This window comes from Phragmites australis, chromosome 9, assembly GCF_958298935.1.
Source record: "Phragmites australis chromosome 9, lpPhrAust1.1, whole genome shotgun sequence".
Classification (NCBI taxonomy): Eukaryota; Viridiplantae; Streptophyta; class Magnoliopsida; order Poales; family Poaceae; genus Phragmites; species Phragmites australis.
In genome coordinates this window covers 24,095,283-24,167,371 of record NC_084929.1, presented here as the reverse complement: position 1 = coordinate 24,167,371, position 72,089 = coordinate 24,095,283, and the positions used below count along the sequence as shown (strand labels likewise).

Below are 72,089 nucleotides of genomic sequence, written 5' to 3'. Positions count from 1 at the left end.
TTAAAAATCATATAAGCTAGGGCTGAAAATAATTTTAAAAATCATTCTTCAATATTATCAATCATTAGCTATAAAAATAATCCATAAATAATATAATAGAGCTCTTTTGATGAATTTGCTATAGTATTTCCTTCTAATTTAATATGAGTCCATATGTAATAAGATATTAAAAGTTTACCTGCATCTTGGAATGCATTATAAACTGATTACGCATTAGTAGCTAACTTTTCTCTCTTATTGTTTTTTTTTTTGCGTGGAGCGGGGAGTTTATTAGAAAGGTCTAATGTCTTTACAATCTCCAGCGAGAAGCTCCTCAATACATCGAGGTGAATCAAGCCACCAAACCGCAGCCGCCACACCCCTTTTAGCAACCTGTGCTAGCTCATGAGCTACTCTATTCCCCTCCCTGTTCACTTGATTGAACCGTCTATCTGGCAACATCCGAGTGATCTCCTTTGCTTCTTTGAGCACATAACCGAAGCTCGCTTGATCCCATTTAGAAGATGACAAACCCGCATGCAGCGCCGTGCAATCCCCTTCAAAGATGCAAGGCATATTCACCCATTCAACTGCAAGGTTGGAGCCAAACAGACACACCTGCGCTCCAGCTTCCAGCACGCTGCAGCTCGCTGATAGTCCAGACGAATCGGAAAGGAAAGCCTCACCATAGCAATTCCTGATAATACAACCAGCAAAAGAAGCGCCAGACTGCCTGTAAAATCTAGCATCGGTATTAACCTTCGCCCAGCCGATCGGAGGCGGAATCCATGAAGATAGATCTGCAGCCTTTTGCAAGGGGCAGGAAGTACCAGCGCCAGCCTGCAAGGGCCTTGAGGTAGATACAGAAGCCTTGCCTTTGCCATCAGAGCCGTGCAGGATTTGCAATAGGGTCTCAAGATAGTTCTTCAGGAAACCAACCGAATGAGAAATGGTGGGTTCGCCCTTCGCATAGATTGCATCATTCCTCAAGTGTCAGGCTCACCAAAAAAGAAGAAGAATGCAAGCCCGCATCTCTTCATTAACTGAATCCAGAAGAACCTGGAGCCAAGCCGTTCCAGTGTAAGCAAATTCTGATTCAGAAGGCAGAGCCCAGTGCATCCTCATCACCTCTTGTAATGCTCTAGCCTTGGTACACCTTACCATAGCATGGAAGCCATCCTCCTCCGTGGAGCCACACAAGGAGCACGTCGAGCATGGAGCCAAAGTCCGCCGCCAACGACTCAGCTGCATAGCCAGAGCACCCCTAGAAAGCTTCCATCCAAACACTTTAACTTTTTGAGGGACCAAAGACCTCTAAATACACTTCCAAATATTGTTTTCACCCTCTCCAAGAGTACTAACAGGCGGCAAATGCAGAGGTTGAGTACGGTCCCTGATAGCTAGCAAGTAAGCACTCTAGACCGCAAACAAACCTCGTGAGTCAAAATGCCAAGCGAGAAAGTCATCCTCTTCCTGATTTGGAAATTTTAGTTTCAATACTTTAGCCGCATCATGAGGCCACATGATCCGCTGAACAAGCTCCTCATTCCAATGCTTGGTACCCGGAACCATAAGCTCATTTACTTTTCATAACCTTGATGTTTCCTTCATATCCGAGACTTTGAGCGTGTTATCTCTCAGCAGCCAGTTATCACGCCATATCCTAATACTCCTTCCAGAGCACACCCTCCAAATGAGGCCCCGTTTCAGCAGTTCCAACCCATGAACAATGCCTTGCCATGAAGGTGAGCCCCCAGATGGAAATGTCGTGTCATGAATTTGACCCTGAGGAAAATACTTCGCCTTTAACAAATGGGCACACAAGGTCTCCGGGAATTGGATTAGCCTCCAAGCCTGCCGAGCAAGGATGGCTTGATTGAAAGCACAGAGATCTCTGAACCCCATACCACCATAGCACTTCGGCACTATCATCTTTTCCCAAGCAATCCAATGAACCTTCCTAACATTCTCCTCATTTCCCCACTAGAAATTCCTTATCATTTGCATCAAGTCCTCACACAACCCTATCGAGAACTTAAAATCCCCATCGCATAAGTTGGTAAGGCTTGCAAAACCAATTTGATCAACATTTCCTTTCCTCCAGATGAGAGGTATTTTTCAGACCAATCTGTCATCCTTTTGACATACTTATCTTTGATTTGCTTCAATCTATTATCCTTCATTCTTCCCTCCGGGACCGGAAGACCTAAGTAGTTCTCCTCAAAGCCAATATGTTGCACATTGAGGATTGTAGCCACCGCCACCTGAGTTTCATGGCTGCAGCTTTTACCGAATAAGAGATAACACTTATCATGACTGAGAAGCTAGCCCGTGCACCGTTCTGTGAGGAACCGTCCAAACAATATTCTAATTAATCATCAGGAGGATTATTATTTATAATCACAACCTCAGTGATTAACCAGAATACCATCCTAGTAGTCCCAGCACGTGTTTTATGCCCAAGATTGGAACACATTCCTTTCCAACATGCATATCACAACATAGCTTAAGAAAAAGCGAGTAATTAAAGTTATATTACAAGTTCTTAAGCATGCAACCATTTGCAACAGTTTACACAAAGAGAGACTATGCAGCGGAAGATTAAAACCTTAACAACAACAAAAGAAGAGTGGAGTCACATGCCCTTAGGCTCCACCCCAAAAGCTACGCCTCTCCAGAGTAGGATGCACTACTCTTGCCCACCACCTGCATCGGCAGGCACAAAGTAGCCAAACACTGCATCACCATTACCAGCAGAACCTGAAAGCGCAGGCATGAGTACGAAGGTACCCGCAAGACAGAATCCATATATAACACATATACATAACTCGACTCCAAGGATTATGCATTGAGATGTAGGCAAGAGTAGGCCACAAGGTTAAGTAAAACATATGCGGTAAGCAACCTAGACACAGATGTGTGACTATCTATACTTAACTCCAAAAACAACTACCTTTCTACCCTGTAAACCACAACTTGAACATGCATGCAAAGTAACCATAGTATATCATCAACAAACCACCAACCAAAACCATCATACCATATCTTTATCCCATATTCGTAAACTCTATGATCAATATAAATGAAACAATAGCATGCTCATGATCGAGAGCGTGGTATTTCAAAATGTTTTTACACCCTGCAGGGGGTACAACTTTACCCACATGACTTGAGGATCATTCGGCTTATGCAACTCACGAAAATACACACAAGGGGGTACTCGTGTCAACCTTTCTCATACCCGGAACCACCCACTTGCAATGCCCCTATGGCACCGGGGTTACCGCGAGCGTGTCCCGGACACCTCCGCCTCCCCGCCACCTTGCTTCTCCTTTTCTTTTTCTCTTACGCGTCATAGAGCCGCAAGGAAAGTGTCGGTACGGCATATAATAATCGGCTTACCTTACCATTAGATCAGCATGTGGTAAGTATGGAAAGTGCTAGAGGGAACTGTACCAACGGACGGCCTTAAACGATGCAAGCGGTCTATGGCACTGTCGGTGTATTAGGAACCAGGGGTCCCTGAATCCCGAGACCGGGCCGGCCATCCGCCACATGTCACCATCCCGCGAGGTCCACCCTGCAGGATAAGAAGAAGCTAAGTCCCGGGGGAAGGTGCTCGGGGCCGTAGCCTCTAGGTTCCCGAGCACCCCAGTTCCCCGATGATCCGCAGAGTCCAAGTACCGGGAAGGAAGTGCTCGGGAGGTTTCTCACTTATCCCCGAGTACTGTAGTCCCCCGATGATCCAAACACCGAAGTGCTCGGGAGAGAGTGCTCGGGGCTGCACGTGGCAGCACCCGAGGACTCGGTTCCCCGAAGGGCTCACCGAAGTGTTCGGGAGAGAGTGCTCGGGGCTGCACGCCGAAGGTCTCACCCAAGTACTCGGGAGAGAGTGCTCGGGGCTGCACGTGGCAGCCCCCAAGGACTCGGTTCCCCGAAGGGCTCACCGAAGTGCTCGGGAGAGAGTGCTCGGGGCTGCACGTGGCAGCCCCCGAGGACTCGGTCCCCCGAAGGTTCGCGCAAGATCGTCCGACGACCCGAAGGGTCCCATCGTCGGGGTGTCAGCCAGTCAAAGGTCCAATGCCGCATTTAATAGGCACGCGCGGCCTGACATCCTGACATTCTCAGCTGCCCATGCCCCAGTGTCAGATCCTGCCATGCACTGGCAGGGGGGCGTGGGCCCATTAAATGCACGGGTCCCGTCCCGTTTCATCCGGGTGCCTCGGGATAACGTTGCCAGAATCGAAGCGCTCCGCCTGCCACCCTGCCCTGGCAGAAGAACAAGACAGGGTGGGCGCACCGGGCACCTCTGAGGCTGCCCGGTGGGCCCCCTTAATGGCGCCCGAGGGCATCCATAGTGGCGGGTGGTCGGATGCGCGACCGCATTTTTCCACCGCCCCTGTCACTTCGCCAAGACGGAATGATGACGCCTTTCTCCGTGGCACCTTGGCACTCGCACCCCCTCTTTCCCATTCAGGATATGTCGAGGTCGGCGCGCCTATAAAAGAAAAGGATGGAGAACACGTAAAAGGGGTGAAAGAAGAAAGAGGACGCAGACGCTCGAACCAGTTCAAGCCAAGCTAGAACACGAGAGCCTCAAGCTCTCTGTAAGTGGCTCTCTCTTGTAACCAGATACATCCTTGAAGAATTCCCTTCAAGGATAGATATAGCACTCACACAGGAGTAGGGTGTTACGCCCCCGTGCGGCCCGAACCTGTCTAAACCCCGGTGCACCTATCTTTCTCGCACTAGGACGATCATCTCCCACCAGCCACTGCATTTATTTCCGTTTCTCGCTTATTTCCCAAACAAGCTCGTTCAGGATCATCCCCCCGGCCAAATCTCTCAAAAGGGGTCTCTCGGGATCCCTGCGACAGGAGTTCACCCTCCGACAGGCACCCGGGCTCCTCTCCCGAACAACCCAGAGGACCCCTCCTGGGCAGAAGATACCCCTAACACCGCCCATATCTCACCTCAATCTCACATCTCAACCATCCATCTTAACCTCATCTTTGTATCTATGAACAGTGATTAAGCCCTAAGCTCACGAACAGCAGCAGCACTGTCGCTCGACTTCTACCAAGGACCTAAGCATTTCGAATAATCCTTGAAGCTATACACCAACTATATCATCAAGGCTACAAGGATAAGGATTCATCAATAAGTTAAGGTAGAGATAATGCATCAACATAGGTTCTACCCATATCAGCCCGACACTGGACTCAACACATGCAAACATACATAAGGTATAATTTATCAATTTAGACTCCATTTAATTTGAACAAAGGGTGCAGTATGCTTAGATGCTTGCCTTGTTGCTCTGGTGTCTGCCTATAGTTACCCAAGCACACTCACAGAAATCCGGGAGGTTGGCGTTTGATCGCGCTCGCGTCACGCTCCGGTCCTTCATTAGCTTAAAGAAGAACGCGTGCAATGATGAGCATGAAGGAGATGCAATGCTTCATGACATGACTTTAAAGCATTAAAGATTTCCTTAAATAAATTATCGTTAAACATTTAATGATTTCCTATGGATTAATTACGCTTAAATCCAAGCTTAAAACAACTTATAAAGTTAAATACATTTAACATGAGTGTGAGTATTTTTAATGAACAGGGCATAATTTAACAAGATTAAAAAATTTGGATTTACCAATTTTGGACTTGCCAATAATTGTTTATCAATTGTTGACGATTAAACGCATTTCATTATTAAATAAATTTAATTATATACTTCATAACTATTAGTATTTTCATGTGTATAGTATGATAATACAAGGCCAAAAAAATTGGTTTCATAATTTTTGGACCTATATTCAATTTTCTATGCATTTTACAAATTTCAGCTGATTTAATACTGAACAAATATCCTATTTCACATTTTTTGGAATTCCCGATTATTAAAATGCCCGCAATACTCTTTGCACACCAGGTAGGCTAGCCACTGAGGCTGACAGTAGGCCCGGGTGGGTTGACCCGGGTCAAAATCGGCTTCGAGCCATGGAACGGCCCAGCATGGCTGGCCGACGGCTCGGTCGACGTTCACCGGCGGTGAGCGGCTGAGCTATCGGGCCGGTCGAGGACTCCAACACAACCAGTGTGCGATGATGAACCCGACTGGATAAAGCTCGGCAAGTGGGCTCGTCAGAGCATGGCTGGCGGCGAGAGGCCACGAGCGGTGCCACTTGGTCGCTGTGGAAACCCCGGCTGGCAATGGGCAAACTTAAAACGACCATGTGCAAAAGCAAGGAAATGGCATGGGGAAGCTCAACATGGGATTGATTTGTGAGGAGGAGCTCGAATGCGGTGGCTCGACGGTGGACGACAGGAGGAAGCCACCGGAGACGAAGAAGATGGTGCTGGCGCACTCGAATCCGGCCGGAAGAACGTTGAGGATCGCGTGGGGACGGTGGGGATGACCTTGGTCGGCTCTACTTCGGTTTCCAAGGGGCTTGGCTGGATGGGCTCACGCTCGGCGGTGCATGATTTGGGTGGCGGCCGTGTTGTGGCGCTCTGCTCTACTGCCCGGCCGGAAGAGAGAGAGAGCAGAGAGAGCAATGAGAGGGAGAGAGGGAGCAAAGGGCAAGGGGCAAGGGATAAGTGCGGCCTCGATGCCGTGCTCCGGCTTTCCGGTGATGTGGCTAGCCACGGAAATCAATAAAACCGGCGCCGCCCATGAGCAGTGCTCAGCGAGAGAGAGCAGAAGGGATGTGGAGAGGATGGCCGATGGGGCCAGTTGAATAGTGGCTGACCAGGTGAAAAAAGTTCTCCCTCCTTTCTAATCCATTTGGAGATCCTCCTGTGATCAAAGATTCGTAGGACAAATTTTGTGTGATTCTACAATTCTTGTGCAATCCATTTTAACTGGTTTGGTCCAAAAATCCTAAGCCGATTTCAAACTAAAATTCTCCAAAGATGCAACCTTTTTCTAACTTGTGGTAATTTTTATGCCTTCAAAATTGTTCCCAAAAATTTAGAAAAATTCATTTATATTCTTCACATGGTATGAACTAATTTCTAAAATTGTTCCCAGTCCTATGTTTCATAGCAACTTTGTGAGATGCTTCACAACGGATCACTTAATATTAACTTTAACAATTTGAGTTCAACTTAAAACACATGCCAAGAATTGCTCGAAACATTAAACATGATGCAAATGATGGTCATTAATGCTTAATGACCTGATTAACAACTTTGGGATGTTACACGTTCATACTTTTGCAAGGCCTACAAAATAATGCTAGCTTGATTATCATTTGCCTTAAAGAAAAGAAGGCTATCATCTGCGAACAAAAGGTATGAAACCCCCGGTGCATTTTTGCAGATTTCTAGTTCCTTCAATCTTCCATCATCAAGTTCCTTCTTCAGGATACGAGACAAGCCATCAGAAATAAACAAGAACAAATAGGGTGATAATGGGTCACCTTGTTGAAGACCACGGGACGAAGAGAACTCCTGCAACTGCTCCCCGTTGAAACTAATAGAGTAGCGCGCGGTGGTGACACAAGACATAATCCACTGTACCCATTGATGCTGAAAACCCAATCGGATCATGGTCCTTTCTAAAATTCACCAATCCAGCCGGTCATAAGCTTTAGCAAGATCCAATTTATAAGCACAGAACTGACCACTCTCATCCATATTCTTCTACATAGCATGCACACACTCAAAGGCAATGAGCATATTATCTATGATAAGCCTTCCGGGAATAAAAGCACTTTGTGTCGTACTGATGATCCCATCGAGAGTGGGTCTAAGTCGATTAACAAGGCACTTTGACACCACTTTGTAATCACATTACATAAGCTTATAGGATGAAAGTCCTTCAGCATCTCCAGATCGTTCTTCTTTGGAATCAACACAATGGAAGTGTCGTTTACACCCTCCATCATCACACCATCATCAAAGAATTGTTTCATAGCTTTAATCACATCAACCTGCAACACATCCCAACTCCTCTGAAAGAACCTTGCCAGAAATCCATCTGGTCCCGACGCTTTTAAGGGACCGATTTGGAAGAGGGTATCACTAATCTTCTCATCAGTGAAATCCTTACACAGATCCACATTCATATCATCTGTGATAACACGGTCATAAATCGGCAAAAGGGGGACCGGATCCACTTCATTGTCCTTTGAATACAGGGAGATAAAAAAAGTCCCTCGCCATTTTCTCCATCTCCTTAGTTTCTTCAATCCATTGATCGCCACTTTTCAGCTATGTAATGTTGTTCTTTTTCGCTCTCCATACAACCTTTCGGTGAAAGAACCTAGCATTACGATCTCCCTCACGAAGCTAGGCAATACAGGATTGCTGAAGCCACATCAATTCCTCTTTATAGAGGAGTTCATCCATCTCCTTGCTCAACCGCTTCTCCTCCAAGCGCGCCTCATCAGTGTTAGTCGATTTGATCTCCTCCAACCTCAGCCATCTTTTTCAATCTCCACCGTGACATTTCCCACGTGCTCCTTCCCCCATGCATGTGGAGTGCACATCATGTTCCTAAGCTTGCACCCAATGTCGCCCAGGTTGACCACCACCCGAGAATGCTCCCATGTAGTTTTTATTTCTTCATACAAACCCTCTTCTCACTCCCACAAAACTTCATATCTCCTTACCTTCCTTCCTCTTCTCCGTTCCGGCGGAGTTCTCAGCCTCAACAACAAAGGGCAGTGATTAGACCGGGAAGACACCAAATGGCGCAGCTGTGCCTCCGGGAATGCATCAGACCAAGCCAAATCTGCAACTGCACGATCCAATCACACCTTCACATTGCGAAAGCCATCCTGCTTATTGTCATATGTTCACGGAAGCCCTACAGAGCCGATGTCATGCAAATCGCAGTGGGAGAGAACTTCACGAAAGTTCAGCATTAGCCTTTCCGGTCTACGTGATTAAGATAAGTGCTCCCCTTGCCACATCGCCTCATTGAAGTCACCCATCATTAACCATGGCATCTTCGAATGGCCCTTTATCCTCTTCAATAGTGTCCACATATGATGTATGTCTTGCATCTTCGGCTCACCATGCATGAAAGTTGCACGCCAAAGCATCCCTGAATCCCCCTCCTTTATATGAACATCAATATGATGCAAGCTATAGGACAACAACTCCACATCTAACCCCTCTTCCCAAAACAGCGCAAGTCTGCCTCCCTTGCCTTCTCCCTTCATAGAAAGACAATGTTTCATTCCAAACCGCCAACACATCTTCCTCACATACTCACAATCCTGGCGAGTCTCAGACAGGAAAATGAGTTTGGGCATGTGGGTCTGCACAAGGCAGACCAGCTCCTGAACTGTCCGGGTTTGCCCAAGACCCTGACAGTTCCAACTTAGACAATACATTAGGCCCGGCGGCACCCCTTAGAGGAGCCCGCCGATTTTGCCAAGTCATTGTTTAATGTCGTGTTTCCTTCCTTTTTTTCCCGCTTACTATCGCCACTATGTTGTGCTATGACATCTCCAATCAAACCATCAGTGTGCACCGCATTGTCCACCTCAACGTGAGGGAAATATGTCAAGGTGAGCATATCCCCCTTCCTTCCCTCAATGCCACCATCCATCTCTATTCTCCTCTTGCACGAAGGGCCTGCATGAGCCTTCATCGCAAGACATTTTGCCAGGCTCGTCACAGTGCTTCGTATGTCATCATCTTCCTCTAGCTCATCCGACTCAAAACTGCTCCTCGACATCCCGTGTCCCCCATGACCACCACATCCACGGCTACTCCCATGACCTCTTCCTCCCCCCATCCAGTCTTCCTTCTTTCTGAACTCCGGTGCAATGAGCATCACCGGAAACCCAATCGCCTCCTCCGAGTGAACCCCATCGCCACACTCCTTTGTAACGTGGCCAACCAGACCGCACACTCCAGAGAACACCAGCATCTTCTTGTACATAAAAAGAAAGAATAGCTTCTTCTTGTTCAAAGACAAGCTCGCCGCCCTCGTGAGAGGCTTGTCGACATCAATCCAGACGTGAACCCTAACCCCATCGCCATGACCTTTCACAGAGAGCTCATCCAACTGGATGACAGTGCCACCCGCCGCGCCAGTTGGGATGCTATACTTCCCGTGCGGATTTTTTCTTTGAGATCATGCACCTGCACCCAAGACTAGAAGCGTTTGAGTTCCACCGTCTTCACCTCCGACCAACCATCATATTACGCCATCAACACCGGACAACCGTGGAAGATCCACGGTCTGCCATCCATCACCCTCTCCCAATCCGCCAAACAATGGAATTGGGCCGAGAACAGATCATCCTTTAGCACCCTAAACTCCACATCCTTCGCACAGTTCCATGCATATCACATGTTGCCGAAAAACGTCCCATGATTGAACTTCTTCGTGGTATGAACCCTAAGAAGGGACAGCCATCTTGCATCCGCCTCCAAATCCTCCAAATCTTCCTCCAAGATGACATCCTCCACCTCTTCCTCTCTGAGATCCAAACTCCGCAGCATTTCATCCAGCGATTGCTTTGATGGTGTCACACCGTCACCTCCACCATCATCGCAATCTGCCTTCTTCCCCTTCGCCAGTCCCCCTACCTTCGAGGACGCCGAATTTGCACTAGCCATCGATCACTACCGTGCCACTATCACCTGGAGAAGCGATGGTATTGGAAGAGAAGCTTCCCGATTTGGTAGGTTTTTGGTGGACTCCCAGACGCCGCCAAGGAGGAGGGAAACCCTAGAAGTTAGAGTAAAAGACGTGTATTGTCTAAAGAGTTCTCTCTTATTGTATTAACTCTCCTTGGTATTGATTAATATGGCGTGGACATTCTAGTTGATATTAATTGTTAGAGACGCCATTAGCATGTATAGATTGGATCGAAATAGGTTTCTCGCTCTGCCACGCTACTGTTTTTCTTGATGAGTGCAAATGTAGGGTCAAGTTGGGAAAGTAAAAAATGTCCTTAAGGCACTGCCCTAATGTACAATTCATGCACTGCGTATGGACACAACTAAAAGGCATTGCCACATATGCCTTAAATGTAAACACGAATTCAAATTCAAACATAATCTATACACATATGTAAACACAATACTGCGATGTATTCAACTAAAGAAAGATAGGCTGAATGCCCATTTCCAGGTGGTTGGATGTCCAACTTTGCTGGGACCGTCAGTAGCGTCCTGAAGATGTTCTGGGTGGGAGAGGAGATTTTCTAAAATGGTGGAATTGGTGATGTGACCATTTATGTAGGCATAAGTCTTCTAGACATCTCAACACCTCCTCACTTCCATTCTTATTTGCGCTTCACCTCGACATCGACGTCTTCCGCACCTCGCCGCAGAGAATGCAGGCTGCGTGCCATGGTTCAAATTAATGTAAGCATTCCATTCATCCACATAAAGCATGCAGCTCTACACCTACTTATTATGCGCAAGATTTGTGGTAGGGTTTTATTTAATGATGTGTTTTCTTATCCGAAATACGATTGGAGTTGAGGTGGGTTCTGATCCGTGGGAGCTCAGGTACACTATCAGAACTAATATTGTATTTCCATGCTAAAAGGGGTCTCAAATCTCAATGCTGCATAGAACGATTGGAAGTCCAAGTGGCTAGACATAATCCGCTCTACATCTCTATCTATCTACTACTATAATGCAAGAATTTAATTTTTTTTAACAATTTATAAACCGTGTTCCGGCCCAAAGCAACCAAGATAAATTTGCAGCCATTGATCGTACCTCATCTGACGGCCATGTTTGGTTCATGTCTAATGGTGCCACTACTAATCTTAGTAAAGTGTGACTTCTTATAAAAAATGTGACTAATAAATTCTTAGCCATATGTGCAACAAAGTTAGTTAAAAAAATTATAAATATATGACGTGTGGGCTAAGAGCTAACAAAATATGACTTGTTATAATTATAATAGTTAACTTAAAAATCTATGACGTAACTAAGTTTAGTCATAGCAATATTAAGCTCAAACCAAATATGACCTAAATCATTTAGATTCGCCACCGGTCTCCCTCCCAGCTAAGTGCGACAAACGGGGAACATTCCTGAACATGTGGTGGAGCTTGGAAAGCTGAAAGGCCTTTTAGATCTTCTGCGCCAGTCTAAAAACAAATAGCCCGCTTTGGGAGCACAAGATATATTGAATGTATATTGAATGCAATATATTGAAAGTCACACCTATATTAAGGTGTGTTTGGTTCATAGTCACAGCTTGACACATTTTACTATATCGTATGTTAGTTAGGTTTGATCAGATTACACACACATTTGGTTCGTAGCTACGGTCATGACAAAATTACTTTTCGATTGTTATGGTCTCACATATCAATGACTCCAAAAAGTATGGCAAAATTCTTTCTTGCTTCTCAAAGTGTGGCGCCCATTTTAAACACCTAACCATATGTAGGCAAAAATATTATGGCAAATGTTAGCAACCTTAGTACACCAAGCAAAAAAGCTCTAAAGCATCCTCCGGATCTTTTGTGTCACGTTAAATAAGTAGTGCTCTTTTCAGGCATAGAAGATCCTGCCATGTACGTATATTCAATGTAAAGGGATGAAATGGATATACGGCTCATTGAGGTTTGACCGGTTAGAATCTGTGATTAAGTACAAATGAGCGTCTTATAACATATAAAGCTATAGTTGGTATGTTCAAAGTTACTATTTTTCAATTATTAGATGACAAGTAAAGTTGGTATATCAAGATCTTCTTTTTTTCACAACAAGTTATCCCGAATTTTATTATTCAAAGGCAACGAAATTACAACCAATTTTACGTACCGGCTCAAAATATTTACAGCAAAACTCACTAACGGCCAAATTTGAACACCAAAAGCAATACTGAGGACTGCTCCCTAGCAAATACTACCACCGAGGCATGCGGAGCACGTACAACTTACTAGTAGGCTAATAGAGTTCTAACTGACTAGGCGTTGCGCAACCAGTTATATTGCGTTGCCGTGTTTAAAATTCGGTGTGATACAACATTTTGGACGGAAAAAAGGAAATCTAAAGTCACCCTTTTTTTAGACATAGGTAGAGACAATATTTGGGGGGGGGGGGGGGGGGGTTAGGGGAAGAGGGCTTAACGAACCTCTTCTGCCTCAGGGAGGTGTCAAACCGGTGCTCTTCCCTGCACCAAAAATCCGCCCCCTGGGTGCACGTATGAAATCGGGAGGACGTAGGAGCCAGAGATGCCTCTCCGCCTCTGGAGAACGAGGAACTTTTGCAGTAATATGAGCTTCGCCATCTGACTCTCTGCCCTCATGCTTGAAACTGATCTCCAGGACCAAGTTTGACCGATTACGAATTTCATTCAGGATCGTGCGTAAGCACGGCGAGTATCTTTTTCTTCATAATCTTTATCAATTCCGCCAAACACTTTCAGGCCCTAATGTCGAGCGCTAGTGAAACTCCCTAAGTTGAGGGCTCGTTTGGCACCTGTGTAACAGAAACCAAGCAAAAATCAAACCACTAGGGGATTGAGTTGATCCCCTATCATCACCCAAACCCCTCTCATCTCAAAATTCCTGTTCCGCGGTTGCACGCGAGTAAACCTGCCCGTGCATTGGCCCACAGAGCGCGGTTGCAGAGCAAGGCAGACCACAAAGTCCACTAGTTGCTTAATACAAACATTTCTTATGAACTTTTTTCTCAAAACTTTTTCCTGCAAACTTTTTTCTCAAAAGTTTTGAGCTAAAGTTTTTCTCAAAAGTTTTTATCTAAAAAAAATTCATGTAAAGTTTTAACAGAAAAGTTTTTTAGAAAACTTTCTAAAAATAGAAATATGTGGAGGAAAAAAGTTTATAAAAATAAAAAGGTGGGAGCTATCGGGGTGATTCGCGCGCAAGCTGATTAGAAACGTCCCTCTCACCTCCCAAGGATTAATCTCTCGTTTGATTGCCTATTTGGTAACCTCCCAAGGATTAATCCCTTGTTTGATTGGCTATTTGGCATTTGCTTGGATTACTCGGTTTGCTCGGATGTGGCGTGTTCGCCCGATTCTGGATGTTGTGGCTGAGACCGTGAGGCATGCCATTGGCCTACTGCTATTTCGGTATACATGTGACCGAAAAATGAAGAAAAATATATTTAAAAAATTGAACACTAAACCTATTTCTCTGAACTAAATGATTCATCAATAACTGCACTACGGTATGAAACACATTGGACTATCCTGACTTGTTAACAGTCACAAATATGAACTATTTTAGAGCTAAAAGCATGATAGACCAAAACTGAACAGGCATTCAAATCCACCACTATTGGTTTCATTATCTTCTGAAAGTTGTATATAGCTGAAAGACAAACAGAATTGTGATGCTGTCTAAGACGATCAAATTGCTATTGTGCTGTGTACGAGGTGGTCGCCAGAGTATTGGTCCATCTTCATCTAGTGTGTAAGCTGTTTTTGAATTCTTGTCGGAGAAATCAATTGATCATCCACTGCAGTCACAGTCAAACATGATCTGGTTAGATATTGTGCCACAAAATTGACTACTCTTTTAGGTAGAAACCATGCTAGAAGTAATCACTGTTAGTAATAGTGTAAAACTAGAAGCAAAAAGCTATCTACAAATAAGTGGCATACTCAAGAATAGAGCCACCGCACAAATGGTAGAGATGCAAGTAGAACTATGCAAAATGCTACATTGGTCATCAATCAAGAGAAATTGTCATTACTCACTATATTGTTGATGAACTTGAATTACAGCCTAGAACTTGAGTAGTTGATCCACCAAGCTCTAAGATCAACCACCGCGTACCACACAGCCATTGTAGTTTGTACTATCCTCATGTGCCAGATTTGTGTGACAAAGGCCAAATCGCTTGTTACACTTACACCAAACCCTAGCAGTAAGCTGTTAAGGAGGAAGAGGATGAGGAGGAGGAGAAGGGGAAGGGGAAGTACCAGCCATTGGGGAGGAGAATGCCAGGGGTCACATGTCAACATTTAAGGCAAGCAGTCATACTGGAAGTAAACAACTACAACACACAGGACAAGTCACACATCCTGCTGTAGAAATTGTAGCATTGCACCTAGACAGTGTCAAATATTCAAATATATGTGAGAAGCATGCCTTTTCATTTTACAAGCGCTAAACAAAACTATTGTTTGTACAAAAAAACTCTACTCACGTTGGTTATGTATCAATCTTTTTTAGAGGTATTTAAAGGCAACAGAAGAGTCACCATTCGTCCAATGTGTATGCCTTTTCTTCAGAAATGGTAATAGGAATGTATGTGTGTGTCAATGGCTCTAATGCAGTTCTGTGAGCAAAAAATATGCATATGGCTGATCAAATTTCTATATTTATAAGAAATAAAAAAAATCTAATGCAAGAGTCAAATTGTTCACCCCAAAGCAAGGGAAGAACCGTGGATATGTCCTAATCTTCTAGTGAGTTCCAATTCCAACAATAGGCTACAAAAACAGTTAGTATTTATTATCTACCGAAAATAATGTAATAAAACGGGACATGGAAACTATTTCAAACATGAAATCATCATATCATCAATAGAAAAAATCATACAACCTATCTGTTTAATTACCACCCCTGTTTGAACCTATTCTAAAAATTTGAGAACTATATCATTAACTTGGCAGCAAGCATCGGAACATAAAATGCATAGATCTTACTAAAGGAACAACATAGTATACGTTGCTGGATTGTAACAAAGAAAAGAACATGGCATACCTGGTACTTTGTGAGGCACTTGAGGATGGTGTGACGTTTCAATTGATCACCCTGATGCAACAATGATAAGGCTTGTTAGGCATGCCGTTGGTGACCTAGGAAACTAGGAGGATGTACAGCTCTGTCTTGAGGTCCTTGAGCCATGCCTGCAACTCCGCCTTGCTCATTCCCCCACAGATCTAGCACCTTGATTCTTGGAGAAGGGGATCTACAATAGTTTTGAAATTGATCTGTGAGGAGAGGCTATGGAAGAGGGAGGAGGGTAGAGACGAATGAGCAGTAGAATCCGACACCTGCAAGGACCAGACACTGTCGTCGCCATTGAAGTCAACACGAGAGGGAGAAGAGCGGCGGTGTCTCGGTCGACAAGGATGAGCGAGAACGACGTGCGCGCGCACAAGAGAGCGACAGAGAGAGAACGGTTCTCAGCCTGGCCTGAGGATTTTTATTTCTCCCGTGGATTGGCGAGGTTTAGGTCAGGTTCATTTCAACCCCCACCTGTGACAAATGCACTTTCAGCTCAATACACGTGGATTTTCCCCGGGGCTTGTTTGGAAACTGTGAAACACAAACCAAGGGAGAATCAACCCACATGGGGATTGGGTTGATCCCCTCCCACCACCCAATCCCCTCCCTCACAGGAGGTTTGATCCCTTAGGTACTAAGCTTCATTGGATCACCTTGGGTTGGCATGGATTGCACATGTGCAAAACAAATTCATGCGTGTACTAGTTCAATCAAAATTGCAACAAACTTAATTGATACAGAGTCATAGCATGGAGCACTACGATGTAACATATCTGTAAGACTATAAAAATAGTTCAAAATTCAGAAATGAAATAATACATGCATTAAAAATCAGAAGAAAGAAAAGAAAATCATAAAAAAGGAAAAGAGCCAACAAAATAAAATCAGAAAAAAAAACTAACATGCATGTGCATACTTGAACACATGAAATATTTTGATATGACTTCAAGAAAAGCAATTCATTAATCCTAAATGCAATGTGTATACCGTAAGCATCTCAAGCTGGTAAAAAGGAAACTCTGCATGATCTAAACTTGATTACAGAATGCTAAATATGTAATGATGACAAGGTCTCTCCTCATCTTCAAATTTAACAGCTTATTTTACATCAAGTTGCAAATTAGTTCACTCCTTCAATCAACACTATGGTTCCTGAACCATGTGAAGAGCTCACCGAAGAGCATTATTTGATTGGAATAGCTCCTAGTGTGCAATCTTGTAGCATCTGAACCAAAAAAAAAATCACTGTGATGAGAAAAAAAAACTATCGATGAAACACGAAACGAGATGTCATGTAATGTGTGCACACCAACAAATATCATTTATTTTTCTCCCAAATAATATGTGCACACATGCAAACATGCGGAACTGAATGAAGTTGGGTACTTCGACCTTCTGGTGTCATACATGGACATGGAAACAATGGTAGCCGCTGGAATTGCAATGCATTGTAAATTTTCTACGATGTAACTATTGCTACTAAAAGATAACTCTTAGCATGGGCTTTTAACAATATGTCCAATATAATCACATTGGTTTAGATCATAATTGTGTTTCAAACTGAATGAAGTACTGATATTGCTCAAATTCAAGTTTTTTTGCTATTAAAAGATATATAAATGAAGTACCATATGTCCAGTGCCGAATGAAGTATCACACTTCTCCTAAATCGTGTTTGGGACAATGTCTACAACTATTGCTACATTTTGCTATTAAAAGATTTTTTGCAATTAATGAAGTTGACTTGTTAAATATCAAGCAACTAGTGCAGATCCCTGAGGCACCTCCACCTTTCTCATAAGAAAAAGGCACTATATTATGTACTTATTGTAAGCTCTAGAGTGGAAATGCTCAGTGAAAATAATCCCTAGTAACTAAATGAATAAACTATATGAAACTGAAAGATCAATCAAAACCTTGGTTATTTTGGTGGCAAAGGAACACTCAAATTGGAGATGTCAAAAGTTTCGACACGAGACATATTGCCATAGTATGCAGCAGCTAATGACTAATCATGTATCATTTAGAAGAACTCATCCGTGGACAAGCTAATATCAAACTAACACCACTAAACTGAAATATGTAAAACATATTTTGGTCTTGCTGGATCAATTCTAAACCCATCACTAAATGAAACAAAAGGAAATTTAGAGGAAATTCAAATACTAAACACAGATCTGACCATCAAGAACGTAATAAGAGTGAATACTATATATATGAGCTGAAATGTATCGGGAAATTCAGAGGAAATACCAATCTAAACACTAGTAAGAGTGAATATGCAACAACAAAATTAAACTGGAGAATATACAGCTAGTCAATCACTCCCATTCCAGGGAATATATATTGTGCTTCCTTCCTTTCCTTTCTCTCCTGACTAGTTGGGGCTTGGCTACTATTACTCACTCATCACTCCTGCTTAGATCAATTAAGGCTAGTTGCATAACCCTAGCAGATTTGGAAAACTCAGTCTAGAAATAGCATAACCCTAGCAAATCTACAAACTAAAACAAACTTGCTGCAACCAAGCATCATCATGTTGTTTCAGTAAACTAAATCTAAGCATCATCTTGCAGTATTGAGTAGTAAATACTAAATCAGTAATATTAATTGTTTGGCTATCCCTTTTGTTGCTCGATGTTTCATTAAGATTAGAAAAACATAAGAAAAATTAGTGTTTCAAACATTTAGACACTAAAACATGATTGTCGGTGGATGAACACCGCAAGCGGGGATCCTAGGGGACCCCCTTTGAGATTCGGTCGGGGGGGGGGGGGCGCTGATTCTGGATCTACCTCGTACGTGGATTTAATGCGAATATGTGAGATCTATACGGGACAGATGATCGTCGGCTGGTGAGAGTAAATGCTCAAGGGATTTTAGACAGGTTCGAGCCGTACGGAGTGTAATGCCCTACTCCTGTGTGTATGGTATGCTATTAATGCTCTGTGAATACCTTTCTCTGGATCTCTTGTGTTACAAGGTTTTTTGTCTAAGTCTAGAGCTTTGGTCTTGCTTCGAGCTTGACGAACCTCTGCTCAGCGTGGCTTCTCTTCCAAGTCCGCTCAGCTCCTCCTTCTACGAAGTGCACTCCCCTCTTATCCTATCGAGGGAGGCTCGGCGTGCCTAGAAACGAGGGCACGAGTTCCCATGAGCCATAAATAGAAAGTAACTATCATGGGGCTGCAGTTTGACGTTATAGAGGTTGAAAAATGCACCTTCGGCCGGTCCTGTCGCCCATTACGCCCAACTTTAGCAGACGCAGGGGGGACCCACCGGGCAGCCGCCGAACTGCCCCGCATGCCCTCTTGGCTAGAGCAGATCTGACACAGCAGGGGGGCAGGCGATATGCCTCAATCCCAGCGACGATATCTCCAAGCCCTGCAAGGTGACGTGCGATGGGACCCGTCCCATTAAATGTCCCCATGCCTTCCTACCAAGAGGTGGCAGGGACTAATGTACTCAGTACGACAGGCGTGGGGGGAGTGGTTGGAAGTGACAGGCCACGCTCCCTCTTAAATGCAATATCGGACCTCCCACCGATTGACACCTCACCGTTGAGCCCTTATGGGGTCCACCGGCAAGGGGCTTCTCAGGTCTTCGGGGAACTCTGGATACTCGGGGACCACTGTTCATGGCCCCGAGCATCCTCTCCCGGATATGTCTCTTCTCGGATCCTCGGGGAACTCTGGGTACTAGGGGACCACTGTTCATGGCCCCGAGTGCCCTCTCCCGAAACTGGTTTTTCTCGTGTCCTCGGGGAACTACGGGTACTCGAAGACCACTGTTCATGACCCCGAGCATCCCTCTCGGGACTGGCTCTTCTCGGGTCTTCGGGGAACTCTGGTACTCTGGGATCACTGTTCATGACCCCGAGCACCCCTCTGGAACTGGCTCTTCTCGGTCCTCGGGGAGATGGTCTCCGAGGGATGGCACCACGTGGTATTCTGCTGTCCTGGCCTCGGGACTCGAGGACCCCTGATTCCCATGTCACCGACAATGATATATAAAACAATAAGATCAAAATAGTCCTTCATTTGCAATTTTAACAAAATATTTAGGTAAACTTATCGATAGATTCTTATAACCTAATTTTTGTCAATAGTAAGCAAATCTGATTGGCCTTGAAGTTCGGCATCAACGCAACCAACCACAGTAGAAAGGCTGGATTCTAACCTCAAAATTCTATATGGATCTGAGAGTTACACATGCAAATTAATACTTCTAGCTGCTATATAAATATGACTGGAATGGATCAAAATGGTGTGTCATTTCCTACACTTGATTCACCAAACATAACAGAACAAAGGTAACGACAGCATCTCCTAAACTTTCCAATTACTCGTGAAATGTAATAGAATCTAGGTCACGCAAAACACTGCATAATTACATAGTATAGTCGAAAGGGCCCCTCAATTCCACTCACATCAACCAAATTATGCGTGGTCAGATCCATCTACTCCACCATCCTCCAACCAGACCACGAGATCTTGCTACCGAGGCAACTCAAGAACATCACTGCACTAGGCACTATGACTTCCACTAAGCACAGATCTAACCACCAAGAACGTAGCATACGGCAAAAGATTCCATTTCAAATAACAGCAGAGGTAACAACTTCTCACCTTGAGGCACTTGTAGCCGTCGATGTGAAGTCACTTGAACAAGGCGCAGGACAACAAGGTGAGCACCAACAGATCTAGCACAAGAGTAGGGGATTCAACACACAAAACCCTAGCACAAAGAGGAGGAGAGGGAGGGGGAGGGTGGAGATGGAAGAGTACCAGCCGTCGGGGAGGAGAACATCATAGTGCAGCCGGAGTCAAAGGGAGCAACGACGGTGTCTCTTTTTGCGAGGAGCAGCCGAGTGACACGAGAGTTCTTGGCCTGTGGTGGAGTTGCTAATTTCTCCCTTGGATTGGTAGGGGTTGAGTTGGATTGTTTTCATCCTCGGCCACTGCCAAATGTAATTTCAGCTTGACATGGGATTGATTCCCACGCGTGGGTTTTGTTCTATGGGTGACCAGAATCAGTCCCTAATCTCAATCGATACCTGTGTTGCCAAACGAAGCCCCATGTGGATCTCAACTCCTATGTGACGGGGATCATATCCAAATCTCGGCCATTCCATGTGTTTCCAAACGAAGCCTGACCGTGCGCGCTTCCAAAGCGGCTGGATCCGTGAGACACTCAATGATCAAGGTATTTATGCCTACAAATAGGATACTTGTTTGATCCATCACCTCTTTATTTCTAACCCACGTGTTTAGTTTAAGGAATGAAATAGGTTTATCTATCATTATCTTATTTTTTACAAGCACAGAGTTAGTGTAAACAAAAGGGACGGTTTCATCCTACCAAAATTCAAGTGATGAATCAATTATGGACAATCCCACGTAGAATGGTTTTAACCCTGAAACTAAACACCCCGAAAGTGTCCTGAGCAATCCCACGCAAATAACACCCACGGTTCTACAGTTACCCGCTCGAGCCACAGCAGTACCCACAATTATCTTCAAAACACCAGCTGGTGGAGCGATCCATTTCGGAGCAGAGCGTTTTGCTATTTTCCTTGCTACACGATGATCCTTCTCTGTTCCAATCTTCTCCGTGTCCTCCAAGAATCTCATGATGAAGTGGTAAGTAGATATAGGACTCCGAAATTCATCCTAATGTATAGCACCCAAATCGCCCAGCAACAGATTTAAAGTTTTTTCAGCTGTACCTCCGACAGTGACTTCATCGTGAAGAAAAAACCATTCTTTTGGGTCCGTACTAAAAATTTCAGCTATAAGTTTAATTAAATCTTCATCCACCAGCGCTCAGACAGCTGGCCAAAGTAGAGCTGAAAAGGCCATGTCTCCAGCTATCACATTCACAACCACAAAACTTACAGCCTGCATGTGTTGCCATGGATCTATTTTTCAGCACTTCACCTATCGACAGCGAGTCAAGAGCCAGTAGCCAGGCAAAAAAAATACGAATTTTCGGTGGTATCTTTCACTTCAGAATGCTTCCATTCTTTTGACTTACCAGTAATGTCAGAGCACTCGGCTCTGCTTTCTAGGTAATCCTCGCGCTAATAGGGAGATAGGTCGGCCCCTGGCGGTGGCTCAATGTGTTGCGGGCTTGCGGCCTGCGAGGCCTTGTATCGTGCACAAGTTTTTTTATTTTCTAATTTGGTAGAAACTTGCAGATCCACGATAATTGTATGGCTAGTATCATTGTAATATTTTATTATGATAATATTTTATTAAAAAATAGTCTCTTTAGTCCGATAATTGTATGGCTAGTATCATTGTAATATTTTATTATGATAATATTTTATTAAAAAATAGTCTCTCTAGTTTTTTATAAAGTTAGTGTCATTTAGTCACAAAACACATCAAATTAGAAGAAGAGATAAAAATTATATGAGTAGAAGAGAAAATTATTTACGCTCCAAACTTATATTCGAATCATATATATGTATTAGTTTGATTCATATACATTTTGATCAACTATTAAAATCGTGCGTCAGGTGTAGGTAGCCCAACTAAAATCAGAATATGTTTACCTTATCTGTGTGTTGTACTTTATCTGCTTGATGCGACAACCTTGAGCTATACGATGCTTCTTAATCTATTATTTTAGTAAGAATTTTGATTTTTTTTTCATTATTTTTATTATAGATTTTAGGTGCTGATTAATTATATTTTACATGAACTCTTTATTTAGGTATTTGTTTTTTAAATAAATTTTTTTCTAAGACTATGTATGATATGGAGTATTTTGCTTTGCAAACCGTACGCAAATCGAACGGCTAATTTTTCATCGTTAGATGCTTATAATAATAAGTAGTCTAGACTATTTTCTTTTGTTTAATTAACATTATAATTTTGTGACCTTAAAAATGAACATGATAGTTTCTTTTAACACTTAAATAATAATATAATAGATAGATAGGTGTGGGTTGTGCACATGGGGACCGAACTAAAAAAACAAACCAAATATACTGAACCGAACCTGTCAACTCCTTTTGACCAGTTTTTGTTAGGTAGACAAAAGCTTTGGTGTTTAAATGTTCAGTTTTTTGGTATTAATCGGCTAAAAACCGAATGAGCCGAAGAAACCGATTTCAGATTTGTTGTTGGGCTCAAATGCTCAATGGGCTGTTGGCTACTAGGCTCAGGGCCTCAAGCAACAAGCATAAAGCCCGATGGGATAATGATGTGTATTGGGCCCTGCTGTTTGGCTAGTACTGAGTGTGTGGCCTATAGGCCTTGGATCTTGGCCAGTTTGCTGAAGAGTGAAGACCTGAAGTGTAATGATATATTGGCATTTTGGCGTGGGCGGCTGGGGCATGGTTTTGGTCTTGGTTGCTAGCTTGCACTGAAGTGCTGAACTGCTGCTAGCAGTGCTGACTACTGATGTGCAACATTCAATTGCAAGAGTGTATGTTATTATCATATTATGCTCCATGTCGACGTGTTACGTCTTTTTAATTCATGCAAACTTTGGTAGGAATGGTATCTACCGATCCCGAACCATATTCTGTAAAAATATCATATTAACCGAAGTAGCAACATTGTATTATCCCAAAATAACGTATACATCGAACCGGATTAACCGAACGAATAGCCCTAAACGCCTGTTAGAAAAAATATAAAAATAGAAGTTTGTCGCCCATTCAGTATCCCACTCGGGTGTTGCGATCGCCATCCACATAGATGGGCGTACGATTCCTTGTACCCCTGGATTCGATGGCCCCCCTTACCTGCAGAAACACTTAGCCCCTCAAGCCCCCTATAATTTTTGGGTATAAAAGAAAAAAAAGAAGAGAAAAAGATGAGAAGAGGAGGAAGGAGGAGAGAAAAAAAAAGGGAGAAGAAGAAATTAAGTCTTTTAAACTTTAGCTTTGAATCCGTTATTGCTCCTGGTAGTACGACGCGCCGCCTTGCGCTGTCTCCAATACGCCTGAGTCGAGCAGGGCATGTGGGAGTAGCGCCGTGGGTCGCCGGCGTAAGTTGCGTAACAGTCTGACAGATGTCTTCCATTAGACCATTTCTAATCATATTCCTTTCATTTCGTTCTCTTCCCGATTCTTTTTTATGATTTCATTCTCTTTATTTTCTCTTATCTCTAACAGCTTCTTTTCGAGAGGAATCACGAAGGGAAAGGAGAGAGAATCTCGTCGTGAAGAGAATAATCTTGAGAATCCCTTGATGACGGGAACTGTGAAGGAAAACCGTTGGAACGCTAAAAAAACGAAAATCCCTTCACGACAGGATTTTCGTCCGCTACAGGAATTCCTTAGGCGTGGTCTTACTCGCGCCAAACTTCCAATCCATCGGCACCGTAAGACGCAGGCCCAGGCCGCGGCCGCGGTACTCTGCATACGGAGATCGTCATGTCCGACGCTTTCAAAACCCGGGGCGTGCTTAAGTACAGACCACTGAAATTAGGCTGGGATCAGGTGGCCGTGCAGATCGGTACTCTACGCCCAAACGGTTTAGTGTGTACATTACTCTGCTGCCCGTTTCAATTCAAGCCTTCCGTATCATCGCCAGAGCCATTGTGTAAAGTGGCATCTTCCAAATCCAGAAGGTTAGACCGTTCATCTGAAGCTTTCGAGCTCAGGTGAGCGCTGAAACTGTAAATTTGCAGTCCTGAGCAAAATGGCTTTGAGAACAACTGGTTCTCGAACCAGAATCCGAAGGAATAAGGGCACGATGCAGAGAGACAGAGACTCAACGGAATGAAAGCTTCTGAACTGCTTACACTGACAAAGAATAAGAATAAACAGGCGGAGGAGGAGAACGAAAAGAAACCAGAGCATCATTATAACCTGCGATGCACTTGAATGGAACCATTAATAAACAATGCTACCAAATCTCAAATGATTGAGAGAGCCTGTGAAGCAATGCAATTGCTTATGCTGATAAAGAATTGGAAGAAACAGAGTAAGAAGATAAAGCAGAGCATCATTATAACCTGACATTCACTGCAAGACACCATTATTGATACACCGTGTTTCCAAATATCAAATGATTTGCAAAACTAGTGAAGCAACGCAATGTGCCACGACTTTGTTTCGCCGGAGCTCCAACTTTTGAACCAATAGAGGCCAGACTGAGACCAAAGAGAAATGAGCTTACTTCTATGCACTATGGATCACCGTCGTGGCATGGCGTCTGTAAATCCTATGTCAAGTGACTGTCAGATTACCAAGCAAGACAACCAGAGCATGAACGTTGCTCTTTTTTCACGAATCTCGTCCTCCTCTCCAACGACAAAACTTGCTTTTACTCTGACGCCACAGCGCATCAATCGTAAATTGTAGAGGATGAATGCCAAAAAGGGCCACGCCGTCACGCTGAGCAGTCAAAAGAGCCAGGAATGGGAAGACCAGTCGGCGTCACACTTTCAGAAGCGGAACAACCGAACACATGCCAAAAGAGGTCTGCCGTGCCGAACTCTGCTCTCATGCAGCAGCCAGCCAGCCAGCAGGATGGAGCCTGCCTGCCTACCGAAGCAAGCAGCAAGCCGGCAACCTTTTGGCGACTCGGCGTGCCGCATCACCACGAAACACCCATCCTTATCCACTGTAAACATGCATCAGCTCTGGCCGGCCCACACGGCAGCGACTCGGCCCTGGCAGCAGCTCGCCGCCTCCTGTGACGTGTTGAGCTGTCATCACCTCTTCACACTTTGACAAGCATGGTTCACCGCTAAGGTGAGTACTGTGCAGTAGTACTAGTATAAACACGGCGATCTTATGAAAAGAAGAGATAAAAATATATATATGCAAAGGCGAAAGGGGTAGAATAAATGCCCAACTGGTCCTCATGCCGTACACGGCCTGGTGCACGACGCGCCGTGTGGGCCGTCTCGCCGATGCCCCGAGTCAGTGGCGGATCCAGAATGTTAAGATAAAGATGGTTTAATTTAATATAATTTAATAGGTTAATTATGCTACAGTATTAAAGTTACAGTAAAATTCAAACGTTAGTGCAAATCTTAGATGATCCATAACCCACTGTGCCACCCTGCTGGATACGTCACTTCCCCAAGTCGAGGAGGCCGGCGTGGCCTGGAGCCCCAGCCTTGACGCACGTTGATCTTTTTTTCTAAAAGATAAAAAGCCTTGCTGATTTTCTCATCGATAGAAGTTTAGCAAATATTTATAGGAAGAGAGGAGAAAAAAGTAAAGGGGAAGGAAAAAAAAACACGCAGCGTCGCCCACAAAAAGCGTTTGAAACTGTAACTACACAAAGCACAACAAAAAGACCAACACAAAACAGCTCCAAACTAGAAATTTCAGGTTTTAGCTTGGCTGCCGCCTGGTCCCTCTCCGAAAGCAAGGGTTCTACGCCTTAGCTCATAATCCTCCTTGATCAAGAAAGCCACCTCCTCTACCGTCTTCGTTCGGTTTTAAAAAATTCTTCTATTGCGTTCTTTCCAAATGTTCTACCAAAGATAAATGATAAGTTCACCGTGTTTTCTTCTCTGAACCTTATCCAACTTGCTGTTTGCTTCGTGCCACCATTTTCTTAGCGATGGATGTTCGCTAAGAGCAGGTCTTAGCAGGTAGTTCTCGGAGACCCCTCTAATTTGCAATGCAAAACCACACTGCTGCAGAGAATGAGCAGTCTTTCATAAGTATACAGGATTCTCGTCTACTTGGTTACATAGTTTACATAATTAGTCATGCGACGATACTCTTCTAGCTAGATTGGTTACATAGTTTGCATGCGTCGATCTTGCGAGATCGTCTCGGTTGCAGATCCAGTAACCAGGACGGGACGCTCGCAGCTCGCCAGAACGATGTGAATTTTTTCTCTCTAAAAAAAGGAGAACGATGTGCACTGGTGTACGGTCTAGCAGATGCCTTCCACTACTCGAGCATTGATCGGCACCGCAAAACGCATACTGTGGACTGGCACCACTGGGCGACAGGACGACGGTACTTTGCGTACGGAGGCCGTCATGTGCAATGTTGGAGATTGAGTTGTAAACAAAACTTGAATCAATCTCTGCAGGATCTCGGCTCTCGGGTATATATGTAACGCCACGCAAGGGGCCGCTGTTCCTTGCCTATATTAACATGCAGCCGGCGGCCCGCAAGGGTTACACGCTTCTACTCTTTCAGGCAACGCTTGTAAAACTATGGTGTGCTTGCTTGGGTACAGACCGCAGTGAATTAGGCTGGGATTTGGTGGCTGTGCAGATCGGTACTGTACGTCCAAACGGTTTAGTGTGTGAGCTACTCTGCTGCTCGTTTGAAGCCAGCCTTTCGTATCATCGCTAAAGCTATCCGGTTAACCGTTAAGTGGCAACTTCCAAATTCGGAGAAGGGGAGCAGATACTGAAATTACAGATGGCCAGTCCTGAGCCAAATGCGTTTTTTGAAAACTCAAGTGGTTCTCCAACTGGAATCAGAAGGAAAAAGGGTGCGGTCCAGAGAGCCAGAGACTCAATGGAAGCCTTTGATTGCTTATACTGACAAAGAATGAGAAGAGACACAGTAAGCAGGGAAACCAAACGAACAGAAAGCAGAGCCATCCCTATAGTCTGCGATGCACTACACCATTATACATAATGTAAATCTCCAATGATTGACAGAACTTGTGTGGAAATGGAATCGCTTCTACTGACAAAAAATAAGAAGAGAAAGCAGAGCATCATTATAACCTGACATTCACTACAAGAAACAATTAATAGTACACAATGTCTCCAAATCTCAGATGATTGAGAAAAAACGTGAAGCAATGCAATGATTGTTCATACTTGAGAGCCTCATAGGGCAACATGTCAATGAAAAAACAAGGGAAGGGCAGTGTTACCTGAACACTCATATCCAAATTTATTTGTTGTATACTTCTTGAATTCGAGTCGGATTCCGACATACGTGTCGAATTTCGAGTTATATCTCGCGTATCCAAATTTTCTTTACCAAATTGAACATCTAAATCTAATTTAGATTTCGATACCCGTATGTATGTTAGGTAACACTGCAGAAGGGAGCTCTCGACAACACGAGCAATACAATGACTTCACTGATAAGATCACAGCATGCCATCACTAGAAAAGCATCCTTGCAGACAACGCTAACAAAAAAATGCACCAATTACAACTGTTCATTACTTCATCTCCGACAAACATCGTGCAGAGTTCGACATGGAAAGCAAAATCAAGCACAGTGCATGCTTGTCATATTATACCAGCTCAATGGCATGATGTGATAAATAACATCACTGACTCTTAACACCATCATCATCCTCACAACATAACATCAAGAGCCAATGTTATAGTAACTACCACTGCACACTATACAGCAGAGACACAATGCACATACACCAACCAAACAAAAACTTACAGCTGTAAATCACAATTATTAAAGCACTTACTCTTGCCTGTAAGTATTCTTCTCCGACCAAAAAAGAATAAGAACACTAGTAACTGGACAAATTAATCAAAGAATCAGAGACCACCCTTTGCAATCTCCACTGTTCTTCTTCTCCTTTCGGAGGTTCCGACCGATCCGAGCGATCCGGCATTGCCACTGGCGTTGTTCTTTCACGATCAGTCCCTCCACTCGGGGCACTGGTCGGCCGGCCGCGTGTTCTGCGACCCCGCCTTGATCGGGCACGGCGCGTAAACCGGCGGCACCATGCAGTTGTACATCAGGCAGAGCGAGACGCTGGAGGGGAGCGACGACGACGGCGATATCTCAATGCCGGTCAGGAAGTTGTGCTGCAGGTACAGCAGCTGCAGCCCGCCGGAGCCCACCAGCTCCTGCACCAGCCGCGCCGGCACCTCGCCGGTGAACCGGTTGTTGTTCAGGTACAGCTGCCCCACGCCCGCGAGGAGTGGCGAGACCTGGCCCCAGAACCGGTTGTAGCTCAGGTCCACCACCGGGATCGTCACGTCGTTCGACGGTTGGACGGGCCCCTCGAAGAAGTTGCGCTGCAGCAGCAGCACGGACAGCGGCAATGCGAACACCGATGGCGGGATCGGGCCCTCGAGCTGGTTCATGCTGAGATCGAGGAAGTTGAGCCGGGTCAGCCGGGGCAGCACCGAGTTGACCGAGCCGGTGAGCTGGTTCGCCGAGAGCGAGAGGTACTGCAGCCCGGCCGGCAGGCTGGGCACGCCGCCGGAGAGGGTGTTGTGCTTGAGGTCCAGCCGGAGGAGCGGGGACGAGTCCGGGAACGACGGGATGCCACCGGTGAGCTGGTTGTGGCAGAGGATTAGGTTGGTGATCGACGGCAGCGCAACGATGGACGGCGGGATGGCGCCGGAGATCTGGTTGAAGCTGACGTCGAGCGTCCGGAGGTTGGACAGCGCGCCGAAGCCGTCCGGTACCCGGCCGGAGATGAGGTTCTTGCTGACGGCCAAGAACCGGAGGTTCGAGCACGAGGCGAGGGACGCCGGGAGCTCCCCCTCGACGCGCCCGGGCACGACCGAGAGCTCGGTTAGCATGGACAGCCTTCCCAGCGCCGGGTCGAGCCGTCCCGTCAGCCCCGGCGACCCTGCCCGCGGGTCGCCGAGCGCTAGCGCCGCCACCCTGTCCCCGTCGCAGAACACGCCGGGGAACCCGCACGGGTCGGCGGTGAAGTCCCACCCGTCGAAGAACGCTGACCCGGGCATGTCCTCCAGCGATCGCCGCACCGCCTGCAACGCCAGGAAGTCCACAGGGTCGAGGATACCCGCCGCCGGCCGCGGCGCTAAGACCGCCAAAACGAAGCACGCCACGACGGCGCCGAGCCGCGCAGTAGCCGACATTGTCGCTCCTCTGCTTTCGCGCGCGCCACGCCGGCCTCTGCAAGACAAGGAACAAATCAAAAGCACCGATGCACCTCGTCGTGGCGCAAAGAGCGCGGGAGGTGGTGTGGGAACCTTTAAGGTGGCGGGCGTCTCTTTAAAGGCGCGCGGCGTGGGGTGGTGCGGCGAGGGGTGTTGGGCGTTGGCGAGCTGCCTTTGAACGTGGCTGCCCCCGTGAGGGGAGGAAGTGAGGAGGAGAGAGACAGAGAGGGACGAGTCAGCTCAGCTCTCGTACGTCCTCACTCTCTCTCGCCTGGCTTTCTCGTGGAGGCGGAGGCGGCGACGGCGCGTGAGCGCCTTTAATGGTGGTGGTTGAGTGGTTCCCTCCCTCACTCTGGCAGCACAGCACACATACGCCACTCTACTCCAGTACCCGCAACCGCAACACTTCGCCGAGAAGCCAAGTGAGAAACACTTAAGAATGATCTTGGGGGCGGGCGGCGGTGGCGCAATGATGGTGGCTTGGCGAGGACCGGTCGGAGGTGGAGAAGACGTGGTGGGAGTAATCAATCAATTCGCTTCGCTCCCTCGCTTGCTTTGCTCGCTCTCTCACTGCGGCGCTGCTCCGCGAGCACTAGACCACTACTACCACGCCACTCCTATCCTCTTCCATTGGCCCGCTCTGCTTTTTCCGCTGGGTCTCGGAATATTTTAGTGGCTTTCAGACTTCAGGTTGGCGTTCTGCTACTTGGTAGGCTCGTACCTCAAACGGGTGTCCGGGCCTGAGGCTTGGGTGGGTCCATGCCCCTATCCTTCGAATGACATGTGGGGTCTCCCGTCTCCGTAGCAGTTGGGCTTCATCAACGCGACCGCCTCGGCTGCCGTGCCTGCCCGGCCGACCCTTTCTGCCGCTAGAAATCGAGAAGCTGTAGGTGATACATGCGACCCGCATGTGGTCCCGCTGCGCGTGGGCCCGAATTTCGTTGGACCCACCTGGCATAGTCCGATAGGGTCGGGTTCGTGGATCGACCCCTGTGAAGGTGGGGTTTACGTGGCCGGAGCACGACGCGGGCATAACGGGCCGGTGACCTGGTGCGCGTCGCCTACCCGGCTCCAGCTTTGGCGTTAGCGTCTCTGCTCTACTCGTCTCGTTGGCGCCGGGGTAAAAATGCCCAGGCCTTGCCGAGCTCCAGAGATTAGGCTTTGTCGCCTGTGATGGGAGCGTCGGAATGGAACTTGTAATTTTGGATTACTTGCTAATGTTAGCCGTGTTACTACTTGGTGACAAAAACGAAAGGTAGATGCACATACTGGGGCTGGATTTCTGAATGGGACGCGGCATTTTGTTGTGCGCATCGTGTACAATGGATGGGGATGAGCCGCAGCGAGCATCATCGCTCTGACAAAAACTGCGTGCGCCAAAAGAAAATCGAATCATCACTTTTTTGTCGGGGATAAATGCAAAACCCCCCCAAAAATCACTTGGATTTTGATCCCCCAAAGTTGTTTTGTTGCAAAAAAAAACCCTAAAGGTTTAATTTTGTTGCAAAAACACTCCCAAAAATTCAAAAAAAATTAAAAAAAATCACAAAAAAAACTAGAGACAATTATAAGACCTTTTGTGAAATTTGTTTTCAAAAATAATATCATTTGCATCATATTTCATGGAGAGTAAGTTTAAAAAAAAAGATAAATGTGCAACTCATTTATTAATTCGAGTTAAATGCATAGTTAATTATTTACTAATCCAAAATTCATGAAATAAAATTTTTTAGTCTTCTTACATGATCCTCTATCTTGTAAAAATACATGAAATCTTGAAATAGTTATTGTAACGTGTAGGATTGAGTAAATGTGTTGCAGATAGATTAATTCATAACTAATCCATAACACCCCCAAAATTAGTGAAACCACTTTTATTAGTTTACTTAAACAATTATTTGTGTAGGAAAAATAATGGTAGACATGACAAAGTTAAAATAACATGAGTTAATAAATGAGCTGCACATTTTTCTTTTTTTTCCAAACTTCCTCTCCATTAAATATAATGCAAAGGATATTATTTTTGAAAACAAATTTCACATAAGGTCTTAGAATTGTATCTAGTTTTTTTAGAATTTTTTTAATGATTTTTTTATTTTTTTGAATTTTTAGAGGGTTTTTTCAACAAAGTCAAACTTTTAGGGGTTTTTTTTGTAACAAAATAACTTTTAGGGGTAAAGTCAAAATTCAAGTGACTTTTGGGTTTTTTTTTTGTTGTTGCAGTTTTCCCTTTTTGTCGCACGGGCAGAAAAACAGATGGCATGGGGAAGAATGACAAGTGTTAAATTTCGGCCAGTTGATTTACCAAGCTGGATAAACAGATGCCGAGACATGGCATGGTAGCAGCTATCGCCTATCGACAAGATTGACAAGATCATCAATAATTTTCGGAACGTACATGCATCTGTGCGAAAGGCTAGAATCCGTAGCGTGGCCTGGACACGGGGCCATGGGGGTTCTGTTGGGTTCCTTCGACCTTAGCCAAAGTGACGGCCACGGGCACAGCTCCTCTAGTCCTCTGGCAGAAACGTGCTTACCTCCACGGGGACCAACATGTCGGAGCAGAGCCCCATCACCGGGCCCACGCGCCAGAGACAGCAACGGCAGTGAAACGGAGCAAGGAAAGGGGGGAAGTGGCGCACAGTGTAACTAACACTCACAAGCGGACACAGATCGACTGGCAACTGCAGAGAGCTACAGTGAAGTGCATTACGAGCACTCCACAACCTTTGAGTTGGAGATTGATGGATTGGATCAATCGCTACAGTAACGCTACAGTACCTGATGTTCGTGCTACAGTAGAACCGGACACCGTTGGTACAGTGACCTACAGTACAGTTATTAATTGATACAGAGAACTGTAGCAGCAGACTCATATTACTGTGTAAAACAGTAATCCTCTGCATTAATCATCATTAATGCTGAGGATCCGTGTCCCTCGCAAGCTAGTTGGATTTGGTGGCGGTCTCAGGAATTTTTTTAAATAATATTAATTTAATAAAAAATTATAAAATTATTATATACTTTTTAAAAATTATAAAAATAATATACTATCAGCAAATGAATTGCAGACAGGTCACTGTCAACAATGGGCCTACCTGTCGGTATTGATTTACCGACATGTGCTTTATGTTTATAGGCTCTCCACCTATGGCTCACCACCTGTCGGTAAGCTAATTATCGATGTGTGACTTGCCAGCAATTGATTTATCGACATAATACTATATTTCTAATTTTTTGAAAATGCATAATATTTTAGTAATTTTTCATTAATTAATATATATTTAAGAAAAACTCGGCGGTCTCCGTCCCTTCCTCCGTTGTTGTTAAACACTTTCCGCCTGTCAAGGAGGCAGCAGCAAGTGGGCTGATTGACCATCAGGTTGTGGGGCCGGGGAAGCCAACGGTAAGATTCATAAGTGGGGTGCGGTGCGCACATGTGCGGGCACGAACACTGCCTCGCAGATTCACAGTGGTGAATCGTCCACTGGCTTGGTTTGGTTGACTGGGGTTAACAACAAACAAAATACGAGACGTGGCGACCACTACTGCGTCAGGTAAACAAAGTAGCACGAACTCTCCAACTCCTTGCTGCTTCTGTTCACGCGAAGAGTAGGTTTTTATCGCCACCGCGAGGCCATTCGCTCGGCGTTAAAGCAGCACGAACTCTCCAACTCGACACGAAGAACCATAGTTTTGATTCACTTGTCCTCTGACGTTGTTCTGGAGATGTTCTCAGTCCTTGACATGGACAGATGCCGAATACGAGTATGAAAATGGAATAATTCAGCTGGGAACAATAATTGCACCCGCTCGTGCCTCTGAACAAATAGCTCTCGATATGCCCGACCGACGTTCCCAGGACATCATAATGCTACCTAAATCTTTGAAGGCAAGAGCGTACTTTGGTGGTTTAAAGCGAAACTAAAAAACTAACAGGACATTAAAAAAAATCTTTGAAGGCAAGAAAGTCTATTAAATTGAAGCATTAAAAAATTAATTAATATATAAATTGTAAAGATAATTTTTGGTATATTAAAAAATTGTTTATGATAAACATTTTATCGGAATATTGAGTACGAGGACATTCTGGCTAATCGGCCCCATAAGGTATGTGGCGATCGGCGAAGGATATTTTCTAAACCCTGGCCCATCAAGCGACTAGCCCTTGGCTTGCACGACCAACGCAAGACTTACGCGACCAGTCTCCTTGCTGGTCGTAGGACATCCATACTTAATCTATCTAATCGCATTTATTAATGCTACAGAGTGAGGTGTTATGGATTGACTTGCATCACGTGACAGATGGGACATAATCTACAGAAGGATCAGGCAAGTGAATGAGTTTCCAGGTAGACTCGCAAAGCACAGGGATGAGATGGCTTGGCAAACGAACTTGCGACGCACGGCGATGAGGCAGGATGGGTGACTAGGGGAGGCAGGTGCGGCGGTGTTCCATGAATGAGACGTGCATGCAAAGCTCTCAGGGCAAGTTAGGTTCACCTGATTCTCCATGATGATGATCAAAGAGTAGAATATCTAGTCAGATATGAGTCTGCTAAACAGAGTACGCTTGTAAGTTTTTTTTCTCTCTAGTATATAAAGAGAGTAGTGCCCGGTTTGTAAAAGAAGGAAGGAGTAAAGAAAACCCATCTGTAATCAGTTCATAAATACTGATAATAAAATACACATGATATAGATTGTTATCCTTATGAAGGTTTAAACCTAGATAATCTATGTGTTCTTGAGTTCATCACAAACACACGTATACCACAAGTGTTGTTCACGCGCTCATCGATTTGTACACCTCAGAATCATTGTCAGGGATTAAACCTCGACAGTTGGCGCGCCAAGTAGGGGGATGTATTTCTACATTTCGGTAGGCGTTGAAGATTAGATTGGGCTACCCATGGCCGGATTCACGGTAACCGTTGAGTTCTGTTTCGAGGACCCCAGTCACCGCGAGGTGTTCGTCATGAGATACGACCTAGATGAGCCCGATATGCTCTAGGAATGGGACACTGAATCGGAGTTCGAGGGCTCCGAGGTTCAACAAGAAGTTTGCATGACAATTCATGCAACATGGGGTAGCGGAGGCTCCCGTATTTCGGATGCCAGCGATGTTCCCTAGGCCATGCGCCCAAAGGGGAACCAGGTCAGTGCCGGACACGGGGACGCTCTGGCACAGCCCCAACCACCACAACGTTGCCCAGAGGAGCGGTCGCAGAGGACCGATCTTTGGCGACAGCATCACCAAGGCCGTCACACTGCACGAATGTCCGGGGCTCCCCCCTCACGATATGTCGCCATTTCACGCTCGGTAGCTCGACTATGAGTCCATGACGTCTGCACAGAATCTGCAGACTGTACGAATACTTCTTAGCAACCTACTGGTAGTAGTACCGAAGAGTTCACCAGTTGCACCATGGTTGCATGACCTCGCCTTGCCGGTTAAGGTATTTCCTCTTATTAAATCCTTTCCTTCATTTGTATTAAAATATAAATTGTAGCTTACGGACAACCCATGACTCTACATTGACGTAAACAAGAAATTGAGAAAACTATATACCAAGAATCTGCAATGGTAGAAGGTGACTTCTACATACTTAGAATACAAAAAATGGCAAACATTTTAATCACAATATACCAGTAAAACCTGGATCACTATTAATCATGGGAAATGTTTCAGTTTGGAGGACTCTAGGAAAGATTGCGAGTAATTAGACTCCCAAAGATGGTGTACAGGTCCTTGTTTTCTGGACCGAAGATCTCATCAGCCTTCCTTAATGTATCCTGTAAGGGACAAGCTTCTGTGAGTACCATGAGGGGATAAGAAAAAAAAATAGTTCACGCATCGCAAAACAGATAGCAAGTTCAGTTTGTATCCATGTATACCTCTCTGGTTTGCCTGTGTGCGTTCAGTTCCTTCACATTAGCTAGGAATGCACTGAACTGCTCATAAGACAAGCGGTTCCTGCATGTACAACAGTTAAAGAGGGAAGTCAAGTGTGCACTTGGAGTAGGGAACAAAGAATTCCTAGAACGCCAATATATGTTTAACTGAATCCTAGATCAAAAGACTCTGTTTCACACATACCTGACCTGACGAAAGAACTCCTTTCCATCAACTCTGGTCCGTCCTGAAACAAATGAACCCAAACAAAAATGAGTTAATGCAGCGCTTATTTATGATTTCGTACAACAAACAAACAGTGCTCTTTCTGTAAATGTTAAACATCGTTATCAATTTAAAGATCATGAAAACATGACCAGAATGCAGCATTTAACACCTAGAGAACAGCAAAGACCGGTGTCAGAGACATCGACTACTATTTTGATTAGTCCCCTGAATGATGTAAGCAGATTATGTATTTTAATTACTTGAATGCATGGTTGATGGAACTTGTGTGTCCTTAGGAAGGCGTATTAAAAATTACATAATCTAGATTCTATCCAAACATTTGTGAACAATCTAACTAAGTTTGCCAGCATGCACATACCACAGGAGAGACACTGTAGCTCTTAAATTGAACATTCATAATTTCATATATTTATCATTTATGGGTAGGATTCCAAAGAACATGTCCTGCCAAGTGGTAATTTATTACATTGTCCCTTTGATATTATTGACCAAACCAGCAATTTGTCCAGTGTAACTGTAATATATGTTGATATTTACTACCAGATGGTAGTGAAATTGTAATATATCTTGACCAATGAAAATGCGGTATGTATTGACCAAAGTACCAAACCAGAAATTTGTCCTTAAAAGAATTTCAGCTACATTATCTCTTCATAAACTTTCGGGAATATGCGTATGCAAGTGTACTTCTTTCACAAAAAAGGAAAGCAATTTAGCATTCATGTATTTAACAAATAGCATAACTCTTGGGATTATCAAAGCTAACCTGTTTGACTTGCTGCATCAAATGGAGAACTATGGTGACCAGAAAAGACTGAGGACCTGTCATTAAACATATTCATTGATGTAATTGAAATTGAATGTCGCCTTGGCGGTGATACCGGTTCAAAACCCCTTGGAGGTGAGTCTGGGGGAGTAATCCTTGGTGTGCTGTTGTATGACGGCAAAAATACATGTGGACGGGGTGGCCTAGGTACTGTAAGTACAAAAAGGTTATGTACGTAAAATATCATTGAACAGATTTCCAGATTAGATAATGTGAAAAGGAAATGTACCATCTGGGTCAACATGACTACTTTCCTCTGAAACTGTACTTCCAGTTTCCGAGAACTGTGACAATTTGGAAGTTGGAAATGCAGAATCTTCATCTGAGTAAAAACCCAACAATCAAGATTTTACTTGTAAGAATTAATGCAGCATGGCGCCAAGGAATACATCTAGTACAAGAACCACGAGAAATATGTAGTACCTGTAACAGATGTTGCAGCGGAGAAATTCGAAGTTTCGGTAACTCTTACCCTGGGAGCAGCATTCTACAGCGAAGTAATTTAAAAAGAGAAATCACCTCCAGTTCGAAAGAACTATAAATACAAACAGGAGAAGCATTCAAATGCTCTAGTCATTACTGAGTTCTTGAAAAAAAAAAGAAAAAAAACTAGTGACAACATAAATGCCGATGCAAATGACTTACAGGATTATCTTCATCTTCCTGGAGTGACTGCATAAGTGTCTTCTTGAAAACTTCCAACTGCACAATGAAGTGGATAATAAGCAGTAAGGTACACACTTGTATATAAAATGGTAGCGAGCAAGAGTCACGCACAACACTAATAAGTTTGTTCGACTTGCATATGCGAGATTATGCTTGATAAGTTGATATTTATCTCTATTTAAATACAAGACCGTCTTAGTTCCAATTTCTGAATTCAGAACATTGGCAGGTTCCCATTGATAATATATATGACTCCCACAAAAAGGAGCATGTACAAAGCGTAAATATTGGAAAACGCAAATCGCTCAGAATATGATTCCGAATTGCAACGCAATGGTGCTCTGCTGCCCTACCTTGGCGACATCTCTGTACAGCTTCCTGACGGTGTTGGACAGCGACGCTTTCTCGCTCAGCAGCGTCTCCTGCATATCCGCCATCGACACCCAAAACATACTGTTAGTAACTTGCACTGACCAGATAACGAAGCGAAATAAACAAGCATCAGACTATCACTAACAGAGCCATTAGAGACTCAGACAACTCTAGCGCCGAGTTTCAGCGAAAGCCATTGCACGGATGTCACAGGCTCACAGCTCAGCCGAGCAGCTATCACCGCTCCACTAGCTGGTAAATTACCTTCTCTTCCTCGGCGCGGCGGAGGCGGCCAGATGTGACGTCGAGCTTGGCGTCGAGCTGCTCGATGAGCTCCCGGAGGTCCTCGGCCTCGGCGTCGCGCTCGGCGAGCTGCGCGCGGAGCCGGGCCGCCTCGGCCTCGAGCCGCCCGAGGCGGGACGAAAGCGCGATGGAGGTGATCTTGCGCGCCACGTCCAGTTGCGCGAACGGGTCCGCCGGCAGGACCAGCATCAGCTCCGCGGGCAGCCCAAAGTCCTCGGCCGCCTCCCCCGCCGCCGCTCCCGCGCCCTCCCCCACCATCGCAGCCGGCGGCGCCTCCTCCGCCATCACCCGCTGCAGACTCCGCGCTTCTTGGACTCCTCTGCTCCTGTTCCTCCCTCTCTCCCTCACTCGTTCGGATTAGAAGGACGGGAGCGCGAGGCCTTCTTGTGGTGGCGGCGTCAGAAAGCGCCGCGCGCCACGTGTTTGGGTTGGGGGCTCTCTGTTTTGGAGGCTTGCGGAGAGAGCAGTCAGGATAACGAGCGCGGAGCCCGCTTGGCAGGCGGCAGGAGCTGTGTCGCTCGTCGGCTCGTCGCTCTCGTTGCGCGCTGTGCAGGTTACGGGATGCGTGCCCGGTTCTCGGTCGAGGCGAGGGATGGCGCGGCGCGTCGGTGGCTGATCGCGAATCGCAAGGCGGCATGTGGGGATCCGGGCGCCGTTCCCCGGCCCTCCGGTTCGGAAGCAGCGTGGCGCGCGTTGTTCGTGGCCTTGGATGGCTAGATGGAGCTCGTGCGCGCGGCTTATTCTGGGCGACGATTGGACACGTTGGAGGTACCTGGTACACACTACACAGGGTCAGGGCTGCCTTGAGAAATGAGAGCGATCCAAGATGGGGATTCACCACATTGGATACAAGATTTTGGTGAGAAATAGGACTAACTGATGGTACTAATTTCTGCACATCGTCCTGACAGGTGTTGGTTTCTACATTGGCATTAAGGAGAGGGAAAACTGCAAACCCCCCCCCCCCCCCAAAAGTCACTTGGATTTTGACTTTCCCCCCCAAAAGTTATTTTGTTGCAAAAAACCCCCTAAAAGTTTGACTTTGTTGCAAAAAACCCCCTAAAAATTTAAAAAACTAAAAAAATCATTCAAAAATTCTAAAAAAAACTAAAGACAATTCTAAGACCTTCTGTGAAATTTGTTTTCAAAAATAATATCCTTTGCATCATATTTCATGGAGAGGAAGTTTGGAAAAAAAAGATAAATGTGCAACTCATTTATTAACTCATGTTATTTTAACTTTTTCATGTCTACCATTATTTTTCCTACACAAATAATTGTTTAAGTAAACTAATAAAAGTGGTTTCACTAATTTTGGGGGTGTTATGGATTAGTTATGAATTAATCTATCTGTAACACATTTACTCAATTCTGCACGTTACAATAACTAATTCAAGATTTTATGTATTTTTACAAGATAGAGGATCATGTAAGAAGACTAGAAAATTTTGTTTCATGATTTTTGGATTAGTAAATAATTAACTATGCATTTAACTCGAATTAATAAATGAGTTGCAAGTTTTTCTTTTTTTTCAAACTTACTCTCCATGAAATATGATGCAAAGGATATTATTTTTTAAAACAAATTTCACAAAAGTTCTTATAATTGTCTCTAGTTTTTTTTAGAATTTTTTGTGATTTTTTAAATTTTTTTTTGAATTTTTGGGGGTGTTTTTGCAACAAAATCAAACATTTGGGGGGTTTTTTGCAACAAAACAACTTTTGGGGGGGAAAGTCAAAATCCAAGTGACTTTTGGGGGGTTTTTTGCATTTATCCCTTAAGGAGAAAACGCACTGTTTCTGCAAAGTTTGGCGTGCAACTCTAAATATTTGCTCAGTTTTGATTAAAGCTGGTCAATTGGGCTATATCTACTGAATCGTTCCGAGACCTGTTACTGTAGACACAGCTAGAAGTTAAGCAGATCAGACCCAAACGGTATCTCGTCAGGACGTGCCTGGGTCGAGGTCACGGCACATCGTGCAAGCACGGCTCGGCCCGGGTACAACGGGCTGACACGGGCACAACCCGGCTAGGCACACCAAGGCACGGCCAGCCCAACATGCCTTAGAGCTGTTGGCGCGTAGCGCCGGCCTGGCTTGGCATAATCATCCCGTCAGTCACTCGGGGGCATGTGGGTTAACGAGTTAAATGGGATGTGTACAACCCGTTTAACATGTTAACTGAATTTTTTAAATTTCTAGGCGTTTTATAACTATTTGGCTTTAAAAAATTACAAAATTTATCATTTTTCACCTATAAATAGAGCATGATCCTACCCTCCTATTCCATACTAGAAATAATATTCGCTCTCTTATTTCCTTATCTCATTCTTGTCTCAAAGTTCTTGAGAATTTACGATAATTTGACAAAATTAGTTTGAATTGTTTTCAAAAATCTGAGAAATTTCAACACTATCATCCTAATGTACTGAAGAAATCTTAGTGATTTTTTGCATCGATGTTCTTTCTTGTTTATTCCATTCTTTGTTTTATTATTTGATTATTTCTATTTTCTAATTCTTAATATTTGAATTTTTTTTAGTGTCATTCAACATTGATCATGAATGCCGACGATTATGATAATACGTCCATTGATCATGATTTTTTTCTTTAATGACTCTCAGAGGACTACAACCCCTTTGATAACAGTGTTACAGGTGAAGAAGGATCCAAGGTGAACCTCCAATTGGTTCACATACATCACCTTCATCGTCAGGCTTTACAAGTTTATACACGTCATCAAGCACTGTCTCTAAAAGATCAAGAGCCATAACTTCTGAAGTTCGGCAAGACTTCGAAAGGATCTACTGAGAGAAAGATATGATAAGTGTTAGGTATGCTAAGTATTATATTTTTAAATATAAATTATCTGCAAAGTTCTCAGGTAGAACGTGATACTTGAAGAGGCACGTCGCAACTTACAAGCGAAAGAGTGCAGCAGTCATGAAGCAGATGGTGATGCAGTACAAACCTGATGGTTCTATTTGTCATTGGGAGTATGACTCCGCCAATGCTCGAAAAGAGCTATGTCGCTTTATTGTAAGAGCGGATCTACCATTCAATATTAGTGAGTCTACTGCATTTGAAGATTATATTAAGCAATCTCATAATCCTAGGTTTGCATATGTTTCTAGACAGATAACTACTAAGGATATGGTAAAATACTTCAATGTGTGTCTTAGTAAGCTTAAAGAAATGTTAGAAATATGTATATTTTCAGTTGCTTTGACCTCATACATATGGGTAGGTAGGGCTAGAGAGGATTATCTTAGTGTGGTTGCTCATTTTGTTGATAATGATTGAGAACTAGAAAGGGAATAATAGGTTTTCGGTTGATTGACAACGCGTATATCGGTGAAAATATTGCTAAAAAAATATCTCAAATAGTTGAAGACTTTTGGCTCACAAATAAAATATTTTTTATCACTTTAGATAATGTTGGTGCAAACTCTAGAGCGATGGATATTCTTACTTCTGAAAGTGCATCTAGCCCCTATGTGTGGTTTTGGTAATTAATGACAATATCTATGGACTAACAATGGTGTTGAGTTTGTTAGTAGGTTGGTCCATAGGTGATGCATGGATGAGAGATATGCATGAGCTCTAGGTAAATGTGGAGATTGAAAATGCATCGAGATGAATGAGTTCTAGGTGATGCTCGGGTAAGTGATGACAATGCCTATGGACTAACAATCATATTGAGAATTGCTATTAGGTTATTCCATAGAAGATGCATAAATGATGAAGCATGAATTCTTTAAGAAATGCCATGAGTTCAAAGAATTGCATCAAAAGTCATTGAGAGTTTAGTGATGCTCATAAGAAGAAGAACTCCCTCCCACTCCATTCTAGTGTGTGATTTGAGAAGAAAAATGAGTTGGGTTGTGAGATTAGAAGATTGAGTGCAAATGAGCCAAATCCAAACTTGAGCACTTGAGTTCTTGACAAGAAGTTCTCGAAGCGTTTGTTACTCTTGGAGGTGAAGCCTCCTAGCCGGCTAGGTGTCGCCGGTGAGCTCCCGCACGTGTGGTGAGCCGCGGGAAAGTTTGTGAAGGTCGATCTCGCCTCCGAAAGGGAAGAGATAAAGCTAGTGGATCGAGGAAAGCGGTTGAAAGAGACCTGGCTCGTTGGAGCTTCCTCAACGGAGACGTAGGATTCACGGTGGTGAATCCGAACTTCGGGAACAAATTTTGTGTCTCCTCTTTGTTCCTCTATTTTTGAATTCTTGCTCAAATCTTTGTGCATATTGCTCGATCTACTTGTTTGTGTGTATTTGAGTATAGGTTCTCCGTGGATCTACTTGGAATCATCTTCAGGAACACACGACATCACTTGGTTTGAGCTAGAACTCTCTACCCATCCTTTTTATTCAGTTTTGGGCTCTGTTCTGTACAGAATCCGGAGAATTCGGACTTTACCGGAGTTTCCGGACCTATACACACCGGAGTATCCGGACTACACCGGATACTCCGGATGAACAGTAATTTCAGTAATATGAACAGTTTTTTCAGCCTTTTTCAATTTAAGTTTTATTGCATATCTCTTGGTAGAATTGAATAATTTTTATCACCTTAGGATTGTAATTTTCACACTTATTTAGGGTGATTGTGCACTAGTTGAGCCTAGCATATTTAGGTTTCTCACTTGTGAAAAACACGTTAGTTTATATTCCGCTGCAAGTTTAGGTCAACTGTAAAAGGGGATGAATTTTTGTAAAACGCCTATTCACCCCCCCTCTAGGCGACATCATTGTCCTTTCAACTTTGTTATTTAGTACATATGCTAAATTTTTCTTGTTGCATCAACGTTTTGCTTGTCATATTATCAATCTTATTGTAAAATCCGATTTAAAGAGGTTGGTGCAATACTAAAGAATTTTTGTACTATAATAACTTTTGTCGACTCCTATAACCAACGAATTGCAGCATATAAGCAGTACTATGTTGTAATGGAGGTGTGTGCACGTAAGTTTGTTGTGGACATGCGGTAAGATGGAACTCTACTTTATTGATGCTAAAAAATATTGTACCGTATAGGAGCATATTTGGTGTATTTATTCATACACATTATCATCAGTATGGGGTCAAATTTTACTCACAGAAGCGTATTGTTATGTTACCGAAAGGATGCTAGAGTTTTTAGAATTTTTTTATAATTCAACTATGAGTTTATCAGAAGTTTATTGACTAACATCTTATTTAGTAGTGCATAATATTGTTAGAATTGCTACTCATTTAAACAGCTATTAAAATGACAATCTTCTAAGAGATTATGCAGTTCCTATGAAATCTAAAATTTTAAAATATTAGAAAGATATTTTGTGTTGTATGTTTTTGCATTTATTTTAGATCATAAAGCTAAAATCATAGGTTTCTATATAGTTCTCACGGTTCCAGTGATATTCTTGGTTATGATTATTCTACTTATTATATTAATGTTTATTCTAAGTTATTCAATGTTTATAGCAAATATGAAAAAAAGTATGTCGGAGTTCGTATACAACAACCTCCACTAGCACCCACAATAAGTAAGAAGACGACAATGTGTGTGAAAAATATTTGATGGAGGTTCTTCATCAAGAAGTTCAGACTCTTTGTCACGATCGTCTACGAGCGTCAAAATTCTAACATCCGGAGGGGAGCTTACATCCTTCATCGACAACGACGTTATCAGCCATGAATAAGAAATTTTCAACATACTACAATGATAACATAAACACAAGACGAATTATCTAGTTCTTTCACTGTTAGCACGAGATTTGTTAACAGTTCATGTATCTCTAGTTTCTTTGGAGACTGCCTTCAGTCTTACTGGAAGGATAATCGAAAAGAGAAGAACAAACATCACAAGTGAAATGGTGAAATTATTCATAATAGTAAAAGACTGCGAACAAACTGAAGCGCGAATACAACACATTGCAGAGAACACTGAACCTAAAACTTCATTCAAAAATTTGTATCTAGATGTTGATGAGAATGTGTAATTTTCAATTTTCTAAGCTATGTTGCATTCTTTTTTCCTTTGCTAGAAATGTTTTTAATGAAGCAGCCTATCAATAAAGTTTATTTTTAGAATTATGTGTCCATCTTATTTTTATTTTTTATTGACTTTTCTTGATTTTTCAAAAATGACCTGCTACCCACCCACTTGGCCTATAAATAGCACCACCGGACCATCTACAAAACCACTCATGGGCTCACGGCCTCTAATTCTCTATCTTGTTATCTCTCTTTTGCTACTTGCTACTTTGCTAGCCACTTCAACAAATAAAATCCATATTTCCATTCATAGATCAAGACGTCGAGGACTCGCGTGCATGGTTATCAATATGACAATATTTTAAAAAGATCTACATAGAAATAGATAGGGAACATATATGATTTGCTAAGTGTAATATGCAGCAATTAATTATGTGCAAGTTCTACAAGTGGAACAGGGTATTTGAGGAAGCATATTACATGTTGCAAGAAAAATCTGGAGTTCCTAATGAAATCGTGTAATTTTCGGAACCTATGTTGTACTCTTTTTTCCTTCTAGTAGAAATATTTTTAACGAGGCAACCAATTAATAAAAACTATTTTTTTATCTATTATCTATTTTCAATTTATTTTTAGCTATTATTTTTAATTTTTCTATTTTTGAGGGTTTTTTGCCGCCGTGCCCGCCGTGCCACCCGGTGGGTTGTGGCACCGTGCTGCAAACATGCACGGTCCGGGTCAGCATGATTGATCACAAGGCACGACCTGTTACCTTATCTGGGCCTAACGGTCGTGCCTTAACCGGGTCATGTTTAGCCAGGTTGGTGCCGGACCAACCTGTTAGGCCCATTTGGACAAGTCTGGTTTTGATATACTTGCACTCATTAGATTCGGTAGCAGAAGTTTCACATTATGTAATAGAGACAAGCATGATCCAATATCATTAAAGATTCCTTAACATCTGTACCTCTTTTAATACGCATACCAAACAACTACAGTAAAGCAAAGACAACAGCTCATACTAGGGGTGTATTTTGTTGAAGGGATATCCGTGAATGGGATATGACCATCTAGTTTTTTGAGATATATGGTTGAAGGGTAAACTTGCACTAATGGTGTATTTGATTGGAAGGATATCCTTGGACGGAAGATGACCATCTATTTTTTTTAAATTGTTTGGTTGAAGTACAAGCTAGATGGGATATCCATCTAAAGGGAATATTCTTCTTAGATACTAGATGAGCCCATCCGCCAAAAATTGCTAAACAGAGCAATCCATATTCTAAATAAGCTTTATCATCACTGCTGATGTGGCATATTATGGTTGGTTAGAGTAAATGTATTTTTTTGTTAGTATATTTTAAATGATATTATTCTTGAGGAACGGGCAGACTACGCTAGCCTAAAACAAAAATTTTCTACCGTATTTACCCAGAAAATCATGCTAGTAGGAGATCATAGATCGTTACAGCTCGACGCGCAGTGCAGCGGAAGAAGAGTTAGAGTAGACCGATCCAATGTTGCACACGTCAAACTCCTTGAGTAGCTTCTTGATCAGATCCGCGACCAACCCTGCGCACGTGGTCACGCTCCTCGACCAACTCCGCTCCTTGACCAACCCCGAGTAGGTGGTCGTGCTCCTCGACCAACCCAGAGCAGGTGGTCGTGCTCCTCGACCAACACGAATAGGTGGTCGTGCTCCTCGACCAACTCCTCACGGTGACGACCAGTCCCGAACACGTCGTGTTCAACTCGCCGAGAGGATCAGTGCTACAATAGCAGCAGCACATCTATGGTATCCACACGTACTGGGCAGAAACGCCAAGTGCCGATGTGCTAGCACCGCACACGCATCTAGGGTTTCGGAGTGGCTCAATCTCTGCACGTCCTACCCACGCCTCTTCTTATATAGAGCTCGCCAATGGGCTCCCACGTTGGAAGCCCTTTAGGACTAACTTCTCATGGATCACAATCCAATCAAAACTCATATACAAATCTAATCCGCATGTTTTGTTCCAACCTATTAAGTGTGTGACCCGTTAGGTTCATGCACAAATGGCTACGACCTGAAAACCCTTTCCAAATCGAAATCAATAGCGGTCCCTAGCAGGACATGTTGACTCCTGAATATACATAAAAGATCATATCGAATGAACCTTGATATACACATGCACTGATCCCTTTGCCTCATGATACCAGTCAAGCTCAAGATGAGATACGTGCCATCCGTGTGATAGCTCGACCATTCACTCGATCAAGTAGTGGATTCATCATTATTAACTCTTTAATCATATTAGTATGGCCATGCACTTTCTCAATCCAACTACCTCAACGGGTCTAAAGATATCTCTCCCATTATCAAGGAGGGGCAAATTCTATCTTGATCGCTCATACCCCACGACATATTTCATGACAAACCCGAAAACTACCTTTATAACTACTCAGTTACAGAATAGTATTTGGTAGCCTCAAAGTATGTCACTACACATTTTGAGAATCAATGATGATCTCAGGTCTAAGTATCCTGCAGGTACACCATTTGAGATAACAACTGATAGCACATTATAAATAATAATCTCAACAGTATCTCAAGGTGAGTTTATCTAACATCATATTTTCTAACATAAATGTCCACATTATTGATCTGGTATCTCTATATCTATGATCTATAAAACGTGATCATCAATCAATATATGTGCTGATCTTATGTATCATCACAATGATATGCGACCAGAGATCTACTAACATCATGAAATAAACAAAGGGTTTCATGAACAAGTCATATACTTGCTGATCAATGTAAACGATAGTCATTCATGAAATAACATATTATTTGGTAGTACATAAACATAGACGTGTGATACAATCATCTTTATAATTGCCTCTAGGGCATATCACCTTCAATTATCTCATAAACTATTTATCTAATTTTGTGAAACCGATTGACTATTGTATTCATTACAATTAAATCAATAAAACAGGATCTCACATGATTATATTTTGATAAAAAACTAAATACATGGCAAGCAGGTTCCACAAAATTTTGGCTAATCTCATCCAACTTCTATCTGTCTAAACAAATAAGAAATTATATCACCGTGTCCATATTACCAAATAAGAAATTAGATTATTCCATCCAATAAAACATAAACGAAACATATCTCATTCAACCAAACGCACCCTAGGCGAACGTGATGATTGGTGAAACAAAGTTGAGAAATTGAGTCCCATTTGGTTAATTGTTTGCTAATTTTTGCCATACATTTTTGTCTAAGCTTGGTTTTGCCACACTTTAGTGGCAAGAATTTTGACCACTTATAGTGTACGACAAATGAACAACAAAATAAACTAGGATTTTAGGTGGGAGAAAATTCGTACCAAAATTCGGTAATCATTGGCAAACATTGACAGCAGATCAAACAGCCCATTGCAACCCCTTGTATTCTACTACCCGCACTGAAAGCATGCAACAATTCAGTGCCTCAGGCCATATTAAGAACTTTGTCGATTGTCATCCAATTGCCATCATCAGGCAAAGGGCCAGGTGAAGAACACAGGCAAATAAGCACATCTTCGTAAATGCAAATTCTTTACTGAATGTTTATACAGTTATGTCACATTAATCGTTGCTAGATTTTCCTTTTTCTAATAAAACAGAAAGTCTGTACAAATAAACATGGAGCATTCACAGGCCTTGGCAGGAAGCAGTCAACAAATATGGCCACCAACGTAAGGGTTTTAGAACCATCCAATGCCCCAGATGTATGGCACAAAACAAATGGGTCTTACAGCATATGTACAAAGCAACAGAAAGGGGGCAGTGTTGCGGCAGGCAATGGCAACTTCTCGACAACACCGAACTCTCCTAAACGTGGATCCATGGATTAGTATTGCCTGGAGGGATCTTGACCTCAGATCGAGAGTAGAACTTCTGGCAAATGAGCGTTGGCACAAGCTTTACCTTTTAATATGTACCACAGAAGATTATCGTTCAGCACAACTTTATTCCACGAAAACCTACCAGAATTTCACCATCCTCTACATACTAATGCACACTGAATGTTGTGGGCACTGTATTGCATTATATCTTCTCTCAAGTAAAGCAGTATAGTAAGTTCAACCTGCAACATGAAAAGGGGGCAAAGATCAGAAGAGGGAAATCAGAACAATGGACTTTAGTAACTTATATTACGTGTTCATGGCTAGAACCTTCTTCACTGAAGGCAAAAACTCCTCCAACCATGTCATCGTTATCCCCATCTTCCTCAGGCTTCTCTCTCTCGCAGTGGCTGCTGCTGCTGTCAGCATCAGTAACAGCTTCAGTTAACTCACGGCAGTCATCGAGTTCTGATATTTTACAATAGCCCTCTTGGAAATACTGGGTAAACTCGACTGAGTTGTGAGAATCAGACGCCCCCTGCTGTCCAGAATCAATACTGGTGAGACACCCATTAGGTATGTCAGTGCTTGCACCGTTGCTGACCAAGGAATTGTTGGTTATTTCAGGATTGCATGATACACCATTTGCAGGAGACAACACTCCAGTATCAAGAGATCCATCCAAGAGGGAATAGCTATTCAATGGTCTAATATGTGACGGTACACAATCCACTCTCTCTCTATCTTGTGGCATGATGGTAGATGCATTTGTTGGAGTTGATACATAGCCACTGCTCTCATTCTCTACTTTGTGATGGGCAGTCAACTTTGCAGCTTTAGGGGATTCAATAGAATTGAACTCCCCCCCTTGCTGCAAAGTCACAGCAGAGCTAGGTCCAGACAATGACTGCCTAGCTAAACCATTCATGTTCGCTGTTTTCCTCATATCTACCACAGTAAGGTTTTTCAATCAACAACAATATAATGGAGGTAAGAAAATAAATTCAATATCATATGCTTACCAGTGTAAAATCCAGATTCAGGGGACACTGGCTCGGATTCGTATTCACCATTATCCTTTACAGAGTGATTCTGTGAATTGCCAATGTGAGACAAGGCATTCCGAAAACCTCCATTTGCATGATTCCTAAATCATTGCATAATTCCATATGTTACATTCACTCACATAAATAAGGCAATACAAAGAATAAACTTCAGTTAGACTCATCAGAAGTTCACACAACATGGCTAAATTGTTGAAGATTGGAAACTCGAATTCTAACTGCTTAATCCTTTGCTTAGTAGAAACATAGAGAAAACCAAGTATCATATTACCAAACAAAGGCAAAAAGATTGACCACTTAGATACATAAGTATCTAGATTCGTCAAATGAAAATTGTATTGGTAGATTCATCGTCAATAATATTTTCACATCATTGTACCTGTTTATAATTTTTGCGAACATATACTCCCTTTGTTTCTAAATACTTGGCACTTTTGAGTTTTGACTATATCATGTGCACCAAGGAAATCAAATTATTGCTTAGGTTGCTAACTAGTAGGGCATACACAAACATATTGGTATCAGAGCCAATAAAGCATAATGAGCATGACAAGGTTTATGTGGACTTTAGTTCACAAGTATACAACATGGAGTTGCCACTATTACTAAATGTAACCATGTTCATGCAAACAATTTAGATCATATAAGCAACTAGACCTAGTTAATTTAAAATAGCAATAGACCTAGTTATTAATTTAAAACAAAATGATTTTTTAATATAAATCAATTCATCCGCTACTTAATTTCATCCAGAGCTGCACAAACATACAGATAACATGAAAACCTATGTTAGCTTGAAAGAAATATCATCTATGATTCAACTGTCTTCAATCGTTCTTGAAATCATGTGGGAAAACAAGCTGGTTAGACAAACATTGTTACCACATACCAGCCAATTAATAAATTATACAATTTCCAGGAACAATAAAACCTAGAGTATGGAACAACAGAAAACCAAGATCTCTCAATTTTAAAAACAAAGTTACAATTCTGCAATGCAATAGCAGGTATTCTAATTTTGGGCATACCCAAAGTAACATGATTGCATAGTTAAACACTTCATTTTAGAACTACTAGAAACTGAGGTGTCACCATGCAACAAGCTACATTCTAGGGTTCCTATTCATATATTCACATATCTACAACCTGGGAGGCGTCACAGATCATCGTATGCATTAGATATTACGGTGTGCTAGCTTATCGCTTGCTGCAAAAATTGTACACTCAAGTTATATTTACACATTGGCAATACATAAGTATTATGGAATCACATGAACATAGCGAGATTAGGGCTGATCGCCCTCTAATCTACAGGCTTCTCCCATCGAGAATAGGCTCTGATCATAGCCTATTGGTGGGCAAAGCCCTTTACTGAATTACTTCTTGATTGATCCCTAAATAAGACTATGGCTACCTTTATATACTACGAGGCATCTAAGTAAACTAGGAAATAGGAAGTAAACAGAAACAGAATAGGACTCAAAAGCTAACCTACTAGGACTCAGCAATCAATCTAATAAACTAGGAAAGTACTAATATGGTTTCCATAACATTTCCCTCCTCGCCATGAAACAACTCGTCCTCGAGCTATTGTGGTGGCCATGGCTGCAACCCATGCAAGCTCCACGTTGATGGAAGTCTGATGTTCTTGTAAGGTTCCTTGTAGTTCTTGAACACGCCCACATTGTGCAGGATGGAGACGATATCACCCTTGTTTCTTAGCATACACCATTGGAGCAGCCAAGGACAATTGGATTGAGAGTGAGATATTTGCCACTGGCAATGCAAGTGATATCGGAGCAGAAGTGGCAGGTAGTTGTTTGATGACCGATGACGCCACAAATGGAAGCAGTGTTGCCTCCTGTTTCGCATCTACCTCCTTCATTGGAACTAAATCACTAGGTGCAAATGGCGACACAAAAAGTTCAAGTGACAATGCACAAGGCTTTGGCAATACCATGTATGTGACGACAGGAGTTGGTAGCACTATGGTAGGCTCCGAGTGTGTGGCCATGAGAGTAAATGGTAGCATTTCAGTTGGCACTAATAGCAGCAAAGCGACTTGGGCTAATGTGACCATTGGGGCAGGTGGTGGCAACATGTCCACTGCATTGGAACACAATGCCTCCTCCTTCAATTCCGTCAATAACGCATCGATGTTAACGCAGATCTCAGACAAGCTGGGGGAGGCTCGTGTTGATGTAGCAGATTGGAAACGAATAAGCATGTAATCCAAGAATCTCTTCCAAGGTACGATTCCTTCCCATGCTCCAAGTTACGATACCATTGTTGTGCAGTACCGGTCAAATGACAAGAGGCAAACCACACTAATTAATCTACCAACGTTCGATGCATGTAGAAGACTTGCTCATAGTAGTCCAACCCATAGTCACTAGAAATCCGGGATGACCGGGTCGAGAAACGGGGTCGCGGGACATGGGTCAACATCTGTCAAAAGTGTGGTACGAAGGGAGCATACTTCTTCGGGACAACAATTCGCGACACGATACGTGACCCCAAGGATTTCGAGTCGATGATCTCGGGACGAAACTTGAGGTCAATGGTTACAACCCTAAGAAATTTAAGAGTAATCCTAATCAGGAGTTCAGGACATATATATCAAACAAAAATAATTTATATTGTAGTCAGACCTATATAATTTTACAAAAGTAATCCTAATCAGAACATAAACCTTAGTTAAATTATTTTTGAAATTGATTGCTAAATTGTGAAACTCCACTGTGCACGTGGGTTGGCTTTTAAACTGTGTCGGGCTCGGCCTACTGGGCTTCTTCTCTTTTCTGGGCCGAACCGGCTATATGGGCCTCATCCCAACTCTCTCCTCTCCTTTTCCTTTTCCCTCTCTCACTCGTCGACTTCCCTCTCTCTCACTCTCATGTCTCTCGTACAGAGGCGACAGCAGCAGCTAGGGTTGGGTGGTGGCTGCGGGATGGCGACCGGGGTAGGGAAGGAGGAAAATGGGTCAGGCTCACATTGGTCGATGCGGATCCAGTGGCGGGAAGGGCAGTCTTGGCGGCAATGGTTCTCCTCGGATGGTGGCGGCTCGATCCAGGTTATGGCGGCTCGGGCTAAGCGGCAGCGGCGCGGCGGCTCGGGCTAAGGTGAAGGCGGCGACGCGGGGCGGCGCAGGCGCAGGTGGAGGCGGGCTGCCGAGAGTGGGATAGCGAGCTCGGCGACGAGATTCACGACGGGTACTGTTGCAGCAGCAGGGGCTAGGTTAGTTCGATCCTCGATCCTCCCTTCCCCTCCTGTTCAGGCGACGTCTCGAGGGTGTCTTAGTGGTGTCCCAGCGTCAATCGGATCGTTCGACCTGGGGTCGTGGAACGTGGTGTCGACCCCGTTTCCGGTGACTATGGTCCAACCAAGGCTAGGGGTCTTCGTTGCCGTCGAATATTGGAAGCCTAGGGTAGTGGAATCTTGAAGATCGGGTCTTCTTGGGATCATAACCTCCGTTGTGTGGCATTGATTTGTCCAAAGCATTGCTACGGATGGAAGTACAAAAGCACATATTGACGTAGTGCTCAAACACATCCCAATGGACCAATCCATGATTACGCTCGAATTGCATGTACCATTGTTTTGCATCGGCAATCATATGATATGAAGCATAACAGACTTTTTCTTCCAATATTTGCTGCCCACGAAAAAAATGTTCACACAAGTTGAGCGAGGGCTATGGATCTTCTTCACCATCGTAAGTAAGAAAAGAGAGTCTGGGAAAGGGCGGAACGCCTGCGTTGAGATGAATCATGTTGTACATGGTCGATGTGTTGTGGGGCTAATAGATGGGATCAATGTGGGATGGTTGGGTGGTACCAGCGGGAAACAAGGGCTATGAAAATTGGATTCTGCCGGGGGTGGGATTGGGTGGAGGGCTGCTGCAGGGGGAGGGGGTGTTGTGAACTGGTTCACCTGACGGCTAAAAACGGAGCAGTGACGGCAGAACAAGGGAAGACGGCAGTTGAAATTCAGTTCAATTTGAGGTTGGCAGCTCAATTGGGCTGGCGGTTGTGAATTTGATGGTCAGCAGGAAAAATTGGTTGCTAGGACCTCCAGCGGCTGATTTTTGGTAGAAATTGGAGTGATTGCAGCAGTAATTTAATGGCTGGTTGCAGAAATTAGGAGGCGGTGGCAGGAGCAGGGAAGGGCAATGGAAGTTGGAGAGGGGCAAGAGGCCTGGCGGAAGTAGCGATTCTCAGCAGCGGCAGGGGCGGAACATGGCTGACAGATGAGTCGTGCTAGAGGCGATGGGAGGAAGGCAGCGTAGGAGCAAACCTGTCTCCGGCAGACGTAGGGAAGGGCAGCAACGATTTTTTTCTTTCCTTGTTTTGGCAAAATTGGCAGAGGGCAGGCTGCAGAAGGAGCGGTGGTTTTGCTGGATGCAGGGCAACAGCGGATTGGTGTGCGGTGGCAGAAATCGGTAGAGGGCAATGGTCTGCAAGAATGAACTTGTCTGATACCAAATATTATGGGGAACCATATGAACACAGCAAGATAAGGGTTGATCGCCCTCTAATCTACGGCTTCTCCCGTCTAGAAGAAGCTCTAATCATAGACGATTGGTGAGCAAAGCCCCTTACCGAATTACTTTTTGATTGATCCCTAAACAAGACTAAGGCTTCCTTTATATACTAGGAGACATCTAAGTAATCTAGGAAATAGGAAGAAAACAGAAACAGAATAGGACTCAAAGCTAACCAACTAGGAGTCAGTAATCAATCTAATAAAATAGCAAAGTACTAATATGGTTTCCATAACATAAGTGACATCCTACAGTTAACAATAGACTCAGCACTACAGGATAATAGGGATCAACTAAGTGCATCATACTGGACTCTTTAGTCTTAACTATAGCTTGGTATACGAAAGAAAAACAGCAACAAAATACAGCTGAATTACACTGAAAATGTAGTTTTACATGTTCTAAACCTGTAACACAATTTCACCATAAACGGACTAAGTTTCAAATAGTGCCAAATGCCAAATGCAATCTGTTCATATTATTAAATAATGGCAAACTAAAAAGAGAACGTGATCACCAACCAAAAGAAGATAGGATATTTGATCATCTAAAACAGTTTGAAGAAGACAAGAGAAGTTTCATTGACATTACCTGTCACTATAAATCCGCTCAGAATATTGGAACTGCTTGAATACAGGGAGCAATTCCCTTCTCCTGATTTCAACCTCGTGAAGAAGCAACTTCTCAATCTCAATTTCTCCACCAATGTCAACTGTTTCCCCTGACTCTGCAGCAGGATGGTCCATCACATAGAAGCAAATCTGCAAAAACATGAAAGATCGTCACTACTATTTCTGCATGATTTAGCATACTGTTTTGAGACATTGCAGCAGACCTTAGATTTCTGCCAGATGGGAATCCTCCATGAGCTTATCTGTACTTCTGCATTTGACAGATACCAGCTTGATCTTTCTCGGACTCTCATAATCTCTTTCCCAGACATACCATCATTTGATGGAATGGAATCTGAAAGTTCGCTATCTTCACAATCAGAAGCATCCATAGCCATCATACTGTTTCTTTGGTTATAGAATACAATGTTTGCAATGTTTTCATCTCTTTCTGGCCAGTTTGTCCTACGACACACATCCCACCATTGAATTGGTTCAGCAGTAACATGCAACTCATCATCTTGGAGTTGCGAGTTAGGAACTGAACCAACTCTTGGACTGCTATCAGAGGACTCAGAAGCTGAAGAAGGTAAAAGTTCATGTTGAATAACATGACCAGACGGTGAATATACCAATAGATGCTCCAAAGCGTTAGCCTTTGATGGGACCGGCAAAGAACCTTGGTAAATAGAATTGTGGAAAACAGCAGTAACGGCACCAGATGGTACAGATAGTTTTCCACTTGCAGAAGCAGCAACATTACTGACAGTATTTAGCCAACCAGAAGTACTATTTTTAATCCTACTGACTACTGAGTTTGTAACAGTTGATGGCACTTGATGAAGCTGTTGATCCGTAAGAAAGGATGACTTTGACCACCATGGCCTTGACTGACATGGGGCAAGAGGTGGCCCATCACTGTGGGAATTCTGTGGCTGCAGACTGGCATCACCACCAAAAGGAGACATTGTAAAAATATGGCAAGTTCCTCGTGATGAAACAATAGCTATCCACTGACTAAAATGACTAAAAGAAATGTCCTGTATAACCTGCACGCAAATATAAGATAATTAATTAAATGAAAAAAATCATAAAACTTTCCAAAAAAGACTTTTAAATTGTTTTGTAAAACATACAGCTGCTGTCATGCCACGATACAGTTTATAAAGGTGAACATGAGACGCTGTCCAATCATAGCATTTTGCGCTCGAGCCATTAGCAATGCTGGTCAGCATGATCCTGAAAACATTTATGTTATGGCCATGAACCGATGCTGTGACCAGAAGTGTTCCACTTGGGTCGAAACAAAGAGCAGATATGGGACTTGTGTGAGCCCTAAACTGTGAGATAACAACTTTGGAGGTGAAATCCTTGATGACTACCTGCAAATATTCAACAAGATTTCAGTACTGTGAAATACAATTGCATTGAAGAGTTTACTTTTCCATGCACTTAATTTGACAAGGGAAAAAAAGCTTAGGGAGGCTTCAACTAACCATTCCTGCATTGTCAGCTTCCAGTGGATTTACATTGGAAGGAATTTTACCAGATCTCCTGCCTGGGCTTGATGACAAAGTGGCATTAGAACCATCAGGCATAAGTTCCTGGCAGTACTTTGACAATGTTTTATATCCCATATCACCAAGATTAATAATACCAGCAGCTATTTGCTTGCTAGACTCCATTGCATATCTAGCAACTAAGCTTCCGCTGCTAGGAGAAGTAGATGGGCTCACTCCTGGTGAAGGTGTAAGGTTCTGTGGACTAAGACGACCTGTGTTTGACAACAAAGGGGTATTTGTGGCATACGCTAACCATCTTGGGCCAACAGACATCGGGCCATATCCAATATTTACCCCAGGAGTACCTTGCAAAGGATATGACAAGACGCTGAGCTTGTTCTCAAGAGTAACAGCATCAAAGCAGTAGATCTGCGATGTAGTAACAGAAGAAAGTATTTCAAAGAGTTATCTAACAAGTCCTTCTTTGCCAATACCAAATTACAGTACAGAACATGAATAAATGCACCAAGAGAAACTTACTTGTGCTGCAAGAGCTACAGCAACAATCCGTGGGCTGCAGCGAACTAAATATACAGCAGACCGAAATCGAAGAACATGTACATAGGTGTGAGACCTCAAAGAGTAGAAGCGAACAACCGTGGGGGCAGAAATGCAATTTCCTGTTTGAGGTTCACTGTTAGTTTCTCTGATCAGTGCGCTTAGGCGACCACCTTGAACCGCACCCAGGCCATTTGTCTCATCACCAGCAACAACCAGAAGCATGGGATGTGATGCTCGGAATCCTTCAGTACCCTCAGAGCTAACTGGAGTGGGTTGCATTTGTAAAAATGTAACTGGGCCATCACGTTTTGAGACCAATTCGCAAACATTTGCAGCATCCTCAACATCAAGCACTTGAAACCCATTTGAATAACCAACGAGCAGAACATGCTTGAATGATGATGGATGGAGCTCTAATTTATCGAACCCAGCCCACAAAACCTATTTACATATGGAACGTCAAGACTGCATTCGCGAATATTTTTTTGCGGAAACATACAATGCCGAAAACCACAGCAGGTCAGGGAACTATAGTGACATTCATTTCCAATCAAAACTATTGACAATAAAATTGAATTGAGCCAAGCATGAATTAAATATGGAAAAAAATTGTTCTTTCCATTAAAGGTACCACTTCATTCATATAGCATCCAAATAAAAAAATATTGAAGTGAATCTGAAGCAAACATCATTTCCACCAAATAACAAGGTGCCCATTAGCCATGTTTATTATGCTGTAAAGAAGAGTTCAGTGCACTATAAAGTGACCCAATTTAAATGCTAATGTAAGCCACTTTTTTGCTCTCAATAGCCGAACAGCCCGACCATCTTAGCATGAATCATAAAACATCCCTTCGAATTCCACACATTATAGTACTTACTAACTTTTTTTCTAACTAGTTTAACTTGGTTCATGGTCAACTCACATGAAGCTTCACTAATTGCCACTAGAACTGCGAATCTATAAATAAGATCTACCTCGCCGGACTACTCACAACCTGCTACTGCAAAATGCCTTAATTGAGCACACGACTGCAAGCGTAATCCAGCAGCACTAAAGTTAGCGAACCACAGTGCACACAGTCATCTACTCATCTGCAACAACGTAAAAACAGAATCTTCGAAGAGGTGGGAGCTGGGGGGGAGGAGCCGACCTGGTCCTTCTCGTCCTCGGCCTGTGGGGCGATAGAGGCGGCGACGGAGGCGCCGGCCGAGCGCACCGTGGACGCGACGGAGCCGGCGTTGGACGAGACCGTCTTGAGGCACGACGATATGATCCGCAGCGAGCTCGGGAGCAGCCCATTCCTTCCCCCTTTCCCCCGCCTCATTCTCCCTCTCCTCTCCTTGATCCTCCTCCCGCCCGGAGACCAGCACGAGCGCCCGTTCCGACTCCGCTGCCGCTCCTACAACCCCCGCCCCCCGACCCCACCGCTGCCGCCCATCTGCGATCGCCGCCTCCGGCGCCGGCGAAGGCCAATACCATCCGAGTGTCCCCCGCTACCGCCGATCCCCACCGCCGCGATCCGCCGACTCAGCTCGAGACCATTCCCCTCCTCGCCTCGCCTCTCCCCTCGTCTTCCCCTTCCCCTACCCTTTGCCCTCCGGCTCCGACCAGAAGCAAAACCAGCAACTCCTTGGCTTCACCCTTTTCCCTTCCCTTCTCTCTTCTCTCTCTCCTCGTTGTTGCTTTCGTGTGCCTATCTCCCTCCCTCCCCTCTAAATAATCCCAAGAAATCCCCCCTTCCCCTCCGGTTTGCCTCTCCCCCTCCACCACGCTACGCGTCCCTGGAACCAACTCCTTCTCGCTCCCTCTGCCACACGGGCCCACGTCTCATCCACGAGCGCACGAGGCTTTGCTTGGGTGCGCGTGGCGGGGGAGGGGAGCTTGCACGCAAGAGAATACGAGAGGAGGGATAGATCCTTGCCAAGTTTCCTCACTCCACCACTGCGGCCTACGCCTACTCTACGGCGGTACTGCCAAATGAGGGAGGAAACTTAGCAAAGGGAGATCAATTCATGTGTGTTAAAATTATCTTTAATCATATTTCTTTATTTTATTTTTTTTTTTAAAAATTTCTTGTTCTCATTCTTTTTATTTTCTCTCTCCAACAACTTTCTTTCGAGGAGAATCACGAAGGGAAAGGAGAGATAATCCCGTTCTGAAGGGAATGACCTTGGAATCTCTTCGTGAAGGGAAACCGTTGCAGCGTTGAAGGGAACGAAAATCCCTTCATGATAAGAATCTGGGCCGTGAAGGGAAACCCTTATGCGGTGCCTTTGCTCTCTTGGCTCTTGGGTTTGTCTTGCAAGCGTGCGACTGCAGAGAAACCTGGCTTAGCACTTGTGCATGCAAACTCGTCATCTTCATCAAGTAGTGCGTGGACTTAAAGACCCTCACCATTGAAGATCTCATCGGGCGGCACAACGCCTATGACGAGCGCGTCCGAATCAATTGCAATCGAAAAATGCGGTATTTTTTAGGCTCAGTGGGTGCGAGAGGTTGATGGGTAAGATTTTGTCGTGGTTTATAGGGAATGGGGGGAGAGGTGCCCTAAGATTATGGGACGAAGGTGCCTCATGGATGAAGGCTTTGTCTCGGTTCCCTCTATGACGTAGCTCTTGTAGATGTAAAAAAAACTAGAAATGCACCAGTCATACTAAAATTTTGGTGATGTAATTGCGGGTTATCTGGATTCAAATGCTTATAACAACTCCTGCTCAAAAGTTATGAGATAGAATTTTACCGACTCTTAGCTGAGTCTGACTGTCGGAGGATGAACTCATCAAGCGGGGATCCTGAGGGACCCCCTTTGAGATTCGGCCGGGGGAATAATTCTGAATCTACCTCGTACGTGGATTTAATGCGAGTATGTGAGATGTAGGCGGGACGGATGATCGTCTGCTAGTGGGAGTAAATACTTAAGGGATTTTAGACAGGTTCAGGCCGCACGGAGCGTAATAACCTACTCCTGTATGTATGCTATTAATGCTCTACGAATGTCTCTCTCTGGATCTCTGTATTACAAGGTTTTTTGTCTAAGTCTAGAGCTTCGGTCTTGCTTCGAGCTTGGTGAACCTCTGCTCCGCTTCTCAGACTTGTGTGATGTGTCTCGTCCGAAACTTGTTCGACCTATTCTTCTCTGGAGTGCACCCCCTTTTATCCCGTCGGGGAAGGCTTGGCGTGCACAGAAAGGAGGGCACGAGTTCCCATGAGCCATAAATGGAAAGCAACCATCATGGGGCTGCAATGTAACGTTACAAGGGGTTGAAAATGCGCCCTTGGCCGGTCCTGTCGTCCATTACACCAACTTCAATAGGTGCAGGGGGCCCACCGGACAGCCGCCGGGCAACCCCGCATGCTCGCTCGGTCAGAGCAGGTCTGACACAGCAGGCGGCAGGCGATATGCCTCGAGCCCAGCAACGATATCTCCGAGCCGTTCCCCTTATGGGCCCCTCAGGGTGACGTGCGATGGGACCCGTCGCATTAAATGTCCCCACAACTTCCTGCCAGGCGGTGGCAGGGACTGACGTACTCAGTACGACAGGCATGAGGGGAGTGCTTGGAAGTGACAGGCCACGCTCCCTCTTAAATGCAGCATCGGGCCTCTCACCAATTGACACCTCACCGCTGAGCCCTTGTGGGACCCACCGGCAAGGGGCTTCTCAGGTCCTCGGAGAACTCTGGGTGCTCGGGGACTACTGTTCATAGCCCCGAGCGCACTCTCCTGGATATGTCTCTTCTCGGTCCTCAGGGAACTCCGGGTACTCGGGGACCACTGTTTATAGCCCAAGCACCCCTCCCGGAACTGGCTCTTCTCGGATCCTCAGGGAACTCCGGGTACTCGAGGACCACTGTTCATGACCCCGAGCACCCCTCCCGGAACTAAGTCTTCTCGGATCTCGGGGAGATGATCCCCGAGGGAAGACGTCACATGGCATTCTGCTGTCCTGGCCTTGGGACTCGAGGACCCTTGGTTCCCATATCACCAACACTGACATACCAATGACATTTTACCAAAATTGTTTGCTAGATTTTATCTAACATAACCAATATTTCTGCATTAATTATGTAAACGATAATGCTTCGTCTCGTACGTCCGATAGCAAATACGGCTGTTGGACGCTCCAATGGGCCCATACCAGCAGAAAAACTAGCTATGCCTAAAATTTTTATCCGCTCAATTTAGGCACCATACTTTTCATATTTGTCCCTCATCTCCCTAGCTCCAAACTCCCAACCACTTATCTATCTCACATTGATTCACTCGCTCCTGCTTGCCCCGTGCACCCATGGTCGCTCACTTACATCTGGAGTTGCTCGTGCTCGTCCACTTTCCACTTGCTCACTCTTATCAAAGGGAGGTTAGAGCAGAGCTTACTAACCAAAGGGAGGTGATGAGCAGAGCTCACTAGCGCTACTCGTCACTCTGCAAATAGGTAGGGTAACTCGTCAGTAGCGTAAGAGGTCTAGGTAGCCCGAGCACCCTGCGTGGCCTCTAATTTTGGATTTGTTGCACTAGTGTTTCTTACTTGTTGCAACAGGCGTTCGATAATAATATCTAGATCGGATATTCGGATGCTAGCATTGTCCTTATGTAAATGCACAATCCAAATCGTACGACCATGCTAAATAAGACGAGTCCAACTCTTCCCCAGTTGGTGGCAACCACGAGCTAAACATTCTAGGTCCACGGACCTACAATTGCTGCCTTTATTAACGAATAACGAATAGTGGCAGATTAGCCTAACATGGCTGCCGCTCGCGGGCCGCGGCTCTACAACTTGTGGGCACAAGCTTCCGTCATTGCTGGTTAATCGCCCCTGCCTTGGTTATTACGGCTGTTTGGTAGGCGTCCCACATCCTCAGGCCAAGCTATGCGGAGGCATATGCCCGCGCGACCGGCGCGTCGGGGCGGATCGGGCCGAAGCAGGACGGGTCTGCAGATACTCTAAGTGTGTCTATATATATATATACATATACACACACTAATTGAGTATTCATATGTTGTAATAAAAATAAAATTTGTACAAGATGATATCAAGTATATGTATAGATATTGTTTATATCAATAGATTTAGGGAGGGATTTCATGTGCTGTCACATAGCAAATCTGTTGTTTATTTGTAACTGTTTTTATTTCTAGTAACTCTAAAAGATGAAGGATGATTTTGCTCTGTATGTGTGTGCAAATTAGACTGTATAGTTAAATGTCAGTGTGTTGTAACGGAAGGCACAAATTTGCACATGATAACATTGTTAACTCCTCTAAAATCAGACATCATCGTCGAAGTACCTTTCAAGCAATAACATTGTTAATAATGTTGAAGAACTGCAAACACTAAGACATTATTCTGAACATCAGGCAACATACTGCTGTACAACTAGGTTTACATACTTATTCGAACATCCACTAAACGCTCATAAAAAACATAAGGAAAGAATATTCAGATGGAGCGTTGACGTCAAACATAGCAAAGTATATACTTAGAAATTTGTCACAGAACATAAAAAAAAATACAAACAATTTAGAAAATGATTGTTGCACTGTCCTCGTTGAACCAATTCAAACATAAGGAATATATTGATCAACTAAGCTACTAACAAGATGTAATGTTAGACCATGCTTATACTCTAAGCTTTGTCAATACGCAAGAATTAAACTCGTGTCCATCGACGAAGAAAAGAAAACATGGTTTCTAATAAGCAACACGCACGGGACCTCATCACAAACAAGTTTTTTGTCACCATCTACATGAAACCTTTTGTGTATTCTAAAGCTCTCCTCATCTCGACCTACTTCATGGGTTGTTACTCTATCTCTTACCCTTACTCTCTGCATCATATAAATTAGGTATCTCTTATCATTGAGCCTGCGCAAACAAAAAAAATTATTAGATGTATCACATCAAAGATAAGCAAAGTATAGGTAGTAGCAATAAATTGATAAATAAGCAATAAAATACATCGACTATGATGTGAGAACCTCTTTGTAGACGATGTTCTTAGTGCACGTCTCACTCTACTTTGAGCGCTTCTCCTTTTTCTTACCTTCATTCGGGGCAGCGAGAATCTTGATATTACTTTTGGCAGTGGCTCTAGATAACACAATGTATAGTTGACCATGAGAGAACACTAGTTGAGAAAGGTACACGCCGATATTCGGGATGATATGTCCTTGTGCCTTGTTGATTGTCATGACGAAGCTGAGCCTGATAGGAAATTGCTTCTGCTTGAACCGGAAAAAAAACATCTCATCATCAGAGGGACATAGGGGGATTCGAGGCAGAAAAATCCTCCTCCTAGCATGTTGTCTAAGCATGATCTCTGCGTCGATAGCATTTCTTTGGAACCCTTGGACCACAAGCCTTGTCCTGTTGCAAAGTCTATTGGCAGGGTTAATGTTTCTAAGCAGTATAGTAGGATAGTTAACCTTAAGCTTTAGCATATGCGGTGGCAGCCCTTTTGGGGTCAGAGAGTTAAGGAATTCCAGGGTAGTAGTTGTGGGGGTCATCTTCAGTGCGATCAAAGCTATGATACACCATCTCGTCTCCCGGAAACGACCAATCATCTTCATGTTAATCGTATCTATGCACTCATTTTGTGTGGACAGGATGGCTCTTGACGTGATGTAGTTTAAGTCAACCAGGTTAGCGTCGAGCATCGAAAACATGCTACCTATAAATTTATCGAGTTCTGTGTCCTTTCTTATATACGGCACACATATATCATCAGAAAATCATATGTTGCCATCACCATTAGCCTTCTCAATACCATTACCGATGCGTAGCAGGTATTCTACAAACCATGGGTCACTCTGAGCGCTCATGTTATGCATGAGCCTTAGGTGTCGCACGCGTTCCCACAAGTAGAATCTGTATAGCGTCGAATCAACTATCTAAGACTTTATCCTCTTTCAGACAACAGGGAGGATTATATCTGAAGATTTACATGCAAAAGAAATAGATATTATAGGATATACAATCACACATTGATGAATCTATTGGACTACTGTACAAACTGACACCACGTTTCATGACCAAGTGTAATTTTCAGAATCTCACCTCCCCTTAGCATCTTCACTAAATATTTTCGTCGAATGGCTGTTTGACGTGAATGACCTGTCCATGTGCCTGCTTGCCTCTCTATTCTTTAGGTTATTCTTCTTGGGCAGATGGTGTCAGCCGCTGGGTAAATAAGATTGTGGTAAGTAAATTTCTATATATGTGCAACTGCAAAGATTCTTGTAAAATCTGGAAATTAACACATTTAACACTCTGCTTCTGTCCTCAGCATATACAGTTAAAAAATTGTATACACCTGTAATCGTCCATCAGGCTACATTATAATTTGGGAATTTTGACTTACGAGTATCAATTTAACTCTAGCAAGGAACAAGAGTAAAGTAGTTCAAAGAGTTAAATTACCTATGAATGGAAATGAAAGAAATTAATAGATTTGCTATATCTTCCATGACACTCACCCAACCCACTTGAATAATGATTTGTTCACAGTGGCCTACTGAAATAAGTCTACCTGAACGGAATGCCATCAATTCTTATTTTGGTAGTCTGCAGGGCTTGAAAGAAGTGTTTGTCGCTTGGTTGCTGGCGGAGAAAGGTTGCAGCTGAAGGATGACTGAAAGAGCACCGGTGTACGTAACGTCACGCCAGCGCGGTCTGTTGGGTTGGGAATTTCGTCGAACGGGTAAAAGGCAACAACCGGTTACGAGGTTAGGTATCTCCAACAGTGCCGGCTTTTGGAATCGGTATTTAATGTGTATCAGTTTTGCCGTAGGTCAGAGCTGCATCGCCCTCCAACGGATACTGTATCTTGTGCTACAGTATTACGGCCATGGCACTGTACCACCGGGACGGAGGCAAATTTGCTACCGAGCTGGACTATCTGCATCACTGTGGCATGTGTATGACTGCGGGTCCGAGGGAAGGAGGAGAATAATGGAAGTTAGGAAATAGGGTAGCTGTTGGAGATGAAAAAAATAAGAATGCTGTAATAGTGTTAGGGAATATTGTAATAGTGTTATAGAGGATGAATTTTTAGAGTATCTGTTGGAGATGACCTTAGGAGAAAGACCGACGATGGTAAAGCGTCTCTGGCGTAGAGGCAGCTGTCGGTGACATGGGAACCAGGGGTCCCCGAGTCCCGAGGTCAGGACAGCAGAATGCCACGTGACGCCGAGGGATTATCTCCCCAAGGACCGAGAAGAGCCAGTTCCGAGAGGGGTGCTCGGGGCCATGAACAGTGGTCCCAGAGTACCCAGAGTTCTCCGACGACCCGAGAAGAGCCAGTTCCGGAAGGGGTGCTCGGAGCCATGAACAGTGGTCCTCGAGTACCCGTAGTTCCTCGAGGACCCGAGAAGAGCCAGTTCCGGGAGGGGTGCTCGGGGCCATGAACAGTGGTCCCCGAGTACCCGGAGTTCCCCGAGAACCCGAGAAGAGACATATCCGGGAGGGGGCGCTCGGGGCTATGAACAGTAGTCCCCAAGCTCCCAGAGTTCCCCGATGACCTGAGAAGCCCCTTGCCGGTGGGTCCCACAAGGGCTCAACGGTGAGGTGTCAATTGGTGAGAGGTCCGATGCTGCATTTAGGAGGGAGCGTGGCCTGTCACTTCCAACCACTCCCTCCACGCCTGTCGTACTGAGTACGTCAGTCCCTGCCACCGTCTGGCAGGAAGGCGTGGGGACATTTAATGCGACGGGTTCCTTCGCACGTCACCCTGCGGGGCTCGTAAAAGAAACGTCTTGGAGATATCGTCGCTGGGCTCGAGGCGTACGCCTGTCCCCCTGCTGTGTCAGACCTGCTCTGACCGAGTGGGTATGCGGGGTTGTTCGGTGGCTGCCCGGTGGGCCCTCTGCACCTGCTAAAGTTAGCGTAATGAGCGAAAGGACCAGCCGAAGGCGCATTTTCAACCCCCTATAACATCAAACTACAACCCTATAACGGTTGCTTTCCATTTATGGCTCATGGTAACTCGTGTCCCCATTTCTGGGCATGCCGAGCATCCCCCAACAGGATAAAAAGGGGAGGGTGCACTCCATAGAAGACAGAGCCTAAACAAGACTGAGAAGCTTTCCGAGAAGGTAGGCTAGAGCATACGGCAACAGGTCTTAGAAGTCTGAGAAGCTGAGCAGAGGTTCACCAAGCTCGAAGCAAGACCGAAGCTCTAGACTTAGACAAAAAACCTTGTAACATAAGAGATCTAGAGAAAGACATTCCAAGAGCGTTGATAGCATACACACAGGAGTAGGGTATTATGCTCTATGCGGCCCAAACTTGTCTAAAATCCCTTGAGCATTTACTCCCACTAGCAGACGATTATCCATCCCGTCTACATCTCACATATTCGCATTAAATCCACGTACGAGGTAGATCCAGAATTAGCCCCCCCGGCCGAATCTCAAAGGGGGTCTCTCAGGATCCCTGCTTATGGTGTTCACCCACCGACAGCTGACGCGCCAGGTAGGGGGGTTGCATCCCTAAATCCGCCTTGTTTTCTGCAGGAAAAATGGCGGGCGGACATCATCTTCAACGCACTGGCTCAAACTCGAGCGAAGAAGTGGAGCACGTGGCCCAAGAGGCCCCGCTCCTGCTGTTCCTCAGCAGCAGCAGCAGTCGGCCCGTACGGCACCCCCTCCCTTGGGGACAACGGCGTTGGGCCCAGTAGGGTCGCCGCCGCTGCAGGCGGGCCGCCCAACCCTCAGTAAGCGGCAAACGTCGCAAGATCGACGTCCGTATAGCGTCGGGCACCGTAACGGCGTAGGCTCGCTTTCGGTGACGCCAGCCTTGGGAGTGCTTTGCTTGCGGCGCAAGCACTCCTCAGGCACCCGCCTGTCCAGACAGCGGGGGAAACCCCGGAGGGCCGTTGGCTACAGGAGGTGGCCGCCTTGGTGGGCACGGCTCACCGGCAGGTGGTGGCAGAAAGTTCCCATGCCACCTCCCACCGCGGTACAACAAGAGCCGGACCATCTTCGAGTGGCGGCAGAACCGGCCGGGGGGGCTCCAGGCGGAGTGCCGCCCCCTGGTCACAACAGGAGCTCAGGACCTTCGCTTACACCTCAATGAGCGGAGGGCTGTCGAGGATGTGCGCGTTACTCTCGAGCGCCACCGGGAGTCCCGGCGCGAGGCCAAAGCAGAGGACCAGGCTTCCTCTATACCTGCTCGTGACCGCTGGGGTTCCCCGGCATGCCGGCGTTCGCCCCACAAGGGCACTGTTGGCACCGTGGGATACGGCACGGGCTACCGCGCATTCACCAGTAAGCTCCGCCGGGTCAACTGGCCCATGAAGTTCCGGCTAGAGCTACCGAAGAAGTACGACAGGTCCATCGACCCTGTCGAGTTCCTCAAAATCTACACCACCGTTGTCCAATCGGTGGGCGGGAATGAAAAGGTTATGGCCAACTAATTCCACGTGGCCTCGAGGGATCTGCCCGCTCTTGGCTTATGAACTTACCTCCGGGATCTATTAGCTCCTGGGATGATTTGTGCCACCAATTTGTGGCTAATTTTCAGGGCACCTTCACACGCCCCGACTTGGAGTGCGACCTCTATGCCGTAAAGCAGCAAGAGGGGGAGACGCTGAGACGCTTCATACAGCGTTTCAATCAGGTCCGCAACACCATCCCGTGGATTACCCCCCATGCCATCATTGTCGCATTCCGGCAGGGCGTCCGCGACGAGCGGATGCTTGAAAAGCTAGGTACGTATGAGGTCGAAACCATCGCGGAGCTCTTCGCGTTGGCCGACAAGTGCGCCAAGGCGGCGGAGGCTTGGGCGTGGCATGTCCCGCACCCTGAGCAACCCGGTGCCGACAAGGCAGGTCCATCCCGCTCCGACAAGTGGGAAGAGGAAAAGAGAAAGAAGCGTGACGTTGCCACTGTAGTGCCAGCGGAGGGCGCTGCCCGCAAACCGACACGCGGGGCATCTGTTGACAAGAAGACCGCTCCCGCAAGGCCCGAGTCGGGAAAATAGTGTGAAAGTCACCAAACTGACTGGCACGACCTCACTGAGTGCCGGTCGGTCAAGGGCCTCATCGAGCGGCGCCAGAAGAAGCACGAGGAGCGCCGCAGGGGTGGCGACGACAAGGCCGCCCCCGAAAATCAAGAGCTCGGGTTCCAAGAGCCTGAGCACACCATCGCTTTCATCGACGGAGGCGCATACACGCCCTCCTCTCGTCGCTGCATCAAGACAATGTGGCATGAGGTGTGCTCGGCGACCCCTGGCGCTGCGGGCGCAAGGCCTCTGAAGTGGTCGGAAACCCCGAGCACCTTTAGTAAGGCGAACCACCCCGCGAGTACTGCAGGGGTGGGGCGACTACCCCTGGTAGTGTCCCCAACCATCTGCAATGTGAAGGTCAGTCGGGTGCTAATCGACGGGGTTGCAGGCCTAAACCTCCTGTCCTAGGAGGCATTTAAGAAGTTGCAGGTGCCTTCGAGGCGTCTAAAGCCATCCCTTCCCTTTAATGGGGTGACACCGGGACACACATTACCCCTCGGGCAGGTCGAGCTGCGCGTCCCTTTCGGGAGTTAGGACAATTTCCGGATGGAGAACGTCATCTTCGAAGTCGTGGAAGTCTCCCTCCCCTACAACGCAATCCTCGGGTGCCCGGCGCTCGCCCGGTTCATGGTGGTGACGCATTACACCTACCTCACGGTCATGATGCCGGGCCCTGCCGGCCCCATCTCTGTGCTTGCCGAGACCGGCAGCACCGTCTCCTGCGCTAAGCAGCTATACTCGGCCTTGGTCTCTACTCAGGCTGAGGTCGAAGGACACACAGGGGGCCGAGACCATCTTCATCTAAACCCCGACTCGCCGCCGACGCCTCCATCCCCACAAAGGAGGTCGTGGTGGGTGAAGACTCGTCCCAGGTCATCCAGATCGGTGGTGATCTGGGCAACAAATAGGAAAGCGCGCCCGTCGCCTTCCTCCGGGCTAACACCGACGTGTTTGCATGGCAGCCGTCCGAGATGCCTGGGATCCCTAGGGAGGTGATCGAGCACCACCTTGCCGTGCGCTCGGACGCACGGCCGGTGAGGCAGAAGATCCGGCGGCAGGCGCCCGAGCGCCAGAAATTCATCCGGGAGCAAGTCAGCAAGCTCCTTGACGCCGGCTTCATCCAAGAGGTCCTCCACCCGGAGTGGCTGGCCAACCCAATCGTCGTCCCCAAGGACAACGGCAAGCTACGGATGTGTGTTGACTACACCGACCTTAACAAGGCTTGTCCAAAAGATCCTTTTCCTTTACCCCGCATAGACCAGATAGTCGATTCTACCACGGGATGTGATCTTTTGTGTTTTCTAGATGCAAATTCGGGTTATCACCAAATCCGCATGGACAAACAGGATGAAGAAAAAACATCTTTTATTTCCCCGGTGGGGACCTATTGCTATGTGTCATTGCCTTTTGGTTTACGCAACGCTGGTTCTTCATTCCAGCGAGCCGTGCGCATTATCCTTAATACGCAGGTTTGTCGCAACATCGAAGCTTATGTCGACGACCTCGTGGTCAAGTCCCGAGATCGGGCCACCCTGCTGGAAGACTTAGCCGAGACTTCCAATAGTCTCCACACCACCCGCCTAAAGCTCAACCCCGAGAAGTGCATCTTCGGGTGCCCGTGGGCAAGCTGCTCAGTTTCTTGGTTTCCAGCCGGGGAATTGAGGCCAATCCAGAGAAAATCCAGGCCATCGAGCAGATGCGCCCCCCTGCTCGACTCAAAGAGGTCCAGCGCCTCGCTGGCTGCATGGCGGCCCTGGGGCGCTTCATCTCTAAGCTCGGGGAGCGAGGGCTCCCGCTCTTCAAATTGTTGAAGAAGACCGGTCATTTTGACTGGACACCTGAGGCCGAGTAGGCCTTCCAGGGTTTGAAGAAGTATCTTACCTCACCACTCGTACTGGTAGCCCCCTCCAAGGGCGAGCCTTTATTGCTCTACGTCTCGGCCACTCCTCATGTCGTGAGCATGGCACTGGCGGTGGAGCGTGATGAGTGCTCGGGGCAAGGTGCTGGGTCCAAGCTCGCGGTCGCCCCTGAGCAACATACGGGTCTCGGGGCTTCTCCCGACCAGGGAGTCGAGCCTGAGACCGCGACTCCTCTTGACCAGTGAGTTGAGCCCGAGACCTCGGCCGGCCTTGGCCACTGCGCCGAGCCCGAGGGCTGTGACAAGTCCTTGGGCGAGGCCGCAGTTCGGGCCCGCCGTATACAACGACCGATGTACTTCGTCAATGAAGTCCTTCGAGACGCCAAGACAAGATACCCCCAAGCCCAGAAGATGCTTTATGCAGTGCTTATCGCTTCCAGGAAGCTACGTCACTACTTCCAGGCACACAAGGTCTCGGTGGTAACCACATACCCACTGGGGCCGATCCTGCGGAACCGAGAAGGCACCGAGCGTATTGTCAAGTGGGCGGTCGAGCTCGCAGAATTCGATCTGCACTTCATTTGCCGCCAGGCAATTAAAAGTTAGGCTCTGTCTGACTTCGTGGCAGAGTGGACGTCGGTCCCCGAGATCAACAATGAAGAGTTGTCCGCGTACCCCAGGCATGATGGGCTTGGGTACTGGGTCATGCACTTTGACGGCTCCTTCATGCTGAAAGGCGCGGGGGCTGGAGTGGTGCTCACCTCCTCAATGGGTGAAGTACTCCAGTATGTTGTGCAGCTGCACTTCTGAGCGACCAACAATATGGCAGAATACGAGGGCCTCATCGCTGGCCTCCGGGCAGCGGTGGGTCTCGGGATCCGACGACTGCTCGTTAAGGGAGACTGTCACACCCGGTTTTAACGAACAAAACCAGATGCGGCTTATGTATGCCCAGGATGTTCAACACACATAAGGACGTCACATGTGAAGTAAAAAAAGCAATACTTTTATTAAATAAATGTTAAACTCTTACAACAATTGACATATATTGTCTTCTATGAAGATATCTGCAGCAGAACAGAAGCACTGGTGCTCAACAACACCGCAGGCAACCGACCGGGAGACACGCGCCTAGAATGTCACAACCTCGTCTTGATAATCTTCAACATCTTCACTCACTGAGCAGCAGCACACATGTCGCATGGTGTAGGGAAAATAGCAAGTGTGAGCACATAGAGTACTCAGCAAGTGGGGGAAAGTAATGATATGTAGGCTTATACCAAGAATAGGCTAACACAAGGGTTTATTTGCGTAAATGCGAGTAATGAAAACATATTTGGACTCAAAAGCATTAAGCAATTATTAAGTGAATGTAACCCAAACAGTTCAACATCCAGCATACGAGGCTCCCCACCTTGCACACTATAACCGTCCAGTACTCCCTGTAGTATAACCAAAACCACAACCATCTAGTACTCCCTGTACCAGAACCATAACCATAACCATCTAGTACACCCTGTACCAGAACCATAACCACAACCATCTAGTACTCCCTGTACCAGAACCATAACCAAACCCATAACCACAACTCATAATCACAACCCACTAATCATGTGAGGATCCAAGTCTCTCATATTCGTGAGTATGGCTGTTATAACAGTTTTACACTCTGCAGAGGTTGTCCAGCTTTCCCCACGAGTCAGTGAATTCCATGTTGCCATGTTCACGAAACACTTAACACACGCCAGTGGTGTGCCGCCAAGAATCACTGTATGACACTTTCCACTATCAGAGACTAATTCAGTATGTGTCTGCCCACTAGGTTTCACCGCCAGGCTTTACGCAAGCAAAGCTCCTACCCAGAAGCCCCCTTTTGTGCTGACCCAACACACACTGGACAAACTCTAATCAGTATGTCACGCCTTACCCATATCAGCCTCGTGGTTGGTACGTTACTTCTTGGGTTGTCGCTCCACGAACTGGCCCTTACTTAGGTTACTTGAGCAAACACTAAACCAACATCATAACCATGACAACCATGAAACCACTTTGCTCAAGGCCTAAGGTTCCATGTTGCTAGACCATTGACAAATTAACGACCATTGTTGTATATGTTCATTAGTCAAGATTATGACACTTCCCAATATCCCAAAAGCATGGCTAAGCAATCTACCCATAAAAGACTCCTAACCAATAACCATCTAGGTTCCAAGGGATGATTAGGAAAAAACCTAACATAGGTGACTACCCATAATATTGACACTGCATGCAATTTTGTAAAATAAAACATTTAAAAAATAGGTTCAAAATGATCAAGGACACTTGCCTTTTTCCCAATGCTGCTCAGTGTTGTCGAAATCTTGGTCTTGAAGTCCCTCGAACTGCTCCGGAACGTTATCGACTAATCGCGATAACTACCGACAAACAACACAAAGAAAACACTAAGAACAACATACCAACACCATCAAAACACTTTAAAAAAAATACTATGGTTGGATATGGATGATTTTAGAAATATTTAGACGCAAGAATCGCCTAAATCGGAGTTAAGATGAAAAGAGAATAGCTTTCGGGACAAGGATTAGGCTGAAAAGGAAAAACTAGTTTACTGGAGTTATCTTCCTATGGGAAAAGAGTTTATAGCACAATCACTGCGTCAAGCTTGAAACATAATTGCATAGGATTCAAGAAGTGTAGAGCAGACTAGACTTCACTTACTAGGCTAAGGAGAATGATGTGGCGCTGACTTGATATGCTATGCAAGTACCGTCTTGGATTAAAGAAGGGATACGCTGATGTCCAGTATCGACCACCTATGATGAATCAAAAAGACCGAAGGTTGCGCGTCTAGGATAAGGATACTACTGGTCATTCTATGTAGTGGTGGTGGTTCGGGTTTCGTCGGAGATGGCGATCGGGCATGTGGCCACAGACATCGGTGTCGGTTTCAGTGGTGTTTCAGTGAAACGAGGGGAGCATGGCGTAGAACGCGGAAAGAATAACTCAGTGGTATGGTTGGTTTTGGAAGGGGTCATCCGAGGTAACGGCAAAACAGCGATAACTGCTTCTAGATTTGGTGGTGACCGCGATCAAATGCAGGAACGAAGACGCTCGCGTTCCCAGAGATTGGCTATGAATTTTGAGGAACCGTTTGAATAGAGATGTTCATATAACCCGGGAACACAATGCTACGGCATGATTTTGGGTAGATCATCCACTGAGAGGAAGAACGATCAGCGTAGATGAGACGGGTGATGGCTGCGACATACTGTGGTTGGCAATGGTGTCCTGGTCGTGTCGCTGCAC

At 45.1% G+C, this 72,089-nt stretch overlaps 3 protein-coding genes across 6 annotated transcripts; all 3 read right to left on the bottom strand.

The window, feature by feature from the left end:
• Positions 1–27,815: 27,815 nt before the first annotated feature.
• LOC133928862 (LRR receptor-like serine/threonine-protein kinase RGI1) lies at positions 27,816–30,239 on the bottom strand. The gene is made up of 2 exons (XM_062375362.1): positions 29,562–30,239; positions 27,816–29,484 (listed from the first exon to the last, which is right to left on the bottom strand). The coding sequence occupies exon 2, from the start codon at positions 29,445–29,447 to the stop codon at positions 28,248–28,250; it is 1,200 nt and encodes a 399-aa protein (XP_062231346.1). The 5' UTR covers positions 29,448–29,484; positions 29,562–30,239; the 3' UTR covers positions 27,816–28,247.
• A 4,679-nt stretch (positions 30,240–34,918) lies between these two features.
• Positions 34,919–38,408, bottom strand: LOC133928861 (uncharacterized protein At4g15545-like). 2 transcript variants are annotated; one of them, XM_062375359.1, is made up of 9 exons: positions 37,739–38,408; positions 37,456–37,524; positions 37,082–37,138; positions 36,861–36,923; positions 36,666–36,771; positions 36,377–36,586; positions 35,566–35,608; positions 35,364–35,442; positions 34,919–35,261 (listed from the first exon to the last, which is right to left on the bottom strand). In XM_062375359.1, the coding sequence occupies exons 1-9, from the start codon at positions 38,060–38,062 to the stop codon at positions 35,169–35,171; spliced, it is 1,044 nt and encodes a 347-aa protein (XP_062231343.1). In that variant the 5' UTR covers positions 38,063–38,408; the 3' UTR covers positions 34,919–35,168. The 2 variants fall into 2 exon arrangements, with proteins under 2 accessions (XP_062231343.1, XP_062231344.1); XM_062375360.1 differs by having other exon boundaries at positions 36,666–36,758; positions 36,860–36,923; positions 37,739–38,399.
• An 8,917-nt stretch (positions 38,409–47,325) lies between these two features.
• LOC133928859 (autophagy-related protein 18h-like) lies at positions 47,326–57,645 on the bottom strand. Of its 3 annotated transcripts, XR_009911534.1 has the most exons (10): positions 57,070–57,645; positions 55,895–56,356; positions 55,349–55,783; positions 54,989–55,234; positions 54,077–54,901; positions 53,833–54,002; positions 48,657–48,781; positions 47,965–48,582; positions 47,717–47,876; positions 47,326–47,620 (listed from the first exon to the last, which is right to left on the bottom strand). XR_009911534.1 is itself a non-coding variant. In XM_062375357.1 (9 exons), the coding sequence occupies exons 1-9, from the start codon at positions 57,241–57,243 to the stop codon at positions 47,872–47,874; spliced, it is 3,060 nt and encodes a 1,019-aa protein (XP_062231341.1). In that variant the 5' UTR covers positions 57,244–57,645; the 3' UTR covers positions 47,326–47,871. The 3 variants fall into 3 exon arrangements, 2 of the variants coding, with proteins under 2 accessions (XP_062231341.1, XP_062231342.1); XM_062375357.1 differs by having other exon boundaries at positions 47,326–47,876; XM_062375358.1 differs by lacking the exon at positions 55,895–56,356 and having other exon boundaries at positions 47,326–47,876.
• Positions 57,646–72,089: the final 14,444 nt, after the last annotated feature.

Coding starts and splice junctions, on each gene's coding strand:
- LOC133928862 (XM_062375362.1), bottom strand. CDS start 29,447: ATGTCGGCTACTGCGCGGCTCGGCGCCGTCGTGGCGTGCTTCGTTTTG.
- LOC133928861 (XM_062375359.1), bottom strand. CDS start 38,062: ATGGCGGAGGAGGCGCCGCCGGCTGCGATGGTGGGGGAGGGCGCGGGA. Junction 35,609..36,376: donor TGATGCAGCAAGTCAAACAG/GTTAGCTTTGAT, acceptor CATTTGTTTCAG/GACGGACCAGAGTTGATGGA. Junction 35,262..35,363: donor CACACAGGCAAACCAGAGAG/GTATACATGGAT, acceptor TGTCCCTTACAG/GATACATTAAGGAAGGCTGA.
- LOC133928859 (XM_062375357.1), bottom strand. CDS start 57,243: ATGAGGCGGGGGAAAGGGGGAAGGAATGGGCTGCTCCCGAGCTCGCTG. Junction 54,003..54,076: donor CCATCTGGCAGAAATCTAAG/GTCTGCTGCAAT, acceptor ATGTTTTTGCAG/ATTTGCTTCTATGTGATGGA. Junction 48,782..53,832: donor GAGCGGATTTATAGTGACAG/GTAATGTCAATG, acceptor GCAATGATTTAG/GAATCATGCAAATGGAGGTT.